At 33.0% G+C, this 60,948-nt stretch overlaps 1 protein-coding gene across 1 annotated transcript; it reads right to left on the reverse strand.

Moving 5' to 3' along the window:
• Positions 1-37,935: 37,935 nt before the first annotated feature.
• LOC128997564 (uncharacterized) lies at positions 37,936-60,556 on the reverse strand. Its single transcript, XM_054423202.1, has 4 exons — positions 60,511-60,556; positions 39,524-39,666; positions 38,699-39,032; positions 37,936-37,992 (listed from the first exon to the last, which is right to left on the reverse strand). The coding sequence occupies exons 2-4, from the start codon at positions 39,664-39,666 to the stop codon at positions 37,936-37,938; spliced, it is 534 nt and encodes a 177-aa protein (XP_054279177.1). The 5' UTR covers positions 60,511-60,556.
• Between the last annotated feature and the right edge of the window lie 392 nt (positions 60,557-60,948).

Here is a 60,948-nt window from a genome sequence, read left to right on the forward strand (position 1 = left end):
TTATAAAAAAAAACACTCTTAAATTATAAACGGTTAATTTATTGGTCTTAGCTTGCGATTCTTTTTAGTAATAGAGTTGAAACAAGGGAAAACTCAAACCTTACAGCTCAAAGAAAATTGGGATGTTCCCAGACTTGATATATAGTGGAAGCAAGACAGTTTTTCTTCCTCTCTTGTAATAACTTTATATTCCTTTCCACGTATTCTATACTGTATTGGGTCCATTTAAAATCATTTGATTCCAAACTGCATCATCGTTAGTGTTTATATAGTGTTGTGTTCATTGGAAATGTAGGTATAACTAAATTTAAATATTTTAAACATGGGAGAGTCAATTTTTAAAATGCTAATTAAATAAATTTTATCCCTCGATTTATAGACAATCCAGCTGCAATTATTGAATCTATAATCTAAAGTGTATTGTTACATTGGATCATTATTTGCTGTGATCCGTTTCTAAAAACAACTAATGTAAAATATAATTATTTCATGTTCAATAAATTCTGGTTCTGTTTAAAGCATGTTCAAAGAATATCTGTTTAGCAAAAAACTAAAGCATATCATATCTAAAAGAGTCTCAGTTAACTATACTTATTTTCACAATAACTCTCATTGACTATCTGACTTAAATGTGTAAATGAATTATAAGAAAATATAAGTGAGATGTTGTTTTAAAACTGCAATTCAACAAACAAAAGTTTTTATTGTTTAATCATCCACCAATAAAATTATATTTTTGTCAAATAAATATTGGGGCAATGGATCTATTGAAGAGATTTATTACTTTCAAACCCCTACAACTGACAACTGGAATTCTAATTACTGGTTATGTAGTAGCCTGGAAAGTACATGTAGTATAAATATTGTAGACCTTAGTCCTCATTTAATTTATATCTTAGTCAATCATCGAACATTTAATTTTATCATTTAAATTTATTCGGCTTATACCGTCCATTACTATGTTTCAACTAAAATAAATAATGGCCGTTGTGGTATAGTAGTGTTGTCTTTAAGTGATTAGAGGCTGATCTTAAGGCTGATTTTATGGCCTTAAACCCTTGAAACATATTTAACTAACTATGCATTATTCATGCGTCGACGCACCTGGCGATGATGAATCCTTAAAGTTAACTTAAGCCATAAGCCATTGAGCGTGAGATGCTTGCAGATTAGCCAGATTAGTCATACGCTTACGGTAAATCGGAGCAGAATGGCTATGATCTACATGACGTTGGTACTTGTTAGTGTGAATTGTAAAAATATTATCGTAAGGGTTGTTGTTACTTGAAACTAATTTTACAAAGTTTGCCGATAAAATAAGTCGCTTGCATATAAAAGAGGAAGGGTTAGAAACTATTTGACATTTATGAAAAAAGGTTTTGAAATGTACGTTTTTATCAGGTATTACAAACCATAAGACGTATAATTTGTGGTCGGATAGCAAATAAAAATACATATTATCATAAGTTTGGATTTCCTTGCCTGGGAGCATAATGTTTTTCTCGGGTTAACCTGTGGTTAATTTCCTTTTAATTGTTAATATAAAACGACTTTTAACGTATGATGTTGGCTTATCTAGTAAGCCCAAGGGGGGAAATAGAATCTTTAAATGAAAAGCATCAGTAGACGTAATCACATCAAACATGTTTTATTTCAATTATTTGAGCTTCTGGATTTAAGTTTTTATTTACCGTGGGTTTGAGTCCTGGCAGAAATCTCTCCAACCAGAATTAAGTAACAAAATGTCGTAAGAACTAATAACGTAATGGAGCGGTTTAGTAATAGATACTTTCGTACTGCAAAATGAGTTCTTCTGTATCAAAGTGTTAGGTAAAATCTTCTGAAGTTTGCGCTTTAGATAAAAAAAACATACTTAAGTAAAATATAAACACATTTGATCAAATATAAATGTTGTCACTGTGTAACGTAATCAATGCAAAACTGACAAAAGTTTAATAGTGTATAAAAGTTTCATTGGCAACACTTTCTAACTTTATTGCAATTTAGAAACCATTAAGGTTTATAAAAATATAGGATGTATATGGGGATATGAACCCTAATAGCTTATTTTATTATACCTCCTGGCTCTGTCCTTTATGCTGCCAGCCACTTATAGTTTTGCACCTTACCAAAATACGAAAGTTGCAGTTCCAGGAAATATACTAGATACTTTTCAAACTAATAATTGTTTCTATACATTTCCACTATTTCGGCTTTACTGAAATGAAAGAAAGAAAGATGGAATACAGTTCTTTGTGAATTAATATAGTATTTACTTAGCATAACAATCATGAGTATTGTTCATAATCTGAATATGATTCAGCATGCTCTTTTTGATTACTGCTTACTCCTTTGCAGGAATTCTTACATTAAATGTATACGAAAATTATAAATCGAATCGTGATATTCTATATAGAAAACTTTGAAGATATAACATAAAATATAAAAAAATCGTTTTGTTTAAATAAAGCATGTGGTGCACATTAATACATAAATCTCAACACTACTGAATACACAGATTTAATTCATTTTCTGTATAGTTTTATCTATTAACGAGCTTCAGCAAAACTGTTGCAAGAGGTATTGTTATATTTTAGTTCATGGTGACGATGACGTTATTAAACTATTTTATAAGCTTTATAAGTTCGATTACAAGAATAAATAAATCTAAAAAAAAAACTAGGGATTAATGCTGAACTAGTTTTATTCAACTAAGGGTGTTCTTAAAATAGATTAGGGGTACCGGTACGGAATATTTAGAACGACAACACTGATATATTACAATAAAAAAATCCAATCCTTTACCTAGGAATAGTATCATCTTATGTATGAAATCGTGGGAGGGTTTTTTTTAGATCCTGACTCAACCATTTGATGAATTTCCATGACTCTTCTATTGAAATGAAGAATTTTGAGAGAAAGGAAATGTCGATAAGTTTTAATTTTTTGTTTCTATGTTTTTAGAAATTCGATTTTGATTCTATAAAAGTCTAGCAGTTGACGCTACCAGTATAAGTTTGTATCAGTGCAACAGAATTCAATTAACAGCTGGTTTTCTTTCTCCGAACCGTCGACTAAAATGTTTTCGTGTTAAGATGTTTACAGATTATTTATCGTTGCTTTATACTCATGACCACAAATCACGAATACTAGAAAAATACCAGTATGGATCATAAACATAAACAAATGACATTTTTGGCTCGAAAATGAACATGATTTAGCGTTGCTTAAATGGAACTGCCAAAACATATGTTAATGCTATTAGTATAGGATTCGGGCCAACAACGTCATTTGTTTATGTTTATGATCCATACCGGGTCTGTTCTAGTATTCGTGCCATAAATTTAGTTTTTTCTTTCGTAAAGAAATTTGCGATTTTAGGAAATGTGTACTGGTAGCCTAATCTTGAACAATATAAATCCCAAAATGTTTTGTTTAGCTAAACATTTTCGTCAATTCAATTTCTGTGAATATAAATTATTATCTTATGGAGATTTGAACTTATGGAAATTGTGTTTTCGGCAAACCATCGTTAGATTGTACAAACTATAAGTGGTTTACATGTCCGTTGTTGGTTTTTCTATATGTTTATATGTCCGTCCGGAAATATACCGAAATGTTGGTTGAAAATTATAATTTAAACCTGTTGAGTGTGCAATATTGGTCTCTATAAAAACGTTTAAACTCCAAATGGCTTTCGAGAGACACCAAAATGAATGTATTAATTATTAATAATTAACATGGCATAGCTATAATCCCAGTACTACCAAATGGTATATCCGGAAAAGCCTGCTTTTTTAAGAACAGTGCTGAGAAGAATATATGAATCACTTACTACCTATCATACCATTCACCATTTAATATCATTTGCTACTTTTACTTCCTTTTTTACTCTTAGTTTCAATTTCTTAGCGCCGAGAATGTCCAATAAATTAGCTAATGAAATAAAAAATTTTCATAGCTTGATGAAATTCAATAGTAGGCTCAACAAATGGCATTTGACCCTACAAAATATAGATTTTCTACTGAAAATTGAACCTTAAATAGAAAAAACCCCTCAGCCAATTTCATTATAAGATTAAAATTGTTTGGATTGTATTTTAAATGTAATTCACATCTGGTTAAAACAGATAGTTTATTGCACAGTACAGTATGTTGCTACCTTGTTGAGCGGAGCGAGCGAAGCGAGCGAAGCTCTTATACGTCGACTTTTATGCATTTCGTAATACGCAAACTCCTCCTAGACGGCTGAATCAATCGTTTTCAAATTTTGCATGGTGATAAAGACCATATCGGTGAGTGCCAACATCTATATGGCGTTAAAAAAGTCTCTCAGGAATCCGTAGAAAAATGAAACTGAAAATCACATTTTCTTAACATTAGTCTTATGGGTTGCTAGGTAACCATGTTGGCTGAATTAAATAACAAGTAAAAAGTAAACAAAAGATTTGAAGTTTTAGCATGTGTTCATAATAAGCCAACTACCCACAGTATACTAGGAAATTACAAATACAGTACAAAAGGAAAAACATCACTTGTTAATATTGAGCAAAGATTATACTTAAGATTACTCGATACATTGTAGTCAAGGGTAGCAGTGCGAAGTCTAGGATCTGTTTATGACGAATACATTAAGGTATCTGCAATCCTAAAATGCTATGGGAAGGGAAGGAAACAGGTCCGTGACGTAGGAAGTAGTGAAGGAAGTAGTAAAGGCAATCATAAAATGCTATGGGAATAGAGGGAAACAAGTCCGTGACGTAGGAAGTGATATGAAGGAAGTAGTGAATGCGAGCAGTCCGGAGTGTGGGGACTGTTTAGGACGATAAGATTAGGGTATCTGCAATCCTAAAATGCTATGGGAAGGGAGGAAAACAGGTCCGCGACGTAGGAAGTGGTGAAGGAAGTAGTCAAGGCGAGTAGTCCGGAGTGCGGGAACTGTTTATGACGATTAGAATAAGGTATATGCAATCTTTAAGTGCAATGGGAAGGGAGGGAAACAGGTCCGCGACGTAGGAAGTGGTGAAGGAAGTAGTCAAGGCGAGCTGTCCGGAGTGTTGGAACTATTATGACGATTAGATAAGGGTATGGGCAATCAAAAATGCTATGGGAAAGGGAGGGAAACAGGCCCGTGACGTAGGAAGTGGTGAAGGAAGTAGTCAAAGCGAGCTGTCCGGAGTGTGGGAACTGTTTATGACGATAAGATAAGGGTATGGGCAATCCTAAAATGCTATGGGAAGGGAGGGAAAGAGGTCCGCGACGTAAGAAGTGGTGAAGGAAGTAGTCAAGGCGAGCTGTCAGGAGAGAGGGAACTGTTTATGGCGATTAGATAAGGGTATGGGCAATCCTAAAATGCTATGGGAAGGGAGGGAAACAGGTCCGTGACGTAAGAAGTGGTGAAGGAAGTAGTCAAGGCGAGCTGTCTGGAGCGTGGGAACTGTTTATGATGATTAGATTAAGGTATTTGCAATCCTAAAATGCTATGGAAAGGGAGAAAAATAGGTCCGCGACGTAGGAAGTGGTGAAGGAAGTAGTCTAGGCGAGTTGTCCGGAGTGTTGGAAATGTTTATGACAATTAGATTAAGGTATCAGCAAACCTAAAATGCTACGGGAAGGGAGGAAAACAGGTCCGCGACGTAGGAAGTGATGAAGGAAGTAGTCAAGGTGAGCTGCCCGGAGTGTGGGAACTGTTTATGACGATTAGATAAAGGTATTTTCAATCCTAAAATGCTATGGGAAGGGAGGGAAACAGGTCCGCGACGTAGGAAGTGGTGAAGGAAGTAGTCAAGGCGAGTAGTCCGGAGTGTGGGAACTGTTTATGATGATTAGATTAAGGTACTGTATCTGCAATCTTTAAATGCAATGGAATGGAGGGAAACAGGTCCATGACGTAGGAAATTGTGTAGGATGTAGATGTGTGGATTTATGTATCTCCAATACTACGGTGCTTTCAGAGTGAACTAATGATTTTCCCCGAGCAAAGCTCGGTCCCCAGGTACTATAATCAAATGACGACACTAGCTTGAGGTTCGTGACGTATGAAGAGGTTAAGGAAGTAGTAATGGTGAACAGTCTGGAGTGTGGAAACTGTTTATGACGATTAGATTAGGGTATCTGCAATCCTAAAATGCTATGGGAAGGGAGGAAAACAGGTCCGCGACGTAGGAAGTGGTGAAGGAAGTAGTCAAGGCGAGTAGTCCGGAGTGCGGGAACTGTTTATGACGATTAGATTAAGGTATCTGCAATCTTTAAGTGCAATGGGAAGGGAGGGAAACAGGTCCGCGACGTAGGAAGTGGTGAAGGAAGTAGTCAAGGCGAGCTGTCCGGAGTGTTGGAACTATTATGACGATTAGATAAGGGTATGGGCAATCAAAAATGCTATGGGAAAGGGAGGGAAACAGGCCCGTGACGTAGGAAGTGGTGAAGGAAGTAGTCAAAGCGAGCTGTCCGGAGTGTGGGAACTGTTTATGACGATAAGATAAGGGTATCTGCAATCCTAAAATGCTATGGGAAGGGAGGGAAAGAGGTCCGCGACGTAAGAAGTGGTGAAGGAAGTAGTAAAGGCGAGCTGTTTGGAGTGTGGGATCTGTTTATGACGATTAGATTCAGGTATCTGCAATCTTAAAATGCTATGGGAAGAGAGGGAAACAGGTCCGCGACGTAGGAAGTGGTGAAGGAAGTAGTCAAGGCGAGCTGTCCGGAGTGTTGGAACTATTATGACGATTAGATAAGGGTATGGGCAATCACAAATGCTATGGGAAAGGGAGGGAAACAGGCCCGTGACGTAGGAAGTGGTGAAGGAAGTAGTCAAAGCGAGCTGTCCGGAGTGTGGGAACTGTTTATGACGATAAGATAAGGGTATCTGCAATCCTAAAATGCTATGGGAAGGGAGGGAAAGAGGTCCGCGACGTAAGAAGTGGTGAAGGAAGTAGTAAAGGCGAGCTGTTTGGAGTGTGGGATCTGTTTATGACGATTAGATTCAGGTATCTGCAATCTTAAAATGCTATGGGAAGAGAGGGAAACAGATCCGCGACGTAGGAACAGGTGAAGGAAGTAGTAAGGCTAACAGCGCAGAGTGTGGGAACTGTCTTTGGCAATTACATTAATGTATCTGCAATGCTAAAATGCTACGGGAAGAGACTGTAGACTGTAATATGTTAAAAATGATTACGAAGCACAAATCAATACATATTTTCGATACATGCAATCGTTTACAATCGAAATTTACAACTGAGTTGACAACAGCTGATTTTTACTCCATAGAGGCTAAAAACGATTTTTACTCCCTAAATATTAAAAATGCTACTTTAGACCCGCAGCGCATGCATGAAAAAATACTGTTTTTACTGCAGTAAGACAAAAACAATATAATATGAACCCTTGATGACTCCGCTCAATTTTGTGGATGCCTCTGCGAACGCCACCTAGTTAGTAAGTCTTACATTCAGTGTTTAATCAGGTGTAGGGAAATATCTCTAGTTCTATCATAACGTATGCCGATGTTCCATGAGCTAATTAGTATTATCTCAAATATGATAAGGAACCTCATACAGGCAATGCCTCTGAGGCTACGGCCACACGGGCGTTTTTTCACGCAAGAACGCAGCGTGAAAAAACGCAAGAAATATGAGCAGCATTAAATTAAATGAGGTTTTCCCGCAGTAGCGGGCGCCTATTTGTTTCAATGCTACTCTAATTTTTCGCGTGTTTTCACGCTGCGTTTGTGCGTGAAAAAAAACGTCCGTGTGGCCGTAGCCTAAGGCAATACATTTTTCCAAGTCCAAGATAGTTGTTTGAAGTCTTCTGTAAATATTATCATTAGCCTAATAATAGTCTACTTTACTTAGATAGTAAATGTGTAATAACAAATAAGTCATTCTATTATTGTGTAACAATGGATTAGAAAAAATAGCTTATTATGTTTTCAATGCACTACTATCTTAAAAATAAATTGTCTTAGTTTTAGAAGGATATATTATTTTACTTATAATAAGAATGTTACTATGAAGACTTTGAAATATTTTATGAAATTACTTTATGAATTTATAAAAACTGTCATTTTGTTTTGCTGTATCTATTTGTAACTATTTGGGAAAATAAATATTATTCTTATTCTTATTCTTATTTCAAGATAACGATGGTTGGAGGATACGACATAACAGATATTTAAGACAAAATATACCCCATGTATATTTGCGCTGACTGAAACTAAAGGCTGATGTGGGCAGGCCAAGAGATGTGGAGAGAATATACGTCAATTTAAAGTGCATTTCAATGAGTACCACAAGGTAGACCACTTGGATGACCGAAAGTGTGGTAGAAATACTAACGATATACTGGGGTCTGCATTATTAGATGCAGGTGTTAGGAGAGACTGTAGGCTAATTTTAGACCAGTCCTAAAAACCGCAAGGTTTCACTGGTGACAGAAAGGAAAGTAATAGTATGCAGGTGGTGTGTAGCCTGCTTACAACCAGTGTTGAAACTATGACACAATTTCACTTTAAAACCTTTTCCACAGAAAGACGAATATGATATTTGATTGCAAATTCATTGGATTGAAAATGTACGTACAATTTATAATTTATTAACATCTAAGACCGGGGTTTGGATCGTTATTAATTAATTAACGGGAAGAATATTTGATTTGCATTCGTAGGAAAGGTCCACAGCTTTTAAAATAATTACATTGTACATTATAATGTACGTAATAAATTTAAACTTTTCTGGAACCAGTATGATTCACCATCTTGAAAAATCGCAAACGAACAACGCAAAAACATTTTTTTCCAACAGAAGTCCCTTTTTTGAGTAGTATATCTAGAAGCATGAGTCACATTCGTCCGGTGTTGGTAGGTTTGGGTGTAGGGATCGCTGTAGGCTTGGTATTGGGTATAGTATTCAAGGGGCCGCCTCCGCCACCTCTTGGAGGTGAGGAGTGTTGGTTCCGCTAGTACTTGAGCCAATACCTACCTACAGTTTCCCTCCTCCTACACCTCCACCATCCGGGCGGTGGGGCTTGTGCCAGGGGTGAAGGATTGCGCCGCACGGGGAGGAAGAGGACCACCAAACAACAAAAATGTGAGACTTGCAGCACCGGAAAATCGGAAAAGCCTCTGAAGGTGAAGAATGTGCCCTCTATAGAGAAGAAGAAGTTAGCCTGGATAATTTGAAAATCCACTGAAAATTGGAAGAGGACAGAAATGCAAAAAGCATAGGGAGACAAAGTCACAAGCAGTGAAATAAAATAAGGAGGGAAACAACCATATGAGAATAAGGAACGCCATAGAAATGCATCTCGAACAAAATAAAAGCAACAAAATGAGGCGTGTAGACCCCCAAAACTAAGCATATGCTTCAATCGTGAGATCACCATGAGACTAAGTGATAAATGAATTGCTAATAGGTAATTTTAGCAACTGGAGTTTGACTAGATGTTTTAATTGGAGTTTTTTTTAGAATTTACAATTTGTCTGGAATTGTAAATTTAATAAAATGAATCGTTTTAAAACTTACGTTACCAAACGACTTGAGAAAATGTTTTTTGAGTGCATGGTATATATTTAAATTTAATTAGCAATTATTAGTTAAGTTTCTAGATGTTTTACGTATTAAATCACTCCTTTTACAGGGTAATATTGAACAACTATAAAGTAACTGAAAAAGTAACTCCAAGATAAAGGATTATTCCCAGTTTTATATTTTATCAAGAACTTAGAAATTTAATTCATTAATTTTTCTCAGAAGTGTCTTACCACTCTAATGACACCACATACAGCCATTACAGCATTGTTCTTATATGTCAATGAAATTGTTAAATAGGAAAAACGCAATAGTCAAGATAAATTAAAAGAATTCCATAAAAATCATCTTTAGTTCGGACGACAGTGAAATTATCCCGAACGACATTTACAGTAGGTCTAAGAATAATAACCCGTATTCCTTTTATACAGTGTAATTGAAAAGTCTCGGAAGGGTGTATTATGTTTGTTACCATTGAAGATAAGTAATGAGACTTGTTATACCAATAAAAACCATAAATGTCTAATCTTTTTTTCTTTAAGGTGGGGTTTGTGACAATGTGTTCTCCTACCTAAAGGCCTGTAATGTTATACCAAACTCGACCTATGCTGCTACATAAGAATTTTGTCCAATTCCTCAAGGACCGTCACCCTTAAGGGATAAAAACGTAATAATAGCTTAAAAGAGTAAACATTTGTGGTTATTATTGGTATAACAAAGTCTCATTACTTTATCTTAAATTGTAAAAAACATTATAAACCGAGTGTTTTCAATCACACTGTATAATAGCAACGTTTTCTGGCAAGAGGAACTTGAAATGTTAATCCTGTGGTAATATTTCTTAAATTCTAACGGTGTAGGCACTAATGTCAAACCAGATGCTCATCCTCTTCGGCTACAGTTTTAAACAGCCATTTCCAAAATCCTCATTTCATTCTTCAAATATCCGAAATTAGGTAGCTTTTGTGAGGTAAAACTCCACTTACCTTTTTTCTAAAATCTATATTAAATATAAATAAAATAACTATAATTAATTTGTGAAGAAATTGGTACAGACTTTTATGTCAAGACTGTAATTAAAGCAAAATTATTCTATGATTCAGCATTTATTATTAACCTATATATTGGTCCATTTATTAGAATAATACTCAAATATTTGTTATACAAATTAATCAATGAATATAGAAGAAATTTTCTTAGACAAATATTGGTGAAAACGTTACTTGGAATTCTTATGGTTCAGGCTTTATTTATCTTTCCTCGCAATAATATTAAATGTTTTGATTGTTCTATAAATAGCGTGAAAATGTCAATAGTAATATTAAACATTGATATTGTATTTGCTATTGACTTTTTGGTAAAACCCCCAACATGTGTACTATTGAAGTACACAGGGGTTTATACAACCCCCCTTTTTTACATCTCATTCAAACATCATTGTTAAGGAAATTGTCCATTTAGTACCAACAAAAAAGAAATTGTCAATACAGTAAAAATCTTGAACACTTAAATATTGTCTAGAAACCACGAAATGGATACACATAAAGATGAATCGATATAAATTTTATTTTCTGATTTTTTTTTTAAACAGACTATTATGTTCTGGTTGACCCTGAATTTGTTTGACTAAACTTGTATGGTAAAAAAATTACTTATTTATCTCTTAGATGGTAGACCTTCAACTTGAAGAAGATGATGCAGACGTCAGGAGATAGATCTGACTTTCTTAATCAGGTTAGAAGGGATTCATCTTCCAATTTGATTTTGTAGAAATGTTGTTTCTGGGTCATAAAAATACATTAAAATAAATATTAAACCCCCTTTTCAGCTGTTGGTGGTCTGAAACTTGTACACTTGTTAAGTACACACTTGTAAGATACTCTTGTAAGATACTCTTCGTTGGCTTACAAGCTTAAGAAGATAATCGATTGGGAAATATAGCTTTTTTTGTAAATTACAAGTAAATAACAAGTTACTCATGTGATCCAGTAGTGTCTAGGAGTTTCGCAACATAAAAGTTTCAAGCACTTGGCTTTACGGCTGACAATAAACCCAGGGGTCTGTCGTGTTGTCTTTTATTGCAGCTGTGTCAACCTGTGCAAAGTTAATTTACACATTACAGATAAAACACACTCGCTGTTTTAGTTTACAACACGTTTCAAATTCAGTAGTTTTTTTCATGTGATTTAACCTAAGATTATAACGGTTATCAGAGGGTTGAGTACCAGCTTAAGATCCTCATTCACTTTTGTTTGATTCACAAAAATGTAAATTACTATACCATCTAAATGGAATAAGGCAGCCTAGATTACTGTGTTTTGCTCTTTGTAATAATACCTTTTTTAACACACTGGTTTAATAACACATCATTGTTAGGGTTTATAATTTAAATTCTTTCATTGTCATTGGTTTCAATTATTCGACACTCTATACCTCTCGTCTCCTGACCCAATTAAATGTGATTATTGTTGAGAATTTGTGTGAATTTTTATAACGTTTCAACCTTAAGAGTAGTTTGTGGGAAGGTATTACATACTTTTAAATCTCATTTACTAATTACTAATATTAATTCTTAGTTTGAAGTTCATTGTTGGTGATGGTGAGTTAATAACACCACCATCATGGTTGTTGGTGGTTGGTGATGGTGCATATTTTTTGGCCGCTACCCTCTGTAGTGTATTCCAACTTAGGTTGGGCGTTTGTGTATTGTTAGTTGTAATGTGTTAGTTAAGTTTTTTCACCTGAGGACGGGATCAGATTCCAGATCCCGAAACGTTGTGTATTATTTTTTTACATTCGTAAGGGAAAATTTCCGCAATAAACCTTTGAACAATACTTAAATTAACTCCAACCATTTTGGAAAACTAGCAAGCATGACACCGTCCATACCTAACATTTGATAGGCTATTGACATCAAATACTGCTTTCAAATCATTAAGTCAGTTATTAAAGTATAAGTTAGCTCAAAATCAAAAAGTCCAAAGAGTCCCTTGCGTTCATAGTCAATTTAAAATAGGTTAAATTAAGATACAGTACTTCCGTTGATCTAAACCAATTTAAAAAAAACAAGGCTCATGTAATTACTGAAGTACAAATACATTGAGTAGTTCTTCACAAATAATTCCTCTGGGCAATGATCACAAGGGGTCAGATAAAGATTCCTTTGACTCTGATGACTTAAAAAATGTAACTCTTGAATTACAATCCAAGCGATTGTTATGTAGCAACAGGTTTTGTCTACAGCCAAATAAGACAGTCTGTGGATCTAGAATCGATCCCTATCATAAGTTAACATGTAGGCTTCGAATTTGAAGACGATCACTATAATCACTCATCCACTTATAAATAAATTGTAAATTGGTTTAAAAATATATTGGTTATTATTTTGAACATTCTTTTTATGTGGTTATTTTAACATATGTCACGATAACCTAAAATTAAAATTATAATTTAGTAAATAGTACCTTATAACAACTTAAATTTTTTTCTTAGTTAATGTGTATTCCTTTATCGTGGCGTCTAAAGCTAGAAAAGAAGACCTAGGATTACAGAGGATCAGTGACAATTATCCAAAGTACCTGTAATACACTTCTCTAAGCTTTCGTCTCTCCTTGCTGGTAATTTACGATAATGTTCTTAGTTCTACTGATACGAACACGCTATCAATGATCAATGAATAGAATTTTTTTATTTTTTTTAATGAGATTAATAAATTATTTAATAACAAAAATATAGGCATATTTCATTATGAGCAGGAAAACTGTTTTACCCTCATTAAATTTTCCTGAAACTTTAGCTCAGGTCGAAAAGATTCACTTTAAACCATGGAGATGAAATGGATTATGTGTAAATGTTGGATGTGGTGGATGATTTTTCTTGATTATTTTGACTTTCCTCACTGCAGCTCACTAAGCACATCCGCTTTATGAATATTCATTACCATAATGATGCAAGGCTTGCATATGTTTTTGTAAGCTATTTAGAGGAGTAAAATAATAATTACAAGTGATTATACTTTATATTCATCTAGCAGATTTACTTATTTTTTTACTTAGCTTTTCTTAAATTAACTTACTGCTTATTTAATTATTCATTAAGGATTTCTACGAATTAGTTTGACTGCACTTCTATATTATCTATATTTTTCAGATGATGCGTGGTAAGGAAATGATATAGTCAAGAATAGTTTTACCACGGAGAGGAATACTTTCTCCATTTTTTTAATAAATTCTGATTCCACAACATAAACATAACATGTATTTGGGACCAAATTAGTAGTATATATGCATATTTTGTATTATAGGAATTAGGACGCTGTAGGCTCATCTATATCTGTAGGGACAATATCATTATGATGATATTTTGTTATAATTTCCTCACTCATTATGTCCATATAAGTGGCGTTAGATGAATGCGATTACCCCAGCAAAATATAACGTGTTATCATGGGTAGTGTAGGTGAATCTTGTTATTTGTTTTAGTATTTTATGATTCGATAGGCTATAAATTCAAATATTAAATTTCGTTTTCTATAAGAAAGAAGTGCATTAGATTTTTAAAAGATTTTGTCTATTTTCCTAATAGCGTAAATTGCCTTAGCAAAATTTAAAATGTTTCAAATTTGAAAAGTTTTTAAACTATAGAATTTAATTGAAACAGTTTATACAAGGCCGAAATCAAAGGCTTGTAATCTGGGGTCAATAATGTAGGGAGCTTTGTCGTATATTAACTTAAATATTATTCACTTAGAGGGAGCGTTTTAATAAATTCTTCTTGAGTCAGTTTCGATGTAAATAAATTATGAGCTTCGGATGGAAAAGTAGACTCCGTGTTGCTTGGCTAAAACCAGCTAGCCGGAAGCAAGTTTTTAGTTTATTCATTTACGAAACGTTCTGCAAATGGTGACAGCCTCTGCCACCAACTTTTCAAATACCGTCTGCAATTAACGTTGTATCATTGCATAGTACAGCATTTTTTCAATATAATTAATAATAATTATAATGTAATAATTTAATGTTTCTTACTCTAGAACATTTTTAATTATACATACAGTATACATACAGGGTGTTTGGTAGTCAGTGTCAAAGATATAAAGCTTTATTATACCCGCAAATTTAGATAAAAATACGCAATTTGGATAGTTATATCTCACTCCTACTTCCGACAACAGCCATTATTATATTTTTCTAAACATCTTGACTTAGCCTAAAAAATCTCATTTTCTCATCTTAGCCAATATAATGATATTTTTCCATGGCCCTTTTGGAATCCACACTAAATATTCTATCGGAAAAGTTTAGTTTATACTATACCCTTAGCCATACCCTTATCACAACTTGTAAATTCGACTTTTTTATAATTTATTTTTTATTTATAATATATATATATATATATTATTTATATTTTATTTATATTTTTATTTTTTTTTTATGGAAAGACCAACCTAAAGGGCACACACAACAACTCGCTCACGGCAACTTTTTTATACAACGTGTTAAAAAGTGTCAATTAGTATTAAAAAACTCCCCCCCCCCTATTGTAAGTTTTAAAGTTATATACAAAATGTTAAATTTCATGTCCGCCTAAGGGGAAGTATATTGCGATAAACCAAATAGAATATACCATGGTGGTCTATTCGCGGTGGTTAATAATAAAATTGATAATTTGCTCAATAACTGCCATCAATTACAGGAACATATACAGATTTAGTGAAAGTAATAAGTAAAGCTAGCAATATAGTTAAATAGTGTTTATTTAGTCAATGGTTTAAGACAGCGGCCAAGGTTTAGAACCAATATGTTAATTTTGAAGCTGTCATCAAGTTACGATAATCCTCTGCTTGCGACACTGATGTTGAGAAGAGTAGTTAAATACACATTACACGAACACGAACAAAACATTAAACGACAATTTGCCAAACTATAATATTGATTAGGTCACGTGGTGTAGCTGGCAGATGAATGTTTAGGTTAAACCAAAGTGCAGCTTTTTTTTACATGGTGAAAATCTGCACATGGACTATTATTTTCGAGACCTGTGTCGCTGACCTAAACCCGGAACACCGACGGTACAAGTATAATTTTTTTTATTTGTTAAAAACGTGATCCAGAGGTTAAACATATTTACTCTGCCTCATTCCTATGACTAGTTTTTATTCATTACGTTTAACTGGTAAAAATAGTTTTTGTTTATGTGGCGATCTTAGTTCAGTAATATATTATTTTTACTAAAGTATCTAATATCTGTATAAACAATGGATAACAATATGGCTATTATGTTTCCGTTTTCTTAATTTTTTTGTACTGTTGTACTTGTAGATGTTTAAAAGCATTGTCCTAGTACGGTGTATGCATGCTCTAACATTTAGTACATTTGTACACTTTAATAAATACACGATGGCATGATAAACGTTTATTGATTTTTTCAAACGACTTGTATTTTTCCATTGATTAATAATGGAAGTTTTCTAAGTAAATTGAATTGTTCCCAAAGACAGTTGAGCTTGATATACGGCCAGGAACTAGACAGTGGGTTTCACGGTCCCAAGCGATTGCTGTGTCATTCTACTGTGTTTCGTGTTTTATTATGTCCCACTAAAATTTAAAATAATTGTATATATGCTTAATGAAACCATTATTACAAAAACTTTTATTTCCTTGAAAATATTGTACATTGTAATTTCTTTATGGACTTGATGAGCTTTTGTAGGTTATTGCAACCGGTTTGGGTTATCGATAACGTGTTGTTTATTTATGCAGTATTTATGCAAATAAAGTTTCATACCATGTCCTTCACTTTGAGTTTTGAAGTATTAATATTTTGTACTTTAATTTAAGAAAAAATCCTTATCAAAAAATTATTCTTGGTGTTATGTATGGGATTTTGGTAGAATTATACAGCTCGTTAATGTTTTAACTTAAATGAAGCACGCTTGTTATGACAAAGAATAGTCAAGGTCAGAACAATTAATCCGGTGGCTGAGTTCAAATTTGGCTAGCTGCAAGTACAATGGTAATTTGAATCTGCATTTAATAAAAAAATCCCTAGGATCACAAAAAGCCTACCTGTTATTTATTACTTTTCTTAACACAAGAATTGTTTTAAAATAAATTACATGTCACATTTTAGATTTAAGTGGTCAAAATATGAATAATGTTGCCTATTTTCAACAACCGATAGTCAACTAAGTAAATGCATTTTGTGGCAGGCATTGAGAAACACTATAGAATATGTTATGGGCAGTTTATATCAATATTGTAGTGAGCCAACAATGTTTGAATGGAAAGCATAAGGCCATATAGATAAGAATAATCACATTTACCTTTGTATTTTGCCTTAAGGCATCTGTTGGGTCACCAATAATGTTATATTTTATGTTTTAGAAGGAAACGTCGGTGTTTGTATTTCATGTACTCATTATGTAACATTTTTTTCAACATAAATTAAAGAGAAGTTTATTCAAGATATTCGTTTGAAATTTAATCGTTCGTTTGAAATTTAATCGTTTTATAGTACTAAAACATTAAAGGAAAGTATAAAATGGACATAATTGTAGGTCTATTTCCTCTGATACCTAATTTCTAAGATTTTGTGTGATAATGATTTACCCTAAATATTATACTTCATTGGGAAAATATGTAGCAAAAATATATTGAAATAATGAAAAAACCTCAACCCCAGGAGAGACCAGTTACCTGATATCCAATCCCTTATATTGCTCCCTGGAGAGTTGCTCCCCTAGTCCAATGCATTCTTGAATACGTCCAGAACTGATTCGCGATCAACCTGCTGCTTTGTTCTTTTCTTGTTTTTACCAAACTTCCAACTTCTCTTGATCAATTCACACCATTCAATTGATTTCCACTTTTTATTTTATTACAGATGTGTTTCTCTAGTATCCTCTACCTATGTTCTTTCAAATTTGTATAAGTTTAATATGAATAAATGATCAAAGTGAATAGTAGTATCACTATTTTCCCCCTAGGAAGCTAGGCAAGATCCCGGGATTGTTTTGCACATAACTTCAGGCTAGACACCTAGGGGTTGCGGCACTATCACTCAGATAAATCCCATTGGTGTTTTGGCGGGATTTGAATCCGGGACCTCAGGGACCGAAGTCCCACACTCTAACCACTAAACCAGCTCGTCCCCAGTAGTATTACTAGTAGTATAGTAGTAGTCGTCAATGTAAATACAATAAATAAGATGTATATTGTATTTGCATTGATTAAATGTAATTTAAAATGTCAAAAATTAATTAGGGTGAGATACTGGACATCAGTTTTAAAGGAGCAAAAACTAAATTATTACTTTATGTGTGCATTTCCACGTTAGCATTTTTTTGTGAATAGCGTGAAGTGCTGATAAAATCACTTCAGCTCTTTGACAACCTCTCCTTTCATGTCTTATAGCATTCATCGTCACAAACAACAAACAATATTTCCATTGAAATATTTTACGATACAGAATGAAAATAATTTATTGAATAGGTTTATATAGTGAATAAGTTTATATGACCTAAGATAGTACATACAGTAAGTTCTTCACTCTATCACCTCCACAGCAATCGTGTAGACGAAGCGAGTTTTCATTTGCCTAATTTGATTTTCACTAAAATATTTCCTTAAAAATACTTATTCCCTATCTTAATAACATTAGTTTCAAACACATTCAAAAACATTAGGTTCAAGGCTACAGGGAAGGTTGTTTTTTTTTCTCGTTAACCGTTTATCACATTGCAACGCGTTAATATACTATATTTTTATTTCTTTAAGCTATAAAAGTGGTTTGAAAGAAATTTTAATACAATAATGTTTTTGGGGATGATTATTAAATGGGAAAATACTATTTATACCCCATAAAACCTTCCATAAATGCGTGTTTTCATAGTCTAGCCATGCTGGTTCGCAAACTCGTTCGAAGAAATGTAGGTTTACACGTTTATACAAAATTTAATCAAAATTGGATGATTATTGTTTGTGTTATCGTACTAACAGATACATGTTTAAAAGTTCTGATCTTGGGTGTAAAGGAAAATAATTAGGACTTAAAAATTGTATATTATATAGAAAATACAGTCACTAAATTGCATTATTGCGATTAGGTTTAAAATCAGTGATAGTTTATAGTTCATTCAATTTAACTCGGATTATGAATAACTATGAAATGAACAGTTATAAGCTATATTGTACATACGGTACTTCAATTTATTATCTTTGGCAAAAACATAGTTCCACTTTTCCAATTGAGGAAAGGGTTTTAGTGCCCTATCTTAAAGCTAGTATAAATAAATTAGTGTGTTAAAGGCTGTACATTTCTAGCGACATATGTATTTTTTCGTAATTCCATTTTATCAATTTTTATATTTCAATTGTATTATATTTTTACAAAGTGAAACGATGATAAAAACAATATATATCCATTCAAAAATGCATAAATGTTCATATATAAATTCATATTATATAAATTCATTATATAGAAATTGATAGATACCTAAGAATTTCAACTCATTTTTCATTGCGCTCACAGACTTTAAGTTAATTTTATTCTAAACGAATAAACGTATTTTCCAGAAAACTAGAGTTTTCCTGATAAGGAACCATTAGTTGGCGTTTGGAGAACTAAAGAGAAAAGACACACCTAGTTAATAGTAACAAGTAGACGCAGAGCAAGAAGTAAATCCTTAGTGAAGAAGCTAGAAGTGATTGGGGTTTCAAGAAAACGCTTTAAGCAGAAAACCAGCAAACTTGCAAGAATGGATCTTCAAACAATCCGAAAATATGCAAGGTAAGAGTAAACTATATTTGTTTAACCTTATAATGTTTGTTATTCACATGTAAAGGCAGTTTAACATATTTTACTTTTGAAATACTAACAGGGGCCTTTAGTAGTCTAAGATCAGACTTTTGATGTTTTTTTTGTTTTTTTTTTACAGTAAACATGCAATTAAAGATTGCAATCAGCCTAACCACAGCAGCCATCGGGAGGGGGTGGGGTACTACATATTGTCCCGACGAGACCCCCCACCTCCCCCAGTAGAGGACGAATACAACCCACTCTTAGAAAACAACTAGGAATAAGGCAGTAGTTATACACAGAAGAAGGAGACTCTAAATCAATATGTTTTTTTTATTTTCTTAAATACAAATTTTGAATGAAAAAAGTTGTATGAATAGGTAGCCTACTAAAATGTACTGTAACATAAATACATAATTACGTTAGCAAAATTGCCTTTTAACATTTATATAATGAGATCTAGCAGTTAAAAGTACAGGGTAAGTAATTAAGTTGGTGCGTAGAATAATTTAAGTAATCCTTTACTGATCTTAACTAAAATATCTTAAATAAGCAGAACCTAATGTTTACAAAAAAGATACTAATTGAAGTTTGCTATTTCCTAAATTCTTGGTCCAATGGCTCAATATTGTTTTATTAGAATATAACATAAGTACCTTCGTATATAAATACCCTTTACACCTTAGAATACAAATATACGAAGGTGCAGGTATATACCTAAACTGGCTGTTTTTTGTGAAGAACGTGCACTAAATTAATATCATGTAATGCATACACCAGGATATAAAGCAGATTATTAAACAAGAAAAAATATGGTTTGTGGGGTTGCGACTTATAGTTTTCTCAAAAGTTCATGGGTACTTTGGGCTTTATATATAGACTAGCTGTACCCGCGGGCTTCGCCCCGTTTAACTTCATAAGTATTCGCATGGCTCATTCACGTCCTGGTTGAAGTTCGTTCGCTACGCTCACTCACCTTTAGGTTGGAGCTCGTTCGCTGCGCTCACTTGCCTTCAGGTTAGCTCGTTCGCTACGCTAACTCGCCTCCAGGTTGAAGTTCGTTCGCTACGCTCACTCACCTTTTGGTTGGAAATTAGCTGTTGTCATAAATTTAAAAAAGATTTATAGTGCTGCACCCTGTTGGTAATCCTTGTAAATTTTATGCTATTGCACATCATAGAACAGAACCAACTTGTTTAATTGAAACAGCTGTTAAGATTTATTAATTCCTTTTAAATATGAAAAATCATAAGATTAACATAGGGAACTACAGAGCCACTGGGGCGGAGCCCGAAAGGGGTTTTGAGATAAGAATATGCTTTAATGTTAATCGGGAATGTGAGCTAGCCAAATTTCAGCCCAATCCGTCCAGTAGTTTATGCGTGATTGAGCAACAAACACACACACAAACTTTCAGATTTATAATATTAGTAAGATTGTATTATTTTGTTTACAAAGTGAAATGATCAATATGTATCCATAGATACCTAAGAATTTTAACTCTTTCATTGTGCTCACAGATATTGAGGTAACTTAATTCTTAAACAAACAAAAAACTTATTTTCCTGGTAAGAAACCACTAGTGGTAGGAGAACTAAAGGGGAAAACAAACCTAGGGGTTGGAGAACTAAAGGGGAAAACAAACCTAGTGGTTGGAGAACTAAAGGGGAAAACAAGCTAAGTAAAAACACAAGTAGCTTGAGAAGAAAGTATATCCTTAGTGAAGAAACAAGAAGGAATTGGGACTTCAAGGAAAACTCAATAAACTGAAAACAAACCTAGTGGTTGGAGAACGAAAGGGGAAAACAAACCTAGTGGTTGGAGAACTAAAGGGGAAAACAAACCTAGTGGTTGGAGAACTAAAGGGAAAAACAAACCTAGTGGTTGGAGAACTAAAGGGGAAAACAAAGCCTAAGTAAAAACACAAGTAGCTTGAGAAGAACGTATATCCTTAGTGAAGAAACAAGAAGGAATTGGGACTTCAAGGAAAACTCAATAAACCGACACACTTGAGCAACAAACACACACACACAAACATACACACAAACTCACAAACTTTCAGATTTATAATATTAGTAAGATATGCCAACTCCGTACGAAGGACGGGTACTTTGCTAGTTAACTATATTTAGAACCTACCCAGTCAAACGTTGTTATTGATTTACTTAACAAAATAGAAATCATCATGGGATATCAGTAATATCATGTGTTTATATTTTAAGGGGTTGTATCACTGAAGTAATGTTTTTAATTTATCTTACAAAGATATAACTTCACGCATTCTTTCAATAAATCTGATACAATACAAACTAAGCACAAATAAATAATCATTTTCTTTTCAAGTAACTAATGCTAAAAATATAATTTCCAGTGTTTGCTTAGTGATATACCTAACCAAAACTGTTTGTAGTAAGACTTTATTTACAATAGTGAAATCCTTACAATTACTACGAGTAATAATCTTACTAATATTATAAATGTGAAAGTTTGTGTTTTTATTTGTTTGTTTGTTTGAAGTTCAATCACGCATTAAATACTGGTCGGATTGGGCTGAAATTTTGTATGATAATTGCTCACGTTCCCGATTAACATATAGACATTTTAATCTCAAAAATCCTTTCGGGCTCTTCCCTAAATGGCTCTGAAGTTTCCCATGTTAACCTTATGAGTATTCTTATTTACTAGGTGGCGTTCGCAGAGGCATCCACAAAATTGAGCGGAGTCATCAAGGGTTTATATTATATTGTTTTGGTCATACTGCAGTAATACCAGTCGTTTTTAATGCATGCGGGTCTAAAGTAGCATTTTTACTCTTTAGGAAGTAAAAATAGTTTTTATCCTCTATGGAGTAAACATCTGCTGTTCTCAACTCAGTTGTAAATTTCGATTGTAAACGATTGCATGTATCGAAAATATGTATCGATTCGTGCATCGTAATAATTTTAACCTACAGTCTACAGTATACAGTCTCTTCCCATAGCATTTTAGCATTGCACATACATTAATCCATTCCCACACTCAACACTGCTCACCTTTACTACTTCCTTCACCACTTCCTACGTCGCGGACCTGTTTCCCTCCCTTCCCATAGCATCATAGGATTGCAAATACCTCAATCTAACGGTCATAATCAGTTCCACCACTCCGGACTGCTCGCATTTACTACTTCCTTCACCACTTCCTACGCCACGGACCTGTTTCCCTCCCTTTCCATAGCATTTTATGATTGCAGATACCTTAATCTAATCGTCATAAACAGTTCCCACACTCCTGACAGCTCGCCTTGACTACTTACTTCATCACTTCCTACGTCGCGGACCCGTTTTCCTCCCTTCCCATAGCATTTTATGTTTGTTGATACCTTAATCTAATGGCCATGAACAGTTCCCACACTCCAGACTGCTCGCCTTTACTACTTCCTTCACCACTTCCTACGTCACGGACCTGTTTACCTCCCTTCCCATAGCATTTAAGGATTGCAGATACCTTGATCTAATCGTCATAAACAGTTCCCACACTCCGGACAGCTTGCCTTGACTACTTCATTCGCCTCTTCCTACGCCACGGACCTGTTTCCCTCCCTTTTCATAGCATTTTATAATAGCAGATACCTTAATCTAATCGTCATAAACAGTTCCCACACTCCTGACAGCTCGCCTTGACTACTTCCTTCACCACTTCCTACGTCATGGACCTGTTTCCCTCCCTTCCCATAGCATCATATGATTGCAAATACCTTAGTCTAATGGTCATAAACAGTTCATACACTCCGGACTGCTTGCATTTACTACTTCCTTCACCACTTCCTACATCAAGGACCTTTTTACCTCCCTTCCCATAGCATTTTATGATTACAGATACCTAAATCTAAACGTCAAAAACAGTTCCCACACTCCGGACAGCTCGCCTTGACTACTTCCTTCATCACTTCCTACGTCGCGGACCCGTTTTCCTCCCTTCCTATAGCATTTTATGTTTGTTGATACCTTAATTTAATCGTCATGAACAGTTCCCACAGTCCAGACTGCTCGCCTTTACTACTTCCATCACCACTTCCTATGCCACAGACCTGTTTCCCTCCCTTGCCTTAGCATTATATGATTGCAGATACCTTAATCTTATCGTCAGAAACAGTTCCCACACTCCGGACCGCTCGCCTTGACTACTTCCTTCATCACTTCCTACGTCGCGGACCCGTATTCCTCCCTTCCCATAGCATTTTAATGTTTGTTGATACCTTAATCAAATCGTCATGAACAGTTCCCACACTCCAGAATGCTCGCCTTTACTACTTCCTTCCTCACTTCCTACGTCGCGGACCCGTTTTATTCCCTTCCCTTATAATTTTTGGAATGCAGATACCTAAATCTAATCGCTATAAACAGTTTCCACACTCCAGACTGCTCACCTTTAGTACTTTCTTTAGCACTTCCTACGTCACGGACCTCAAGCTAGTGTCGTCATTTGATTATATTTATGATTCATACCGTTTCTGTTCTAATATCTGTGGAATAATGCTATCAGCTATTTCTTTATCTACTGCATTCAAAAGTCAACAGCTGATCATATGTCTTTGTTTACGTGTCAAATACTGCTTCCATAAGGATTACATTGAAACTTTGAGACCCAGTGGGGCGGATTCCTGAGAGTTATTTTTAACGCCATATAGATGTTGGCACTCACCGATATGGTCTTTATCACCATCCAAAATTTGAAAACGATTGATTCAGCCGTCTTGGAGGAGTTTGCGTATTACGAAATGCATAAAAGTCGACGTATAAGAGCTTCGCTCGCTCCGCTCAAAAAGGATGTATATAAGAATTTAGTCAGCTGTTTCAACTACACAGGTTGGTTCTATGATATTCAATAGCATTATGAAGTTATAAAGTTTACCAACAGGGTGCAGCATTATTTTTTATGACAACAGCTAATTTGAACCAAGCAGCAACAAAAACCCTGATACACAATGAAAACTTAACTTTTTGCAGTTGTTTAGGTGCAATGGTAGAGCAATATAGCTACCGTAAATTAAAATAACCAAATTTTCTTAAACCGTGTCCTCTTCCATTGCAAACGCAAAGGACCAGTATAACTGCAATAATAATTTTATACTTACACACCAACCCCGTACGAAGGACGGGTACTCTGCTAGTAATTATAATAAATAACGTTAAGTTACATAGATATATAAGAAATAGCTCACAGATACAATGTTTTATAAACACTTTTGGTAAGGAAAGGTAGTATTGCATGTGTTGGGTTTGTTTTCTCCAGGAAACAATTTCAGAGAACTTCAGGCTAGCCATGAACCATGGCAATCAAAATGTTGTCGTAACTTTGTATTTCAACCTGTATCTTTGTGACACGTATGCTAAAACTAGTAAACAAACTTATCATTTTACGTAATAAAGAAACTTAAATAAGATTAGGGATGTTATATTAGTCAATCAAGTCATAATATACATTTTATAACGGCCAAAAAGTTTCAAATATGTAAAAGCTAGTTTTTACAGTTTATTTTAAAGATTTTTGCTCTAACTTTCTTATTATTTTTGTGTTAAATTTAAAATCTATAAAACCGTAACTAACTAAATGTCGCCTAGTCCCCACTCTACGGTTCATGATATTAATAATATTAAACCAATGACTGTTCAGTATTTTGTCAAACCAATATTTCGAATTGAGTGGAATTTTTTATTTGGACGTTTTGGCAAGCTCTAGTAACGAAATCATTCTGCAGAAATTCGCAGATGAAAGATTCTGCTAAATACATATGTAAAGTATCTTACTACTTACTTTAACTTTGTTTTGCCTTGGGCGAGTCAATGAAAAAAAGTTAGTAACAAAACAATTCATTTAATATTTAAACCACGAAACATCAGCCACAATATACGAGTATTGGATAATGCATTTCTGATAATGTAAACAACAGTGTAAACATAACCATAACGATATCAATATCATAACAGTATTGTCTCCTGTGTTCGACAACATGTGGTGCAACGTGTACAAAAGAGAGCTTATCTACAATCACTATCATCAACATACAAAGTGGTTCATTTACTCATTAAATATACTGAGTGGCCATTGAGCATCTCAGTGTGCGTAAATGCATTTATACCTCCTCCCCATAAAAAAACCTCATTAAATATAACATTTTATCTCATGATGATATAGGCTTTACAAAACATATTAATGTTGTATTAATATTCGAGTATAGATGGAACTGTCAAAAAAACGCAAAGATCAGCTTATTTTTATTATTTTTAGCTGTACAGTTTTCTCTTCTAATAACCTTAAGTGCAGATGATGTAATTCTTTACAGAATACAGAATACCCTGTTCTTATGTTATTTGTTTTAATTTTAAATCATGATCTGAATCTATAACAAAATCAATTGTATTGCAGACCTTTCCTACAAACTAAATAAAGGGGCAATGCTACACGCAGTAAAATTACCACTACAAGACAATACAATATTTTAAAATTATATATATATAAAAACTATTTATGCTTCAAACCCTTTCTTTTTACAGTACAGTATTTTTATAACCAATGTACCTCGTTGTATTGGTGTAATTATGAACAAACAAGCTGAACATCATATTAATGAGTTATGAATATTCATCAAGCATGTGAGATTATAGAGGGGTAAGATGATTTTACAGTGCTACATTAGAGTATTTTATCTCTCCAATTTATATTGGTTTGAAATGGCGTGGTAATGTTGTTAGGATGTTTAAGTTTCAAGATGCTTTATCACCCTTAGAAATACATACATTGGTTACATTACAAGTAGTGGAAACGCCCGTGATGAATGAGCGTGTGTATAAGTTATGTATACAGTACCTTACTTAAGCTCTTTGTTTTCTTTTTACGCCTAGTAAAGTAATAGTATATACAGTTAGACAGATGATTTTACTATATATACTACAATCACTATCATCAACATACAAAGTGGTTCATTTACTCATTAAATATACTGAGTGGCCATTGAGCATCTCAGTGTGCGTAAATGCATTTTTACCTCCTCCCCATGAAAAAAACCTCATTAAATATAACATTTTATCCCATGATGATATATAGTTTACTATCCCGGTAAGTGGTGTTTTACCGTGCGAGCAGGACAGTCCCCGCGCGAGGCGTAGCCAAGTTTTTCGTGCGAGTACGTTAAAGCTTACCGGGCGAGTAACGTACGATACTTAACATCATAATACACAGAATAATTATTAGATTTTAAACACATAATATAATTTAATTAGAACATAACATAAATTATACTATTTTATATTAAAGGAAATATAATAGGCTGTTTCAGCTAGCTGTTTATTTCATCAGCTGACTAAGTGCTCGGTAAAAAGTGTTTACGGTGCGGTGCGCGGTAACATTACATAACGTTACGTTTCCATGTTTAGGCACGGTAAAGGGCAACTTTCCAGCCTATCAATACGGATGGAAAAGTACCTGTTTCTGTGTAGTATGATGTAAAGTTAATAACGGAAATTATTTTAAACTGATAATTGCTTTGAACTGATTAATACCAAATCTGAGCTCGATTCAAGTACTATTGACCTTTTATATAAAATTACGATAGTATAATTCTATTCGTTTTTTTGTGTGTGTTTTTTTTTTTTTTTTTTGCCTAGTTGTATTACTCAGTAAAACACGCCTTAAAGAATTAAAAATATAATAGCTAATCATTTCTGAGTCTAAGTGTAAATCGTTGTATATTCCATTCAATTTAGTATTCAACAACTAACTCATAAGGAATGTGTCGAAAATAAAACTGATTGAAAAAACTGGTTGGGACATTGTAAATGTGTTAAGAAATCCCCAGGAACCACAAATTCAATTCACACCAACTCAGAGGCTCTTGGTCACAAAGGTAACCGAGTCTTGTGAATTTATTTGGCTTTCAAATGGAATATTTAACATTGGGGACCCCACCGTAGCTTTTCTTGGGAAGCGAGCATCTCTAAAGTACACGTTAGAGTAGACCAAAAATTGTACAATCTATTTACATCCAGGTCTAAAACCGTTTCTTTAATTGACTAAAAAGTGACTAAAACCCCATAAAAAAATCAATAACACTATACAACAAAATATTTAAAATGATCCAAATTAATGTAGTAACTAGAAAACACAATTATAACCACGCAGTCTAAGAACTCAGGGGAGGGAAAGTAATTAATTATTGATTTGCTGTCCACAGTTTGGTTTCTCAAAGGGCTTGTACATCACCTGATCAGCTGATCAGCCGTATATAGCTCACATGTGGTAATTTGACAACAAAGTGTCAACAATATGTCACTGGCCAATCTTGTGTCACCCACGGGACTGTATATCAGCCATCTCACGCATCGTGTTTGTGATATTATACAGCAGAGATTAGGGTGGTAAGTCTACTGTGTGATTTATTCGAAAATTGCATTTTGTAAATTAGTGTTTGATTTTTTTTATGAGGAAGAAAAATGTTTTGAATTAGTGCTTACTCACGTTATTAATGCATTTAAAAAAGGATTATTCTTACTATTTTAACTACTTCCGTAAATTTAAGCCTTTGTTTCAATTTTATTTTTATTTTTATCGACGCTAACTTTAGTTCACTCAAGGCAACACTAAATAAACTAAAAAAATATAACGATTTTACCTACATCTAACATAGGCTACTAAATGGTGACTGCATTTTCGTCAATAATATTGGCATTAATTGTAACGAATACAATACGACCCATGTCAAGTGATCTTCAAGTGTGAGACAGGTCTCCTCTAAGATATATGTTTTTCTTTGATATCTGTGCCTACATCTTCAGATGTGCTTCTTACTAATAGCCTAAGGCATTACAATTCTTCAAGTAATTACAGATTTGTATCCCTACGTTAGCTATTTACAAGGTTTAAACTCAAATTATTAGTGCTGAAATTCATCCGTAAACCACCAGACCAGTCGCGTTTTTATAACTAATGCTAGAAGTGCTCAAGGGTATAAGTGGGCTATTGAAAAACTTAAAGGTGTTCTATATAGTACAAATACTATATAATATAATTCAATAAGATATTAAAAGCATTTAATAAGCCTAAACAGAGTGCAATAATGTATCATTTGACTTTTATAAATTAATTGAGGAGGTGCGGCTCACGTATTCTCCATTTAAAAGAATTATGACGCAGTAGGTTTTGAAATGGATTGCTGTTAACGATCATAAAAAAGTCAAACTGTCCCTACAGATAAATCATCATTATATACTCTGATTACTTGGCTATTACCTACTTCACTATTATTTCTTCATTAGCTTTAAACATTGAAAGTGGCTTTGCCTTGCAGCGCGTTCTAAAACAGGTCCTACTAGAACCAGCGATTAAATAAACCTTTTATGTTCATTTGATACAAAGGACCGTTACTAATTAACGGAAATCTATTGTTAAAGTTGAACCTGAAGGAAACTTGAAACATAGATTTCACTTTTGACTCTATGTGATTAAAAACCACCAATAAAATTGTTCTGCATTTTTATGGATTTCGGGGAGCGAGCTTGTCTAGTGGTTAGAGCGCGGGACTTCGGTTCCAGAGATCCCGGGCTCAAATCCCGTCAACTAACCAATGGATTTTATCTAAGTGATAATGCCGCAATCCCTAGGTCTAGCCTGAAGTAATGTGAAAAACAATTCCGGGCTCGTGACTAGCGTCCTAGGACAAAAAAATATTGATTTCAAATTTCAACTAATACCTCAATGACGAGGAATATCACGATTCTGTTACGTAAAATTTAACCTTATTAAAAAATAAAAATTTAAATAACATGATGTGCTTGTAATAGGCATAGATATTCAACGCTAGTATTCAACGATAATTGCGTAATTGTTTAACAGTAATGACCTAATTATATTTGAGTAAGCTTGGGTGCCATTACATGCTCTAGTCAATAGATTGTCGTTACATTTCCGTCTATTTCTGTCGGACATAATATCTTAAAAATTAAAAAAATTCTGTACTTTTATAACTACCTAATAACATGTTGATAACTATGCAGAAATTACAGAACCTAGCCCTCTATATAATAATACTTCATATTTTGTAGTCGACAAAGATAGGCTACATTGCATTACAAATGTCAAATACATAATGTTTGTAAAAAAACAATCAATGTAATCATTTACAGTTTTTCGCATAAGAGTATTTAGACAAATAATCAAACTAAGGGGTTTTTTTACATATAAAATTTGATAATAATAATATCAAGAAACGAGGAAAGAGAACAAAAGGTCTTGGTGCTTTGGGGCATTCGGGTAATAGAGAGAGGAATATAAAACTGTATGAATACACAAAATACAATATGATGAAAAATAAATAGGTACGTATATCATATGTGTGTCGAAAATATATTGTTTCTTTTGATATTGTAATGTTTTTAAGTCTTTTTGTAAATGTAAAAAGCCTTATTTTTTGTAGTTCAAGTGGGGTATATCTAATCAATTCTATATATAAATAAATTTATCTGTATATAAATAAATCTACTGTCTACACTACGTAGATAATTATATTGTAGATGGAGACTACCTCCATCGAAGAGACTTATTAACCGCTTGCATCAAAAATAGGTTACTATTAAAAGAAATTCAATTTTAAAAGACATGTAAATTGAAATCTACATTATATGCTCTGACATCCTGGCCATATTTCCTCCTAAATGAACCTCTAACATTCCTCTTCCCCGTATATTCTTACATTATTAAACCCTGGGACCAAGCCAGCAGTAGCGAGATATAGTCACAGGAAAAACCTTTCCCCAAATATTGCAAATATTAATATTCTGGTTATTTAGAGTTAAATAACTTAAAATCGGAAATATGATTCATTTCCATTTATAATACTGTACAGTGTTATATAATACAGACCACGGCCTCTATGACAAGCTTTGTAAGAAACATCAATCAAAATCGTAATTCTAGGGTTTCACAGACAATGTGACCGTTAATCTTTATCCGGAGAGACCTCTTCATTCAACTATTGGAGACATTAGTGGTTGTTTTGGATGGGCTACAGGAACATGTCTTTGGGCAAAGTGCGGTTTAACTGAGTTTTAAATGTTTCAAATCCCTGTTTCAAAAATTTACTGTTAAAACGCATTCAAAACGTTGCTGGATTTTTGCCAGCTTGCTTGGTTATCTCCCAAGAATAGAAAAATTAACCTATATTTAAACAGAATTGGCATGGATCATAAAAAAATACGTCACTGGTCCAAATATTATGGTAAACGTAACAGCTGGTTTGGACATTTTGAAACTACAGTAAAAAAATGTCTACTTCCCTATCGGAGAATTTGCTAATAATACAAACATGTGTACTTTTGGGCAAGTGTAATTTTTCTACATTATTTATGATCAGTAGCATTTCTGTTATAATATTCGTGGCAAATTTCGATCGTTTATTTTGACCTTAAAGGTCATCACTTAGTTCTCTAAAGAGCAACTAAAGAAAGACGTGCCCTAATAAACTAAAACCATTTACACAAAAAAATTGAAAATTCATGTAATACGTTTTAATTTCAAAGTTTTACTGCGGAAACCTTGATACAATATATCATGCTTCACGCCTTAAACTGTTATGGGCCAACTCTGTACTTTTGTTAATGTTACTGCTGTTGGTTCGAGCTAACTCCTAAACTCACATTAGCATTGTTTATAACGTCGGTTAATGCAAGACACGTTATAAATACGTAATATCCTTGGCCAGGATAACAGTAATCTCTTCCAGAGATACAAAATTATCTAAAGCTGTAAAGTGTTTTAATACCTTTTGGGGCCCCAAATAAGAGCCATGTGAGTTTGCGACGGATTCTGACATCTGCCTAAGTTTCAGGAGTCAAAAAACTATGAATACTTTGCTATTTTTCAGTTTTTCGCATATACCTCTTAAACAACGCATCCTACGGAAATTTGTCTTCTAAGTGATTGTTCTAATACACTTTATGAGTTGTTCAGCTCTGTTTAATCTAACCTAATTTAGAAGCTAAATTTCAGTTTATTTATGAAATTTGTATCCAAACAGGTTTGTAGTGTTAGAATGTTTACATTATGTCATACAACTTATCTAAGGATTAAAGTTTCATTGAACGTCAGATGCAATTTTGAACTTTGCTCAAGGGACAACTACTTATATTAAATTCTTAAACAATCGTATAAGTCAGTAAGAATCGCTTGAAAACTCGTATTTCATAGTTGACGTCATGTCATTGACACATCAATCCCGAAAACATTGTATATTTATGAAAAACTCAATAGTTTTAAAAATGTTTGAAATAAAAATAACTTATATTACTTGGATATAATATAATACATATATATCCTTTGCTGTATTTTTAATAAATGGGTAGTAATTTGTTTCTCAATAACAAATTTTCGTGTAAATTATGGCCTAGCAACAAAATAACCTATTTCATGTCTTTTTCGTTATTCACAAAACAATTAAATCTGTTTCGGCGACAACTCGCAATATGAATATAAACCTATTTTTTTGGTTTAAAAATATACAAAATTACGATTCCAAAAAAATAAATATTTAGTTAATGTTAGCTTTGTGTTAAATCAAATACAGAAAATGATACTAGCTACTTATCAGCCCAAATAAATTGGGTATACATGTTGCAAGCAAAGTTTACAATCAGGCAGTTGAATTCATTTAATAGAATAAGTCATTCTATAAAATGACTAGGAATTTTATACAATGCCTAAAATGAACCAGAAAATTACTAAATAGAGCGCATTATAGACTTTACCTAGTCATTCAATAAAATGTCTATTGGTACTGTAGGCAGTACAAGTATTAAATAAACTGTTATAGGACTTTTTAAGACTTCCGTACCCTTGTTTCGCATTAATCTAACTAATCTAAAATAAACTAACCTAACCATATACACATTATTATTTCGTTATTCAAATGTATTTTTTTACTTTTTATTATTTTTGTGGCATTAGTCAATTTAATTTAAAACTATTACTAACCAACCTAACCTAACCATACACAACATAAATTAATATTGTTAAATAAATGTTTTTTTTTTATATAGGCCTATTGTGTTTATTTCATACTTTGCCTGACACACCTACGGGCATTCTATAGAATGCCTGAATTACATACTTTGCCTGTGACATAATATATAAACTATTAATTTTAAAAACTTTTAATTTGTTCATATTGCTTTACTTTACAAATACCACCAATGTAAGATTTGTTGTATTCAAAATCCGCTTTCTTCATTACGATAAGCTACTTTCTTGCACAAAGTAATCAGGTGTGTATAAAATATTAATAAAGGAACTTTGCTCTTTTCATGATAATTTGCTTTCTCGCGAAACGTGGAAACTTTGTTTGAAACTGTCGGTTTAATAATTAAGGTTAATGGAAGGCTAGTTTAGAATGAATCACTTATGAAAACGCCCCTTTCTAAATGGAATGTATTGGCTTATGATAAATTATTATGATGCATGGAAACATTTGCGGATTAAATTAGGCCTATCAACTTAAAATATCCTTAAGATCAACCTTTCTCTATATAGCCTGGTTTTAAACTTCATATTGTCTGTAAGAAACACCATTCTATTACTTTATAATACCTAATTTACTTCTTAAAGACCATATGAAAAAAATAAAATAATGCCAGCTCTAAAGAGGTTGTAAGGTTACATTTTTTAGATTGCATATTATATAGCCGTATTTAGATGTAGCGTATGGTATGGTAGGGATTTAAAAGAGCATAATTCACTTACCCTTGAAATTAAACTTTCCTGTTTTTTTTTTTTTTAAGATAAATCGTCTATACCTGTAATACATTTGAAAACTTATAAATAGAACAAAGGTAGAAAATATTATTAAAGAATTAGGTCAAACTCATGATTCATTTCTAGATAAAATCCTGATAATTTGTTTATTTCACATCAAAGTCCTGAAAGACATCCAATACTTAAAAAAATAAAGCAAAGAGATTTTAGAAATTGTAAAAACTAACTACACCAAGAGGTTAGTAAATTATTCAGCGTGACTTGTTTAACGAATGCCAGAACTTTTTATCAAGCTGTAGTGTTACGACTTGAGCACTTTAGTAATTTCCTGGGTCAGACTTTAGAGTTTAAGTGTTAGGATTTAATGAATCGTTTAACCCATCACAGCCTCGGTTAGTTTTTTTTCGTCCTAGAGGATGGTAACTTAATACAAACTAAAATACAATGTCGGTTTCCAAGTAATTCATTTTAAATAAGTATTAATTCATTAATACTTTTAGCATATTTCATGTAATTAAAATTGCGTTAAGTAACTTGGGTTATTTTATGGTATTAAAATCACGCGTTTGTTTCAGGGCGGTAGCTATTTATTAGAACATCGAATGCTTTTATGGGAAAGATGTTCAATTGAATCCTGCCCTCTCGCAACGAAGTCCAATATGTAAAAGGGTAGCAACTCACCTAAATCCAAAGTCAGGACCTTATTAAATCACTTGTTGGTTGGAAATAAGTATAGATTTTTATTTATTTGGTTTGCAGTACTATTTATTCATCCATTACTACAGCAGTTCCTCAAAAGTTTCATGCCATATCTTTTTGATACCTTAAAATTTATTAGTCCTGAAAATCTTATCCAGAGGAAAACATGTCGAAAAACGTTTATTTTGACACTGCAATCAGTGGAAATCAATCACGGATTTAAAATCTAACTCGAGTGTTTACCATTCAACTAGTACAACAGATATAATAAATGTAACTTTAATTAATTTAATTCGATTTTTACTACGATGACACAACGGTGTCCGTATTTTCAGGCAAGGAACAATGAACGGTGGCCATCCAATAAATTATATTACAGCTTTTTATTGTCAAAGATCAGATGGTTTATTTTTTTAACTCAATTATCAAGGAAAGCTGGGTCCAGCTTACAACTATTAAATATTTTGTTTACTTTGCTCAGGATCAAACCGGCAACCTTCGGATTGAAAGGCAAACACTACATCCCCCCAGCATTGTATGGTTTAAGCTAATCTAAAATATATTAAAAAGAAAATATACCAGTTTAAAATAAAACTTTGATACGACTTTACAAACCAAGTCATGCACGTCTTATACTTGGTAACTTCCAAGTTTGATTAATGTAATTAAAGTTGTCACTTAAAGTTTGAGGTCTTTGGGAATAACAACAAACTTGGAATTGACAATGAAACAATCGCATGTTAAAGAGGAGAATAGATGATTCCATGGATATTCCCCTTTAAAATCTTCATCCTTAAATCAGCTGAAGCAAATTTCTAGATATTAAGGTAATATATTTCAATAACTACAAGTAATATCCATTGAACTACTAGCATTAAACTAGATGATTAATAATAATTGTTCAAAAAGTATACATGTAACAACTTTTCATTAATTGCAAGACGGTTTAGTAAGTTAAATAAAAACTATCGTATGCAAAAATAAATCTAAATGAATCATGAAATTATGATATTCTATCATGGAGGTTTTCTTATTCACTTACAAAAAATTGGTCACAATCTTTAAATTGGTAATGTTGAAATTATAAACGCGTAAATCAGTATGTTTAAAATTTCTAAATTGTTTACCCATTTCTTCTTTTACCTTGGTATTTTGCCTGGAAAAATAAGAACTTGCACATAGGTTTTCTTAATTAAAGTTCCCCAAAAATTATTACGTTGATTTTCTCAAAAAATCATTTGTTTCCCCCAAATTGGTCACATGCTTAACACTTAGTGCCTACCTCTGCATTATGTAAGGATTAAATATGAACAAATTGTACCCATTCCTTAATTTTTTTCATTATGTTGATGAATTTGTAAAATCGTATCTTGAGTTTTTCTACTCGGTACTCGGTTAACATTTTTTTAAATAGATTATAAAAAATACAACACCTCTATGGATAAAATACATGACTAAAAGCTTCATAGTTATTGTATATTTTCTTTAAGTATATTTTCTTTCAAACGGTATGGCAATTGTCAAGATCAAAGTGTGAATGGGGAATGTCAATAACGTGATTAGAGGCAATGTAGTCCATTTTACTCCACTGATCAACTCTTCCGATTGTAGACATTTAAATTGTACAAAGGCGTTTGAACAAAACTATAGAGCTTTCCACTTCATTTTTTATCTGTTAGATTTAACTATTTGAATGTTTTTTTTTTTATTTAATTAAAAACAATTATTCTATAAATATTAATTTTCATTAACATATCAGTGACAGTTATAAAAAGTTTCTTTATCGAAACAACTGTTCGTAATTTTATATATGACGATGATATTTACATCCTGTCGTCCCATTAATTAATTTTAAACATAGGTAATAAAATTTGATTTATATTTTTTTAGTTCAGGAAAAATCAGCTTAAGTTTTAAAGATCCTGGGAGAAAGTTAAATAGGTCATTTATATGCATAAAAACATCTTACAAATTAAACACAGGTTAACTTTATTTATAAAACTCAAACTACTTCCGGCGTCTACGTGTAAAATATTTCTGGTCCGAAATGTGTACTCAAATACGTTTCTTAAATATAACTAATAAAAATATCAAAAAATATAAATAAGTACAAACATAACTTAACAAACTTTCACGATCTTCTCCAAGTTTTTTCTTAATAATGTAAGCTAGAACGGAGATTTACACTAAGTTCCTAATTTTACTGGAAAGTGGCCATTCAGCTGTCCGATTATCTTTTGGTGTTAATCCTAAACTTGTAAAAATGTAAAGAATCTTCCCTAATTTGAAAAGTTTACTTGAATATTTAATTACCACAAATATATGATGTTATTAGCATTCCAAAGTTAGGATGGCAGTTTAACGAAATGTTGTTCAACCATTTCATTTTAAATATATCTGAGCAATTATGGTGAAAGGGATACCCTATAATGCTTGTTATTGTGAATTGGATTGTATTAATGTTTAACGTAACCTCGTTAAAGAAGAAACAATTTAACAAATAGCATTATTTTAGCGGAAAATTATATTAAAAAAGTACAAGGGCAATGAAAGAGAAAGAAAGCATCACTCCCCTTGAAAACGATTGTTTAGATGTTTTAAAGTAAATAAAGTCACAAAACAAAGTAAAGTATATTAAAACACATTTTGGCAAATTCCATTTTAACAATTTTATACTGTATATGTTGATTTTTCAGAATTTGTTATCTTTAATTAACCAAAACTTTTGACTAATAATACTTCTGTATCCAAAATTCAATGTCATAACGTACAACAACAACAACAACAACGGATACAATACCAAATAATATATACAACATCACATTTCCTGTAATTCCGCTAAATCAGAATCGGATGTGATAAAGAGGAAGAAAATGATTTTTCCTACAGTTACCTAACAATGTACATGTTCTCTCACTGATTTGAGAAAGCAAAGTGGCCAATTTGCTCATCAGTGAGACAATGTTAACATTGTCTGACTCTAATTACTTTGGCTCACTCCAGATTTGCAACGTGAAGGCACGAAATAGTGAGCGCGTAACAAGCAGACAAGGTCGTGTGCGCGCGAAATACGTTGGCAGCACTGGCTGTAAATCAGCTGGTCAGCTGTTGTACTGTTGTATCATTAAATTTCATATTAAAAGTTCATGTCTGTGTACAAATATGTTACGTTTCTTTACCAATTTATTTGTTTTATGGTAATCTGTATGAAAAATATAATGTGCAACTCGAGTGCAAAGTGCAAGTGCCTCACTCGAGAAACCATTCCTCCTCTTGAGTGAGTCAATTGCTCACATTGCTCACTAGTTGCACAAATAAAAATTTTTTAGTTTGAAGTGTAGTTAGATTAAATAATGTCAGTAATTTGGAATAGTACTAATTTTCTATAGCTATTTAAAAGGAACATTAACCTTGCCCGACTTTTTTTTAATATTACATGATCTAGTGTTTTTTTTCTTCAAGTAATAAAAATAGAACACCAACAGAATCCAAGCGAAACTTTTACGTTGAATGTCCACTCCTGTCTAAGTCTCCTCTACAATTTCCTCTACAATTGAGTAACACTCTCACAAACATTGGCCAGGGTTTTGTAAGCACCATTGAGGTGCAACTGGAGAGCTCTTCACCCCAAGAAGTTCCAGCCTCTCCCTAAACATTGCCAGGCGGTCCATGGGGTTGTTGGGCGATGGATCTGTCCAAAGTCGCTCTGCCATGGCGGCGGCTGCAGGCCAAACTGTGGGCCGGAGAGAGTGGTGATCTACAAGGTCTGTGAATACAATAGCACAACCTCCAAGAACGAATCTTCTGTCAACCTGGCTCAACTCGGACCACGGATGATAGTTGTACACCGGCATCCACGGCTGAGGCTGAGTAAGATCCCAGGCGTCGCTCGAAGACACTATTACATTGAACTTCTTCTTCACCAGTCTCTCAAGCTCTCCGGACGTAGAAGGACCTTTCGATTGAACTATGGGAGTAACTTGTTTGACCGTCTTCCAGAAATCTGATTCCTCTAGGAAATCATTGGACCATAGAATAACATTTTTCACGTTTACTTCGTTTTTCATTTCGTTCAACAATGTTTTATAAAAGTGCTCCCAGACTCCGATTACACCTTTTTTTATGTATACGTCGAAGTTTGTCACTTCTTCGGAGCTTTCCCAACATCGGAAATCCACTTCATCTCCTCCAAGATGAACTAAACCCGATTTTGTTGCTTGTTTGAGCTCCTTTATTAATTCAACGAGAACTGAAAAGGTGTTTTTGTTTGTTGGGTTTATTTGACCACAGGGTGGTTCTGCGCAGAATTCCGAAAATGGTTGAGCGTTTAAACACAATGAAAGATTCCCTTTACCTTCTGATTCACCCCAATCCCATCCTTGACTGTTGTGAGACGGAAAGTCGATTTCCACCAATACTGTCACTCCTCGTTCCTCAGAAAACTTTGCCACATTTTCAACATCCTTAACTGTATAAACTTCCTTAGAGGGCACCCCACTTGTAAACTTTGTAAAACTCTTTGATTCATAAGGAAACCCTTTTGATCCCGTTAGATGCCAATGAAAGACATTCAACTTACTCATAGACATGGCATTAACAGTGTCTAAAATGGATGCAACAGGAATGAAATCATTACTTGTGTCCAGCATTAAACCACGATACGTAAATATTGGAGAGTCACTGATGACAACACTATTCATAATCTTTAAAATGTGATCATCTTCTTCCCACCAAATAAGTTGAGTCAATGTTTCCAGTCCATGGTGAGCTCCTTGAAACGACGAGGCTAGGATTATTGCGTTCAAGATCAATCCTTTTTGGGCGATAATAATTTTATAGCTTTCGTCGATGTTTATTTTGGAACCCTCTGATTTGTTTGAGTTAACGTTAATATCAACGTTTACTGCCATTACTGTTGGACGAGCGTGTGAATTCGTCGCCATGTTTACAATTCTCTCTTGAAAACGTATTGCAGCCTTCTTGAGCAGAATGGCAAGATCAAGATTATTGACAGGTTCAAATTCTATATTCAGATTTCTTGGGTGGAACGACGCGGTAGTGTTGGATATTCTTACTTCCCCTGTGGGTGTCGGCCAAATGTTTCTTCCTGGAGAACAAGTCATCTGGCAAGATAGGAGGGACATCGATGAGGATGATTGTTCTTTCATAACTTTCTGGCACACTTTTATCCCATAGTCTCCTTCCACACACTCCCAGGACAATCCGAAAGAAGGATCTCTGCAAAGTAAAAGTTTATTTACACAACCAGCTCAGTAAAATATTAGTTAGCTTGGAAGGTATTCAGATTATTTTGTGGCAGATTATTTTATCTCTCTCAATTCACGTAAAATAAAGCTGTATTATAATACTCCTTGCGTATTTTTCCAAAAAATAATTCTGGGTTCAGTCTAATATAGGGAATGATGGGCAAGACATATAGAGGTGGTAGTATTCATGTGTATGAATTGAGCTATCAACAAAAGATGTTTACTTAATTTGAACATCAATCAATTAGATAATGCGAGACCCAGATGGGTAATCAGAAATTGTCTTCTGAAGTCTTCTGATCTTCAGAAAGTGTCTTTACTTTTAATTTTTACATTAAATTAAATCTGTACATTAAATATCTTGTACTTAAGTCAAGAGAAATTTTCTGTATTCATTACAAATATCAAACATACCACGATTTGTTACCAAGCAATATGCTTGGTTTAAAACTAACTACTTACTTGAGACCAGAGGCTGACGCTGCACGTCTAAATTTGTAGAGTTTGTTGAGAATGATGACGTCCCAGTAGAAGACGCAGACCAGAACAATACACCCTAAAGTAACTACAGTCCTGAGACGAGGCACAGCACTCTGGACACTCATCTGAACAAATAAATAAAAAATGTACAGTGAGCAAGAGTGCGACATTTTTAATTGTAGCCCTGCTCACATCTAAATCAGACATCCTACAGATAGAAGCACTGATTAGAATGAAACACATTTTAAGTTCAGTTTTAAATAAACTAAGCTATCCAAATCAAGTGCATAATTGGTATTTACATTAGTAAGACTCAAAGAATCCTAAGTAAATAAAAATGTATAATTACTGCAATAACAAAATATTAAATACAGGCTATTGGGTAGGATGAGGCAGTTGTGAGATACCAAAAAATCTAATATCACATGGGCAAAAATCATGAATCGTAAATTTAAATTATCATCGTATAGCGCATGTCATATATCATAAATCGTACACCACTAAAATTGTGCATGGTGCATCGTACAGCTAAAATCAATCATCTCCCATTAAATACTATTATATCGAAGAACGTACATCAAACGTCGTCATAGTACATTCACCGTAGATGCTACTTCATGATACATCATGAATTTCATACAATACATCGCTCATCTTAGACCATTATATTGTAAACCATTACAATCAAGCAAAGTGCATTACTCATATTACACCAGACATTGTACATTGAACATAGTTTTTTGTAAATACTCTTATATGGCTAATGTTACATTTTTCATCGTAAATCTCACATTCGCATCGTACATCGTGTGATACACGGTGTGGCGGTGTCGGCGAGGACTAGCCTCATTACAACAGGTCGATACTAGCCTCACGCGAGGCTATGGATCGCCTCAGGTAAGCCAGCTACAGCCAGTCGTGCCGTGCCTTTCACTGTGTGACCTAGCTGTGACCTTGAGTGTTATCAGTGCCTTCTAGAGCCTTACGGTTGTGTCGTGTCTTTGCTGTGTGACCTTGAAATTTGACATTGTTGTTTTCAGTGCCTTTAATCTTACCACCCGCCATTCAGTGTATGTGAACTAAAGTTCTATCGGAACTAATTTACACATAATCGACGTTTGGGAGTTAAACGTTTGCTTTAAACGAGCAGGACCATATCGCTATTTCATGATATGTCAATTGATTGTAGCTCTATGATAAAACTTTAAAAGATGTTGTAATTTCAGTCACAGACACCGATAAAGATATTTTCACAACGTTAAACTGCTTCAACTAAATCGATAACATCAATTTATAAATAATTTCTTTCTTATCCTTCAATAATTCGTGAGTCAATATTTATTAGTTCGCTGCACTGATTTACCAAACATTGTACAATAGGTGAAACATTAATTTCTAATACTACACTTCACAGGCTAGAAGAAACATGAATAAATCAATCAATAATAAATATGTATTTCAAACGAAAGAAATTTGTGATCTTTAAAGTCTTCTATTTACAGTTTTCGTTTTGCGAGAAAATTGTAGCAACGATCAACATCTTACAGTGTCACTAAAAATTACCATTTCATCGCATTTTTTTATATCCATCCAATACTTAGAGCAGCTTTCGTTCACACTACTTCCACCCTTGCCATGTAGGGTTACTACCACTCTAAGCTGAAACTTGCCCTTGGTATCTACCTGCGACTCCTCGCCATCTCGCCATGGTCCTTCCGAGGACTCCATCTTCGTCATCATGATCCGACCTGTCGCCTCCACCGCTTCTCTTCTGTCAGTCACCCATGGTTTCTCCCACGTCTCCCACCGGAACATGAGTCACGTGGCTCCACTGCATGGAGGAATAAACATTCTTCTTGGAGGGTTGGTATCATCTGGTGATAGTGCGGCCGCACCAGAGTGTGTAGTATAAGGCCCAGATGAGTAAAGTTTAATATTGTACAAATGTTCCGAGCCTGCTGGAAAGCCTAAAAAACCCACGCAGCAGGGTTGGTCTTTATTAAAAAAACTCGCGCGTTGAAGGGTTAAGGCGCAGATAAGTTTAGGATGAGAGTGGAATGAATGTATCATGTTAAAAAATTAAATAGTCTTTAAACAGTAGTCCCCCTCTTATCCGGTCACTTCGAGTGACCGAATCTGATATGCTTTAAACCCCAAACGTATGCTTTAAACCTCAGCGGAGGAAGTGCTGAAATAGGCTAGGAGTTTAAAAATGGCCATTAATTTGTTCATTTCTAAATGAATAGTGTTTTTAATGGGTACACACACTTTTCATTTTCACAGAATATCATACAAGAAAAGGGATTTCACGGTCATTTTAACACTCCATAATCCATTTCCGCACTTTATCCTCACTCATTGCATTCGAACCATAGCCTTCAGTCGTCTACAGATAAATGTCGGCATCGGATATGTTTGTAATAAAAAAAGTATCACTGACCTTATCTGGCATGAGGTGGGAGGTTCGATAGTTTTAAAATGTTTAAAAACACGTATCGAAGCGTACGTGCACAGAAAACGTACTACTATAGTAGTACGTTTTCTGTGGTACGTGTCAGCTACAGAGCTGCAAATGGAGTAGGTTTACAAATTATGCCAGAAGTGGCGAGGTTCCTCGTTGTGGCGTTCAAGCGAAATTTATATAGCGGGATTTGTAGGTAAAAACGCCAATTATTCAAAGAATCGAAATATGTATATATATATAATTTGAACGGATGGTGTTTTTGACTCTGGGAACACCAAAATAAAGATTAAAGTCAGTCCCGGGTCCAAGTCTTACCAACTGTAATAGCTTATTCCTAGTGGGAAATTCGGTAAAACATATTATTATAGGGAAAAGGAATCAATTAACTCAAGTGTTGCCTAATAACAACATACCTTAAAGTTTTCTTAACGAGTTCGCGAACCTGCATAATCGGACTATGAGAACGGGGGTTTATAGGGGGTTTTAAGGGATCAATAATTTATTTTCCCCATTTTTGACACTAAACACACAAAATTTCATAATTTCTCTCCAAACAATTTTGTGGAGCTTGAAACACGAAATAGTTTTGTATATTGAACCGTAAAGATAATATAAACAATTGTAAAATTAAAATTCCCATTTTATTCTTATGGAGAATAAATAAACTGTTATAATTTCCTTGTTTTGGATATATTTAAAACCAATTTGGTTTATTTAATACTAAGCTATCGGCTATTCAATAAAAAACACATCTCAATATCTTCCCTGTAGCAGCAAACCTAAGTACTCACTACAATTAATGTTAATTAAATAATAAATAAATCTGACAATTTTTAGGGAATACTTTAGTAGAAACCCAGCCAGGTAAATGAAATTCGCGTAGTCTGCAGGTTTGCTGCGACGGGGGTATTTTTCTTTTCATCCAATTTCAACTCAACATGTTTTTTACGTAGATTATTTATTTCTAAGGTATGAAAGTAAAAATAAATTTAATTTAACCAAGCTTAGGTAATAGCTATTTACATTACAAGTGTAGTAAGAGCGTTTTTACATCACGCAGGTGAATGTTGTGCAACGAGCCTAAGCGAGTTGCATAATTCACCTAAGTGATGTAAACACGCTCTTGCGTAACGTGTAACGTACAAGATTTTACCTGACCCGACAATATACATGGGTTTACGTACAATATTTTTCATTATCCATTTCACTCATCTTCTATCAGTAACGTTCTTTTACAAACAAAAGCTAGGTTAGGAAAATACTTTAAAGCATAACAATAACATTCAAGCGCACAGCTGATTTCTAGCGTTGAACGTCGTTGGCTCCATAGAGGTATATTTTTTAAGTTAAGCACTCAATGTTATTTAAATGGGTTTCTTTACATCACCGAGTGAGTTTTTGATACTTTACATCACTTGAGAAGTAAGGAAGTTATATACATCACGCTTGGGATAGGGAAGTATAACATGGCGGGTTAGGTAAAATATTCTTAAATAACAATGTTTCGAAGGTTTTTTTACGAATATAGTATTTGTATTTTGTTTATAAAAGCTTGTATTGCCCACATCAATCAAAAGAACTTAAAATTTTATTCGACGCGATTGCTCTTACACAACCAAACATCACGGTTCAGGTGTTTGAGCGAAATGTGAATTCACTCGATGTTTTACCCTCTGCTTGCACATTAACAAACGACCCCGCATTGCAGAAATGTTGAATTCTCAGTTGTTTTTGTTTGTGCGGAAGGGGTTTTATTGTTGACTTAACGGTTTTTCAAAACGTTGTTAGTTGAAGTAAAAAAATGAATTAATTTTTCAATTTTCAAAATTGTTTAACTTATTGGCACAAATTCAATATCACCTGTGGTTTAATTAATTTGCTTTGTTTTGAATTTCCATAGACATATTATATCCATGCAGTTGCAAATAATGTAGAAAAGTGGGACAAGATAGTTTGAACACATTGCAACAAATTTATTATACGATAGCATTGTTTAATTTCCTTATCAAGTCTTTTGAGTAGAAGATAAATAGCCTTAATATACTAATTGTCACGAAAAAGATAGTTAGATAGTCTTAAATGTATAAGGGTGCGTATGAGAGAATATCTGACCTCTAGGTTACTTACATTAATAGTCATAGGAGAAATTGGTAGGTAGAAACATTGTAGAAGATTCAAGCAGTTAATTGCGCTATATGTTCAAAAATTTGAGGCTTAAAATATATTTACCAAAAATTTAGAGCTACCAAGTTAGAGGTACCTCTTGGAAATCAGTACCATTTCATTCTCCTCCAAATGAGACAAGATATGTAATGACACATTTTAAACAAAATATTTAGCTTATATTATCGCTCTCCATCTTGACACTTGAGACTACCAATTTGATATTTATTCATGGTGAATGATTTTCGTCGAAATTTGAATCATTCAGGTTGTCAGACTCAATTCAAATGAGGATTGATAGATGCTGTGTTTACACTCATTTCCCGCACTGATTTATAATCGGATGCGTTTCTCGGCTTATTAACCAGCTGAAATGTTATGTTTAACTGACCGGTAAAACGTCATTGAGCGGAAATGTATTCGTTCAATATCGTCATTGTTCCCAAGAAACCATTTGTCGCACATATTTGAGTAGAACCCTGTCTTGGATTCTTAAGCTCTTTATTTTGGTTATGTTGGTAATATTGAAATTTCTTACTTCCCTGAAATTGCACACCCAAACATTAGGTACATAACATAATAAAACACCAACATTCTAAAACCATTTACTATAATGCGAGTCAAAAAAATACAAGTAATTCAAAACCATTTAAAGTACCTTATGGTATAAAAAATAAACAAATCTATATAATGAAATATTTAGTTTTTGGCAAAATATGACCTTGTTCAAAGTCATATACCAAAGATAGTCCGTAAATCCTTGTTTTATATATATACATACCACAAATAATTCAACACCAACTACTATTTTGTTTTCAATTAATAGATGTTTTATGTAGTCTCATTGGTAATTTATCAAACGTGTTAATCTACAGAACGTAATTAAAGAAAGTAACCTTCCTAATTCAAGCATAAAGTTCAACCACCTCATTTTCCTTTCATTAATTTCATTGGAGTGAAACATTTCGTAGTTTGTAAACCAAGAGCCTTAGTAAACGTAAATCCATCATAAATTGTTAATTTTGTTTCAAGCGAATTTATAAGATCACTTAAGGTTTTGATTAATTCTACATTTTCATACAACTGAACTATTTTAAAAAAGAATTCACTGTAATAGAGTTATTATTATGCCTATTAGTGAAATACTGATAGTGAATAAACTGTATACGTGCCGAAGATATACATTTTTTAGACTAACAATTGTAATCAATTAGATTAATTATGTATTATAATTTAAAATGTTCAGTGCGCATACTAGAATAAGATATATATTTTTAAGTGGCTACGTTTATTTAAACTATTCGTTTAGTAAAGGATTTCTTCAATACTAAGATAGTCCATTTAGATTGAGAGGCCTATTCTTTTTTCTCATATAAAAATGGGCCTAGACATTTGATATAAAATGTGGACACCTAATCACGTGATAAAATAAATCCACTGTTGGGGGGATTTATATCCACATTTAGACAGAAGTCGCCTACCCTGATCTACTCAAGACATACATTCAGTCTACTGTTACGACATAGGTAAACAAATAATATTCTTATGTGGAAACACATAGATTTAAACGGTTAATTGCTTCCACATTACAACATTTGTAATTAAACTGCGTGTAATTAATTACTCCATAACAAAAACAGACATTAACAGTGTGTTATGGCTAATGATAGGAAGCTAATCTGTTTGGATGATCAATTATAATAATCTGTGGTCGGATAAGTTTATATTGGTAAACGACTAATTAGACCATAATCTGTCTCTGTTACCATTCGGCGTATGTACAATGTTTTGTAGGGCATTGATAGATTTGATCGGTGGCGGTCCCAGGGGGAGATGAGGGGATATATCCCTCCTCCCCGAAATATTTTATATTTTATTAGCTAACATAAATACTATTAGCTTGAGCATATTTAAGAGCTCAAGTACGTATAAAAATACGTTTTTAGACTTTCAATTCCACATTTTTCCAGGAAGGAAATCCCCAGACCCCCCATTATCGGGGGGGGGGGGGGTATTACATAACCCCAGATCAATGTTCAATCATCAATGTTTTGTATTAAATTTATAAAACAAACAGTCCACTTTTATTCTTTTATGCTTTATGTGTTTGTGGTATATGTTTATCAATGTTGTTCGGAAGATGATTTTGAACTTTATCCATAACTAATGAATAAAACAAAATGTTCACGACGTTTCGGGAATTTAATTCTCCTGACCCCTTATTTGAAAAGAATTTTCAATGTGTCACATTTACATATACACACTACATATATGAACACTAGGATATAGTGCTATTTTACACAATACTTGGAGCTAAGCCTCACAAAAATATTACATGGTTGGTTAAGAGCCATTGGTAACTAGTGAGATTTGAATCTTGGGATGTTTGCTAACTAATATGATACAATATGCTATATTTGTATACATATAAACTTTGAGTTTACTTAGGTTACATTGTAGCTTTTTCCAGCATTGTTGGTTTGATTGGGTTGAGTACAGCGGTAAGGTAAAAGCTCAAAGGATTTTTTTTCTTTAATAAAAATAATATTGTTTTATCTACGAGTGTGTTCGTTCTACGTAAAAATCTTTTTCTAAGAAACAGCTTTTACTAAGACCTTTATAGTAATAGTACTATAACGGGGATTAAGGACCAAGCTGGTCTAGAAGTAAATCACAGGGCTTTGGTTAAAAAGGTCCTGGGTTCGAATCAATCCGATAACTAATAGATTTTCATATATGATAACGCAATAATCCTCTAGTAAAATTATGCAGTTTAGTGTCCTATGGTATAAAGGTAGTACATGTGTTATAGACGTACTATAATTACTGTGTATTACAACGTACTGCAATTATAGATTGATTAAAACACTCGTCGCATCTAAATCCATCCACAAAACAGCTTTTCAAATTTATTCTAGGACTTGTCAAAGTGGAATTATCTATGGAAACCAATATACTGAATTTGCCTCGTTCAAAAGTCCCGTAGCCTTGCGGGTGTGAATGTTAAGAGGGTTTTCATCTACAGGTGAAGCGATAAATTCAGTCATTCGTGTCACCATTAAAATGATTAATAGTAATTTGATCGTGTCAACGTCATTATCTACATATTGTACAGAACTAGGGGTGCTAAACTAGGGGTTATCTATATCTTGTACAGAACACAAAGGCATATTGTTGATTGTGTTCCACCTTAGGTCAGGTTATTTTTTTAACTACTTCCGTTGTAGCAAAGCTTGATAAGCCGATTTCCAGTCGCTTTATTCGATTAATTTCAAAACCGTTTATAATTACAAAGGTATTTATTCTTAGGAAAGTTAATAGTATTAGGTCTACTCTAAATTCTACTTAGGTTTACTGCAACAGTAAATATACAAAGGGAATTTATATTTAATAAATTATTTACTATGATATTAATTGTAATAATGACGTTGGCGATAGTTACGAGAGTTAAGTGGAGGAAACAATAGTGAATACGTAGCTTTTTCGTAAGGTGGTAAATTGGGTCAATAGACCTAAGTGTTTTTTTTTTTTTTTCTGAGTGTTTCCATTGTAGTGCCAGAAGGACGACCGCAAACATTTGTCGATATTCTACGTCATCTGACGTCATATTCTCCATAGTGATGCTCGCACTACATACGTCACGGCAGTTCTAAAGGTAACTGAAATCGTCACATTAACAACATGGTCGTTGGCGTTGAAATTACGTTTAGTTAAATATAACCTTAAATTGAGGTAACTGAAATCGTCAAATTAACAACATGGTCATTGGCGTGGAAATTACTATAAGTTACTACTAGGAACAATACGTTACGGAAAACTTTACACAATTCAACATAAGTGAGAATGACTAAGCTTCAAATGAAAAATACGCTCTTTTCGGATGATATGTCACTTCAGCTAACACATTCACTGCCAGGTATCACAAGGTCCCTAATATTATAGGGGAGTGTAAAGGCTGGTACGCAACGTGAAGAAGTTCAAATCACTAAATCAACATCTCGTTATACGAACAATGTGTTTGGACAAACTTTACTCAGCCCAAAATAAGTTTAAATTACATTTACGTAAATATTACTATAGATATCGTTATAATCTCCATAGTGATACTCACAATACGCTAGGCAGTCCCTTAGGTCCCCGAAATAATTGACATTTCCTAACGTTGCATGCAAACTATGCGTTACAGTAAACTTGACTCCACCCAGCTGAGAATATTTTATTGCTTTGACCAATTGTTTCAGCTATTCTTAGGCACTTATTTCTAGTTTCTTTAATACTCGACCCAGTTTTTTCTGGCTAGGTGTTAATGGTATTAACTATAGATACAGCTGATCATAGTCTTTGAGAAAGCAATATAAGCACGCTGCACTCGTATTTTGTTTACAATTTGTTTCTTGTTATTTCAGTCATGTAAATCCTCGTTTAACCAAATAAAACGATCTTATCATAAACAATAACTGCTCTCCTGGTTATATAACTACTCAGTAAAGCACAAATCGTGAAAATAACCCTATAATAATAGAAACAAAATTTTGTCTACCAGTGTCAACGTACATGAACTAGACACGAAAAACGAGCTTCAAAATTTACAATGGGATGAGAAGTCTAAAGCCTTCTCAATCACACCACACTTATCTTCGCTTGATGGTTAAAATATCATTTATTTTGATATTTCAGAAAGATTTTCATAGCAAAATCTGTAAAATTTGTGTTGTTTTGTGCTCTATATCCGGAACCGCAGAAGTGATTTGATTGCTTAATTTTTCCCCCCTTATCCCAGGGTAAATTTTGACAAAATTTTCTATAATTAGTTTTTGGTTATATAAGAGGACTACAACTACTTTGCTAATTAGGTAGGTCTTGTTGATTGTAGGGTAATATTTTGAAAGTTTAAAACCCATTACTAGAAATAAACTTATATATAAACTAGAAATAAGGTATTGATGGACCTTGATCCATCAGGTCCATGGCTTAAACAATCTGATCGCATAAGGATTAAAAACAGTAAGGAAGAATGTTTAATGTATAGAACATGTCTTCTAGCACCCCTTAAAACGAAGTATTTACATAATTTGCTGAACCGACTTCATCAGATCTATAAGATCAAGCAAAAAGCTTTTGTAAGAAAATTGTCTTTCACATCACTCAACTTGCGTATTTGTCGGATTCAAAGTCGTTAAAACTTTTGTTTGACAACCAGTTGCGTCATTTAAACACGCTTGTTTTATTTTGACGACGTCATCCTTATAAATTTTAACTGGATGTTAAATCTGTTGGCATCGGAGGAAGTTATCTTTGCTCTTATAACTTTAAGCAAATTGTATTTACTTTTCAAAATAAATAGCATAGTAAAATTAGTATGTTTCCTTATCAACACGATAGGGAAACATATACGTTTACCAAGTTGTATTTCTACATTTTAATCATTTGTTAACATTCTACTTCCCAGCAGACGCATAAATAGTTCTTTCATTTATCCGTTTCCTCATAATACATAATTAAAGAGCATCAGAAGTGTTTTATTTTTCATCGAGTAATATTTTTGTTTGTACTGTGGCCATTAATTTGAACGTTCCTTTAGGTTACTGTATAAAAATTATTCATTCAACATTTCTACATTTTCAATTGTTTTCAACATTGTTTTTTCTTTTCTTTGTACCTATATTATTTCAACTCGACATGTTATTTACGTAGATTCTTCCAACTATGTAAAATGCCAAAACAAAAAATGAAATTTCATAAAGCCCAACTCAAAGTAATCTCAATAAAACTGTTTCCAATCTTCTTTAAGACCATTATAATATTTCCATTGGTGCCTAGTATGTCTAATGGATTGTTAGTAATTTGGTCCACCCGATAGCTCTTTACCCAATTAAACTTAACTGTTCAGCTGTGTGAATTCACTCGTCCATGTTTTGGTGTACACACAAATTAACACCCGGCTCTGCATTGCAGAAAAGTTGAGTTCGGAGTTGTTTTTTTTTTTTTTTTTGTGTTAAATGAACTTTATGTTGACATAACGTTTTTATCACAACATCATACTTTTGTAAAACCATCATGAAAATAGTGTCGCTGATAAAGGACGAGGTATGGAAACATTAATCCCCTAGCTCAACTTAAATATTATTGTTACTGACACGTTTGTTTATATAAACGTACAACTACACGTACACCTTAAGGATTTGTTTAATCTTTGAATATAAAGATAAGATAATTAGTATTTTCTTAACTTTTATACAGGTATTAAAGGAGACTCAAACTCGACAAGTGTGCTGAATTACTCTAAAACAAGTGCGTGTACGGACCTTTTATTTTCGTCCAAGGACGTTTAATATTTTTGTTTATTGTGGGGTATTTGGCCACGAGAAATCGATTGGAGTTGGTCACAAGCCTGGTAAAATCCAGTTTCCAACCTACAGCCCTTGAAAGTGTCCATGTTATCGTAAATACCTTTTTGTAGTTGCAGTATTAAAAAAGAGCTGATATAGGTAATATTCATTGTAATCTATGAATTTATTTATAAAGGTGTACTGATATGTTTTCTTAGTATTATCTCAAATTATTTCACATTGATTACCGTACTTAAACTAAATGTATTTAATTTAGCCAAATAACTAATCTAATAAATTCAGTGTTTAAATAAAATCCGAGCAAAGCTCGGTCTCCTGGTACTATAATAATAAAGTTAGCTCACAGCCAAGGTGCTGTATGTGTGCGCAGTATGTTTATAATTGGTAGAAATTCGTAAAAATAATAATAACAAATTGTCAGATGGCAAATCAGATATCAAATACAGAACAAAGATTTTGAGCACATTTCACTGCAGCAAAATAGTTATAACGCTACAGCTGATGTTCAACCTATGTCCAGGACAACAATGTTTTTAAGTTTCAGTGTTCCCAGAAGCAATAACACCATTCCATAAAATATTTTCATATACGTTGCGGGGGTACGTGAGTACGCTTTAAAATGTTCCGGTTTTGACGAATTGTTATGCATATTCTATACGTGTAATAAACCAATACGTACCCATTAAACAAAACATGAACTAACTAACCATTTATTGGACGGTTGGAGGTATTCAAAAAAATAACTTCTTGATCAGCATTGTACGTGTTATTAAATTTACGAAAAGTAAATAAGAGAAACATCTTATAACACTTAAAAGATATATTTACGCTTATGCTGTTACTCACAAGACGGTAAATATACAAAAAAGATGGTAAGTGGTGACCCCTTTAAGTAGGGACGCCATTCAAGATTCTTGTCATTCGCCTATTGGGTCTGATGATGATTGGAGTGTCCAATCGAAATCGATCACCACTTACCATCTTTTTTGTATATTTACCGTCTTGTGAGTAACAGTATAAGCGTGAATATATCTTTTAAGTGTTATAAGACGTTTCTCTTAATTACTTTCCGTATTCAAAAAGTCACGAATTTTTACTTTCTTGTCAAAATGTAAATTAATATCATCAAAATTATTTTATCCACAAATAAAATCAGCCAACAAGTGGGAACAATTTACTAAATGTACTACATTTTTTAATCTGTTTATCCTGGTTACCGATTTTGAACTGACGTTACTCACAGAAAGTTTTTCATTTTTCTTCTTAAGATTTCTTAATGGATTTAATAGATCAATCGTTATAATTGTCGTGGATCGCTTGTTCTTCAAACATTTCTTACCTGCATTTAATAGTTTTAAATGAAAATATACACCCAATTTATATGTTGGTTCCAACGATATACGGTTGGTTCTAGCTACAAATCTAAACACCCGTCACGCATATGGCTATATATATATTTTTTTTTTACAAATCCCTATCTACTTCTTACGTTTATGGGGGAAAAGTCAAATAAATCAGATCAGTACCCAGCTTTGATTCAACGGGAGTGAGTAGTTTAGTATTAACAATTGAACATGAACTGAGATCGATCATAACTAACAGTGTTTATGATGCGTTCAAGACTCATGAGTAAATTTAAATTAAACGCTTTTAATGTGATGATTGCACTAATGATTGCATTTACCGCTCCACTTTGAAATATTAAACCCTCTTAGTATTCACACCCGCAAATCTACGGGACGTTTAAATACAGCAAACTCCGATTATTGATTTTCACAGATCATTTCACTTCACCAAGCTCTAGAACATATGTCATAAGTTGTGTTATGGGTGGATTTTGAGGCATGAAGTTTTTTATTTTAAACAAATATTAATTATAAATTTTAATTTGCTATTACTACTTAAGTCCTATAAGAATGTTATTTGATTTTATGATATTTTTGACATTGGTTTATAAGTTTTCGATGGTAAATTAAGATAAAGTAGATGTTTAATTATATACTGCAAAACCTTAAACATTCTATCTTTACCAGACTAATCCCATCGAGAGAGTCTAACTAAATAACAATGGCGGAAATAAAACAGAAGATTTAATCAGTGAGGTTAAAATATTAAACGAAGGTAGAAAAAAAAGAATTCATGTTCCATTCGATTACAAGAAGGAATCAGATGCCATATTATTCTAAAATAGCTTGAAAATTGTTGGACTTTTTTTGTAATAATCCTGTAAACAACAGAAGTAACATCACAAAACTATAAAATACCCCCGCCGCAGCAAACCTGCCGTCTAAGCGAATTTCCATTGGCCTGAATTGATTTTAAATTAAATTTATTTAAATAATAGGTTTAACAAGTACCTAACTTGCTGCTACAAGAAAATTCAATTTAGTAACATACTTAATAATAAAAAATAGATCCATAAACGATTAAACTACAACATTTTACAATATTTATAAGAATAACATGGAAATTTTAAATTTATATTCATACTAAATTTTTTAAGCTTTTAACATAGTTTGAAGAGAATGTGGAACATTATGTGTTTTGAGACATAAAATGCCCTATAGCTTCGCTAATATGGTCCGATCATGCTGGTTTTGTTAGAGTAGGCCTAACAGCTACAATGCACCAAGTTAGTAACAATTACTTTTTTAAATATAACTGTTAACATAACTAACTCTAAAAGACATACATCAACAATTTACATGTCAATGATAAAAAATAAAATCTGTAAATATAATAACAATAAAATCTTTAAATACAATAAAAAAAGTCATATTTTATATCAGTCATGCTGGTTTGTCTGAATAAATGTAAGTTTACATGAAATTCCATCACAATTAAAAAAAATTTTAAATCTAAATTGGCAAAAATAAAGTTGAGTTTCCATTTGCTTTTTGATTTTGTTAAAAGTAATAATTTTTCATATTTTGTACATAAATAACTTGTAGGAATGATGTGTGACTAGTGGATGTTAGTAAAAAAGCCTCCAAAGGAACGTCAACCTCTCCACCATCTTGGAGGTCACTCAATTTTTTAAGACAGTGGTTCTCAATGAACTTTGTTATGCAGAGACTAATATTATAATTTAAATTTTGAAAATAATTAATTAATAATTAATACCCACATAATAAATTAAATGTTATTCAAACTTATATGAATTTAGTGAATTAGTTTTGATATTTCTGTGTTATATGACCCTTTCCCTAGCCAATTTTTTACATTCTTAGCAATGCCTAAACAATTTTTGCAGTGAACTTATTAATTTGTTATTTAAAACCATTAAGTAATTTTTTAAGGGTAGAAACAAATTTTATATTGAAAAAAAGAAAGTTTATAAAAAAATTTTCTTAAGTGGATAAGGTAAGTTTGTATGTGTTACAGATTTGTTCTTTTAAAATTTGTGTATGATACAAATTACTCTTAAGTGAAGTGTAATGTAATGAGAACCACTGAAGGGAAAGAGGTTCCCACAGCCTTGGTCACACAAACAAGGACTGTGGTATGGAGTAAACCCTTCTACAGAACTGTCTTGAAAAAGACAGTTCACGTAACTGTCTTTCGTGAAGAACAGTTGGGCACGTAGCCTTTTATCACCTCAACCTTGTGAGGTGACATTGCGTTTCGTTGAATTGAAATATAAATATAGTATATGGAGAAAGTATTGTTTTCGTCAAAATTTTCGAGTTTGAGTTTTGAGTGGATATATTCATTTTGGGCCCCCCTGGACCCAAAAAAGTGGTTTTCGAAGTGATGTCTGTGTGTGTGTGTGTGTGTGTGTGTGTGTGTCTGTGTGTGTGTGTGTCTGGATGTGTACAGAGCTAGAGACTACACCTGTGGTCCGATTTCGATGAAATTTGGTATGGAGGTTCTAATCCATGGTATCTCCAGGCGTTTTTTTTTCATTTTTTTGAAATTTTGATTTTTAATGGGTATTTTCCCATAAAAACCCATAAAAAAACCGGAAAAATAAAATTTTCTCAAAAATGGACCGAACGATTTTGATAAAAATTTAGTATGTTGTAGTCCTTTAAATTCTGAACAAAATGGTACAAATCCCATTTCTGTAAAAATACGGTTCAAAAGTTATGGTAAATTATGTTATTTTCCCATAAAAACCCCATAAAATAACGAAAAATAGGATTTTAGAAAAAATCCGGTGTTGATTTAACATAGTATGTTATGGTCATTACAATTTTGAGATTTTTTTTATTTTTTAGAAATTTTTATTTTTAATGTGGATTTTCACATAAAACCCCATAAAATAACGGGAAAATAGGATTTTCCCAAAAACGGCCCGAACGATTTTGATAAAAATTTAGTATGTTATGGTCCTTTATATTCTGAACAAAATGGTGCAAATCCCATTTCTGTAAAAATTTTGGTTTAAAAGTTATTTTAAATTATGTTATTTTCCCATAAAAACCTCATAAAATAACGTAAAATCGGATTTTCCCACAAATGGCTTAAACGATTTTGATAAAAATTTAGTATGTTATAGTCCTTTAATGTCTGAACAAAATTGTACAAATCCCATTTCCGTATATTTACTCTCACCGCTTACACATGATAAAGGTTGTTGACAAACTTATGGGAGAAAGTATGTGTCAAGTATAAAATTAAAAATGTACGGTATTATTTATTTACCAAAGCAGTACAGCATTGCGGAAAACATTGTACAAACACCAAAATATACAAACAGAGACAGATTCTGGTCTAATTATTAGATTACCAATATAACCTTATCCAACCACAGATTATTCTAATTGTTCATCCAAACTGATTAGCTTCCTATCATTAGGCTAGCCATGAAACACTGTTAATGTCTGTTTTTGTTATGGAACAATTACACCAGTTTAATTCCAACTTAATCTTGTTTTGTGCAAGTAATTAACTGTTTCAATCAATGTGTTTCCTCATAGAGCTAGTATTAGTTCATTTATTTTCCAGCACATTTTTGAACTTATAATTCTTAAAAGCATAGTGCAACCCCTCATTACTGTAAAAAGTATGGTTCAAAATTTATTGTAAGTTATTTTATTTTCCAATAAAAACCTATGAAAAACGTAAAAATGGGTTTTTCCAAAAAAAACTGTTCTGATTGAAATTCGTCTGTTATTGTCCTTAATTATAATTCTAAACAAAATAGTGCACCTCCCCATTCCTGTAAAACTCACGGTTCTAAAGTTAATGCAATTTTTGTGATTTTACCTATGAAATATCATAATTACTTTCATGGCTTAGTAACGGTTGTTGCCAAGCTATTGGGAGAAAGTATGTGTCAGATTGCTGATACCGTGTATTTTAATACTGTGGTAACTACCACAATAAGAATGTAGAAGTTAGAAATTAATCTTGGATCTTATAAAATCTATGTTAACTAAATACAGTACTATGAATATACATTCACAGATCCTCATGGATGTAAAATCACCAACGATTTAACTCCAATGAAATCAATGAAAGGAAAATCAGATGGTTGAACTTAATGCCTGACTTGTGAAAATAAATTACTTCCTTTAATTACATCCCCTTGAATTACACGACTGATAAATTATCAAAGAGACTAAATAAAACTCCAATCGAACAATTTAAAAACATAATAAGGGTGTTAATGAACATGTTTGTGGTTTGCAAACAATTATTGGTATAGGCCTATAACTTTGAGCTAGTTCACTATTTGTGTTAAAATAAAATGTGTTGTAATAACCGTTTAAATGTGTACATGGTTTTAAATAATACATTGTAGCAGTTTTTAATGTTGAAACATATCATTTACTAAATACAATTTTAAAACATCAGTATGTGGAATTGTCGAAAATCACGATTATGCGGATATTTAATAACCCTATTTATACATATTAAAAAAATCTAACTATTTTCCAGTATACACTAACAAAATAGGTAAATTACAACCCGGTTAAGATGTAATAGTATATTTTTACGATGTATTTTATTTCAATATACACTATAGACATATTGATTGTGTTCTTAAGTAAATTTTTATGATAATATTGACTAAATGCTTGGCCGTTTAGTCGTAGTGTTCGTCTTCAATACATTAACTTAATACAGTAGTTCAATCCATAAATTCATTCTGAGTCTAGTTGTCGTTTTAGCGAATTTTCCTATAGGGAAGTAGCTATTATCACGAACCAGCATTATGGGGTAAAAATTGGTGCATCTCATTGTTGATCCTCAAAATACCAAATTTCCCAATTTCTCTCTAGACTTTTATAAAGAACATAAAAAACAAATAATTTAGTATACAAAATTGTTTTTGTACGGTTATTGGTAACGGAGAAAATTCAAAAAACCGAAAATTTACATTGTAAAATGTTGTAGTTTGCTTGTTTATGGATATAGTTTGAACAAACTTGGCAATTTTATTTATTTTAAACTAAGATATTGATATGTTACTAAAAACAAACTTTATTAGTTTCCTTTTAAACCTACTCATTAGAAAATAATGTTATTTAAATTGATTTAATTGAAAATCAATTCTGACGAATGGAAATTCGCTTAGTCGGCAGGTTTGCTGCGGCGGGGGTATTTCGTTATCATTACGATATCAATGATGCTATCTTACAATAGGTCAACGATGGATAATAAACAAATCAGGGGTTTGACAGTTCTTTTACAAAAATTGCAGAAAATACATACACAAAAACATAACCACAAAAAGTATATAAATGTTTCGTATTATACCATTGATAGTAATTGTAAAACAATATACTCAACATCGATGGTTGACATAAGAACATTTAAGCTGTCCCGTCTATGCATCATAAGAGGTCATAAAAATATTAGATGATTTTTGTTTGGTTGTAAAATGTATTTACACAACAAACAATCAAAACGTGCGTTTAGTAAACCATACAAGTTGTAAATACATGTACTCCTTCCTAGAAATCAACGGTTTTAAATATTGCCAAAATAACAACATTCAGAAGCGTGACAAACAAAAACCTGTTTACAATTCAAAAATCCCTTTAAAAGTGTTTCCTCAAACCTTAATATTGAGCTGATAAATATCCATTCAATGACGTTTTACCGGTCAGTTAAACATGTTCACATTTCGGCTGATTAGTAAGCCGAGAAACGCATCCGATTGTAAATCAGTGCGGGTCTAAATTAGTGTAATATGTTAGACTTGGCATCCATCCAACTTGTCTATGAAGGTTGACAACTTTGCTTATTCAATTTCAACGAAAATCATTCATCACGAATAAATCTAAAATCCGTGAGCCCTAATGTTTTGCTGGATAAATGTGTCATTTTTTGACAGGAAAGATTGTCGTGAATCTAAAAAAAAATATATTTTAGCGCTTTTTAACTTATTTTTGTTTCATAAATTATGTTCTTGTCTCCTCTCTATTCCTTTATGTACACGATTATTATTTTAATTTTACATTTTTGTAAAATATGTTTAGCCAATTTATTCATAAACCCCACCATTATTGGTATTCTGTATTGAGAAATTCTAAATTGTGTGCATATTATGAATGATTTTTCTACAGTTCATTTTAAAGACGCCTGTTTGAGTACAGCATCATGAGATGCATCGCAATACTGCCAACTACGTTGACATATGTGCAGGCGCTTAGATACGTTACTTGCACGTAGTATTTTAATTTATGCTATCAATTTTATTTTAAAATTAAGTTAAAATAATAGATCATCAAGTAAAATATGAAAATGTAATAAAAAATAATAAAATATGCACATTTTAACTATGTACACGTATTTTAAGAATGAATTTAAACTTTTAATATTCCTTATTAATTTTTAATATATAACCAAGTTTGCAGTTTTCAATAAAAAATACATAAAAATATTTATGGATTTTGTATTATTTTTGGGGCTTTAGATCATTAAAAAACATATTTATTTATTCAAATTTTTACCACACTAGATGTATTGTTCAATGATATCGTCAAATGTCTTAGTAATTAGAATTAAATGGCCATTAAAATTAAATAAAATAAAACTACCATGAAAAAGAATAATAACTTGAATTATTAACAGTGCAAGTGTGAGAAAACTGTATTGATTAAAATAGATATTGTTTGGATATATGAGTATTGAAGTTGGTATTTTCACATAAGTTCTGTGTTTCATGCACTATAACAGAGACCTTTTTAGTGTTACTCTTGTAGGTAATTTACTAATTTATACTTCAAATAAGTTTTAAATTAAGTGAACAATTAAAAATTAAATAAGTTCTACAGGAATGCTAAATGTAAAATATTAACAAAACTTTCTTTGTCCTTATATTTGATCTAAAAATATATAATTGTCCAAGCTAATGTTTGAGCGGTACATTTATTGATGTTAAACAAAATACCTACCACAAAACATACAATGAGTGACCGAGACAGGCTGGATGTTGTATGTTGGGTGTTACAGTCAGCAAACATGATATCGGTCAGTTTAACATGTCCTAATGACGTCAGAGGTAAATTACCCGCGAAACTCACCCAATGATAAACATTTCAGATGCAAATGAGTGTAATAACATGTTAAATACCTGACCGCACGGCCCAATGATGACTAGCTGCCATTGGGTTTGGTTCATTACACTTTAAATTAGATTGACAATAAAACGTGTTTTAAATTTTGAGCATTTATTCGCTACGCTCACTCGCCTCCAGGTTGAAGTTCGTTCGCTACGCTCACTCACCTTTTGGTTGCAAATTAGCTGTTGTCATAAATGTAAAAGAAATAATAGTGCTAGTGCTGCACCCTGTTGGTAATCCTTGTAACTTTAATGCTATTGAACATCACAGAACAGAACCAACTTGTTTAGTTGAAACATCTGTTAAGATTCAATAATTTCATTTCTCATAAGGTTAACATGGGAAACTCCAGAGCCACTGGGGCGGAGCCCGAAAGGATTTTTGAAATAAGAATATGCCTATATGTTAATCGGGAATGTGAGCTATCATCATGCCAAATTTCAGCCCAATCCGACCAGTATTTTTCGAGTTTGAGCCACTGGGGCGGAGCCCGAAAGGATTTTTGAAATAAGAATATGCCTATATGTTAATCGGGAATATGAGCTATCATCATGCCGAATTTCAGCCCGATCCGACCAATAGTTTTCGCGTTTACTTTTCCCATACACACAGACACCACCTCTTTTTTATAATAGTATAGACAAACACAACCGCCATTGATTAAAGGAAGAAAAGTTTAATAACATGATTTCTCTTTATTTTGATACAGGAAAGGGGTGAAAAACTCTTAGGCTACTTAGTGCAGTACGATAAATAAAAGGAACTAGATGGAACTACATAATTTAACTATATTATTAAATTTTTAATTATAGCAGTGACTAATCTAAACTGATATTATATGAGTATGTGCTTGGTACCTAATCAACTAAATCGGATGAAATTATACAATGAAGTAGATAATATCCTATCAGAATCAGAATATTATATCAATTTAGGACTTCTATCGAACACTTTAAATGGTCGAGAATATGTATAGACACACTTTCACTCGTGTTTTGAACGTTACTTTTAGCTACACTACAAAGAATAATTCTTTTCTTCATTACAAAAATCATAGAATTTTTATGTTATGCCTTCAATTTAAAGTTAATATTTACTTTGGTTGTTGAAAATTGATACTGTTGATAAAACAATAACAAATATTTGAAGTTTTTGACAGTGGAAAATTTTCTGTTGTAAACAATGTTACTTTTGGTAGTAAATAATAGACAGCTGTTGAAAATATGATGTTTCGCAGGTTGTAAGCACATAACGAAACAGCTCAACTCATAGTAATCTAGTAAAAATATTCTTATTCTTTTTCTTAAATTGTTGCCAAAAGGTCGAGTAAAACAAACAAAATTGGTCAACGCCATTTAACTCCAGAAAAACAAAACATTTACACATTGCGTAATCCTCAAAACGAAAATAACTTAACATATTGACAAAAACAAGGCGATAAATTTATTTGAATTGAGTATAACTGTTGATTACCTGATTTCCTTATACTGTAACACTTCACGACATAAACATATCAAAGTTCAGAGACTGACTGAGTTTTACTCCCACTCAGCTGATATCTACTTCCGGTTCCCTCCACAACAATATTTCTGTCGTTTTGATATTGTTCTTGTGACAAATTGTAAGCCGTTTGAGGAAATACGTTCGAAACGAATTAATTTTTTTATATTTAAAACTTATTTATCAAATGTAGTTGAGAAAACATTTTAATACATATTTTGTAAGTATAAAGTGTACTATGTGCCTATTAGTTTGAAAATTTGACAGCACTTTTCACAAATCCAAGTATATAGGACCTTAGAAGTTGCATAGCGAAAATACTGTATCCATGTAATAATTTGACAATGCAACAAAAATCTCAATCAACATAGGGAAAGTAGTTTATGTTACACTATCAGAAGACTACCCATG

The sequence above is a fragment of the Macrosteles quadrilineatus genome, unplaced genomic scaffold (assembly GCF_028750875.1).
Source record: "Macrosteles quadrilineatus isolate MER2022 unplaced genomic scaffold, UCM_ALF_1.0 Scaffold_6__1_contigs__length_79288215, whole genome shotgun sequence".
In the NCBI taxonomy this organism is placed as follows: domain Eukaryota; kingdom Metazoa; phylum Arthropoda; class Insecta; order Hemiptera; family Cicadellidae; genus Macrosteles; species Macrosteles quadrilineatus.

What these genes read in the sequence shown, in the direction of transcription:
- LOC128997564 (XM_054423202.1), bottom strand. Translation starts at nt 39,666, where the DNA reads ATGAGTGTCCAGAGTGCTGTGCCTCGTCTCAGGACTGTAGTTACTTTA. An exon ending in GCGTCAGCCTCTGGTCTCAA is followed by an intron (nt 39,033 to 39,523) that starts GTAAGTAGTTAG and finishes TTTACTTTGCAG; the next exon opens with AGATCCTTCTTTCGGATTGT. An exon ending in CTCGTCCAACAGTAATGGCA is followed by an intron (nt 37,993 to 38,698) that starts GTAAACGTTGAT and finishes AATCGGGTTTAG; the next exon opens with TTCATCTTGGAGGAGATGAA.